Source organism: Rattus norvegicus, chromosome 14 (genome assembly GCF_021556685.1).
Source record: "Rattus norvegicus strain SHRSP/BbbUtx chromosome 14, alternate assembly SHRSP_T2T, whole genome shotgun sequence".
NCBI classification, from domain to species: Eukaryota; Metazoa; Chordata; class Mammalia; order Rodentia; family Muridae; genus Rattus; species Rattus norvegicus.
In genome coordinates, this window is record NC_141547.1 from 62,777,793 (window position 1) to 62,849,318 (window position 71,526).

Sequence of the window (71,526 nt, forward strand, 5' to 3'; positions counted from 1 at the left end):
GGGAATGGCACCACCTGTGGTGGCAGTGAGCAGATCATCTCATTCCAATTAACCTAATCAAGATAATCCCCCAAGGCATGTCTGGAGCCTCACCTCCCAGGTGGTTCCAGACCTCACTCAGTTGACAATGGAGACTAAAGGTCACACAAGGTCCTCTGTTTCAAGCAGCAGTTCCCCCCTACAATATACCCCTAACCTTCATCCTGCTAGATAAGACTTCAAGGCACACACCCCACCCCCATCTTCTCTTACTGCATCCTGGGTGAAGGTGTCTCCTACCTGTGCTTTCTACTCTATCACATGCCTGAGTCCTACTTGTCTGAGTGAACCAGGCTGCAAGAACTTGGATTTCTCTTTGCCCACTCAGCACCTGGTGGGAGTCCCAGGCACCTGCTATGTGCCCAGTGTTTGCTGACTGGACTTGAATGAGTGCCCTGCAAGGTCATAATAAATAAGACAAGAATGGCTTATTCAGGGACAGCTGTAATGTGCATTTATCTCTATGTAATCCCTGCTTTGCTTCTAATGCTGTACTTAGAGAAATTGTCACAGGCAATTGAACACCTCATTGTTCTTGATGTATGGGAGTGGTACGTTCTCAGGAAGGAGACAAGGTTTGTTATCTATGAGGAAATCAAAATATAAGTCTTTAGTGTAATGCTGCCTCTCAACGGCATGAACACTGTGTTCAAGTGGCGCATGTATAGAAGGTCTATGTCCTAGCAGATTGAATATTTATGTAAGTACTTGAGTTTGTGATTTCATTAAACACTTTCCTTTATTTTGACTCAGTTTTGCTTAACAGAACAAAAACCAGTTTCCATGGTTGCTATAAAAAGAATGCCACACGTTTAGTAGTTAAAGAACTATTCTTTGGGGCTACAGAGATGGCTCTGCACCAAGAGGGCTTTGCTGATCTTCCAGAGGACCGGAGTTCTGTTCCCATCATCCCCGTGGAGCATCTTACAATCACCTGCAACTCCAGTTCCCTATTCTGGCCTCTGAATAGCAACATGTGGCAGATACATACATGCAGGCAAGCAAGCAAGCAAGCAAAATGTCCTTTCACAATTCTGAGGGCCGGAGACCCAGAATCAAGGTGCCACAATCTGCCTCGTCCCATGAAGATCCAAGAAAGTTCCACAGCCTCCTCCAGCTTTGGTGACTTCAGTCAGCCTTTGGCCTGTGACTGCATCGCTCCATCATCTGTGTTTTACAGGGTTTCTCCTCTTCTGCCCTTACAGAGATACTTGACATTGGACTAAGGTAATATCTGAATAGTCCAGAATGACCTAATCTTGAGACACTTAGTCAGACCCATAAAGAGTTTTTTTTTTTCCCAAGTAAGGTTATACTGACAGGAATTACAATGTGAACATACTTTGAGGGCCACAATTCACCCCTTGTTTCATAGCCCAGGCTGATCTTGAACTCCCTGTGTATCTGAGGATGACTTAAGCTCCTGCCGATTCTCTCTCTACCATTCAGGTACTGGAATTGCAGGTGTACACCACAACACCTGGCAAACTACTCATTGTGAATGTTATATATCCACCAAGGCCACCAGCATGATGTCAGTCTGCCTTATTTTATCTTGATTGCGAAGAGCTACCTGGCTTATTTGAGAGTGGCAGTCTTCCGTTTGGAAGGGGGCACAAGTTGGGAAGCGCCTAGGCTCGATGGTAAATAAGGACTCCACCTAGTGGTTGCTAATATTCTCACATGGCAGCTTTTAGAGGTGACTCTGAGTGCAGAAAAAGAGCAGCACAAGTAAGAAACAAGAGCATGTGGCACCGGTCTGCACATTCAACAATCTAAGTGGCTGTTCAGAGACCGCTCCCTTTCAGCCTTCAGTGTTGATCACTATTGAGATGTGAAGCATTACTTAAGCTAGATGAGGACAGAAAAGGTAACAGAATGGAAGACCCAGCAGTCCCACAGCCACCTCAAAGCTGGAGATCTTCAACTAATAAAACCAGCGCCGGTCATCTTACTTTAATCGGACATTTGGATCTGACAGGGTCTAAGGCTGGTAATAAAGCCATAACTTCTATGCGAGACCCTATGTTTGAATTAGTGCCTTTTACCCATACAACAATCCAACAAAAGGAAGTTAATAACAGAAAGGGACCATGACCCTGCTGGCTCGCCATTGTACTCCCAGCTGCCGTCACCTAGGGGAGGAACAAATAACAGTGTTTCAATAAGTGAAGGTTATGTGAGTCCTCGCCTGTTTGTATGTGTACCATGCACTTGCCTGTGGAGATCAGAAGAACAGATGTCAAATCCTCGGAAACTGGAGTCTCGGATGGTTGTAAGCCTCCATGTGGGTGCGGATTGCACTCTCCAGTTCTTTGCAGGAGCAGCAAGTGGTCTTAACTGCTGAGCCATCTCTTTAGCTCCGGGTTTTAAGATTGTGAAGCCCAAACACAATTGTTTCTTCCTTTGGGCTAAGATCAAGCATCCTCCCTGCTCCTTATCTGCTATGTCCTCTGTCCAAGGACAATAGATTTGAAGAGCTAGAGAGGTTTACCCCAATACAGATGCTATTATAGTGTTTTCCGGAATACACAGTGCCTATAAACACGCACCGTTCTGATGTGTACCTTTTTAAGAACCTAAATGCAGCACAGTTTCACACGGGCTTGGAATTTTCTTTATGTTTTTAATCACCCGCCAGTGAACCTTTTGCCTGCATCCATGCTTGGTTCCACTCCAATTCCACTCCCCCTCACATCATGAGAAGATGTTCCTAAGCTCTAAAGAACTTGGCATGTATTTTTCAAAAGTACATTTTCCGACATTCAAGAAATTTCGTGAACCTTGCCGTTTGCCTAGGGGCAGATGAATTAGAGCTCTCCCCTGTGATAAGTGGGTAACTGGAAAGTTGATGTGCGAATTCCCCACATTGCTATTCCATAGTGCTGCTTCAGAGGAGGAAGCTAGTTAGGGGGATATTTTCCTCCTAACGTCTTAGGTCTGGTGAAATAAGCCAAGATGCCCAGTGACACCAGTACCAGCTTGGCTGTCAGGCGCTGTCAGTCCCCAGCTTTGGAAGCAATGTCGACATGCTTTTAGCTTGCTCAGCATGTCTCTGAAGCGTGGCTGGGCTGTCTCTTCCACAGCTCACTGTTCCTCCAAACTGCACTGTTTCAGCAGGAAGTCGGCTAACTACACAAAAGCCAGTGGGACGGTCTTTTCCTGGTTGAAGATTTAAGCCTGTGTTTTCCAAAGTGTTTCTCAGAGAAACAGCATCAACATCCCCTGGGGGTCACTGTACAGAGCAGACTCCTGTACCTCATCTGTAGAGCGATAGACTCCAAAACTCTGGAACACACTCAGGTGAACTGCACCTTAAAAAGGTCCCATGGTGACTCCTTTACCCCGATGGGTTTGATGCCTGAGTTGAGGGGTTCCACACTCAGCACCCCTGCTTGGTTGGCTCCTCTGTCTCTGTTTACACGTGGGTCATCAATCTTCAGATGCCAGTTGCCAGACTGTCTCCACAGGGAAGCCGCATTCATCCGATGTAAGCCTTCCTCCCATCACTTTTCCCCTTAAATAAAATCCCATACAGTCAAATAATGTCTTCCTAAATGACCAGGTAGGCTCTGAACAAAGAAAGCAACCATATTCAAAATGTAAATGTATTCTGAAAGAAGACAAGTTTGAATAGTGGGAGCTAAATTATGTGTAGTCTTCAACAGCAAGAGAAAAAGAACCCTTCAATTTGGGGAATAGATAGAACCCCTTCTGGTGTATATAAGAAAACACAAACAATGACCGCTGGGATCATCCTTCTGAGATAAGTGGACTCCAGGTCCAGCCAGGGCATGCTGCTCTGCCCTCTGGTTCCTTAGATACCATCCCTCCGGCTCCACTCAGAACTTTTCTCCCAACCTCAGCCACCAGTGTGTGTGTGTGTGTGTGTGTGTGTGTGTGTGAGAGAGAGAGAGAGAGAGAGAGAGAGAGAGAGAGAGAGAGTGTGTGTGTGTGTGAGAGAGAGAGAGAGAGAGAGAGAGAGAGAGAGAGAGAGAGTGTATGTGTGTGTTTTGGGTTTTTTTTTTTTTTTTGGTTTGATTTGTGTTTGCTTTGGTTTGTTTTGGTTTAAGACAGGACCTCTTGGCTGCCTACCAAGTCCTACATACTCACATGCCCCGCCCTATCTCCGGCTCCCTGGTGCTGGAGTTATAAGCCTGTGTGACCATGACTGACTTTTTATATAAGTTTGTAGGAACTGAGCTAGGTCCTCACCCTTGCAAGACAAGCTCTGAACTGCTCTCATTCTACTGTCCTTGGATGCTACTTTAAATCTCCTGATTTTGTGTAATTATAGATTTGCAGGGAATTTACAAACACCAAAACCAAGGCAGAGTGTATAGAGAGAGCTCACATATCCATTCTCTTCAATAGAAATTGGTGTGATTGTAGTACCATGTCAAAGTAAGAAAATAGTTATCGGTCATTAGAATGATCCACAGGGATAATTAGTTTTTATTAGTTTGGCATGAATGGCTGGTAGGTATGGGGTGTTCTTTGCAATTTTATCAAAGTTGTAGATGAAGGAAAGCCACCAAAAGGTCTCCTTCACACCCATGCCCTTCCATTTCCACCCCCACGCTTAGCCCTAGCAAAGTCTAATCTATTTTCCATCCCTGTAACTCCACACAATCATTTTAATAGCATTTTAATAGCCTTGAGGCAAACTCCAACCAAGCAGGGCTGCCTGCCTGGGCCATCCAAGCATCTCTCAAGATACCAATTACTGTTTTTGTTAACATTCTAGTTACAAAGTTGCATAAAATTTTAGTGGTCAAACTATAATTCCTAAACACGTTCTTTTTAATGTATAATTTTGCTGAGTGTGTGGTTTTCAACCATATCAATTCAGTGTCACAGGAGAAATATTTGCATGCCAGCTGACACAAAAGGTTAGTTTTTACTCAGAAGAATCAAAGGAAAATGTTTAGCAAGCGTTTTGTCTTCCTTTGTTTTGTTTGTTTGTATGTTTGAAACAGGGCTTACTTTGTATAGCCTTGGCTGTCTTGGAAGTAGATCTGTAGACCAGGTTGGCCTTGAACTCACAGATGGACTTGCTTCTGCCTCCTGAGTGCTGGGATGAAAAGGCATGTGCCAGGGCTACCCCCTTTATAAGCCAGGATCTCACTGCACACTTGCTGCGTAGCCAAGCCTGGCCTTGAACGCCTTGTTTTTCTGTTTGTATTTCCTCTGTTGGGTTTACAGCTGCTCCACTCTGCCCAGTCATTCATGGTAAGCATGTTTTAAAAATTGCTATTTTTGTTCATGAACATACAGACTTCTTCTTTGTTACTGATGTAGTCCATTTTAGTTACAATGACAGAATATCAGACTAAGGACCATATTTGGAATGAGGTATATATTCTAGCCTGTGACTCTAGAGACTGGGAAGTCAAAGGTTGAGAAGCCATGTGTAACAGGGGCTGGTGTTGACACACTGAAGTCCAAACATGACAAACAGTATTGCATGGGCAGTAGAATGCACGCAAGAGATAGGGCCAAGTTGGTTTAAAACTCACCCCCACATAGATAACCCATTAACCCATTAATCCACTAATCTTTAAATGGATTAATCCATTGATGAGGAGCAGAGCCCTCCCAACCTAATCCTCTCTTAATGGGTCCACCTCTTAATACCTAACAATAGGGATTACGTTTTAAATATGAGTGACGGTGGGGGCATTTAGACCGTAGCACTTATCATTAGCTTTCATCACAAACCCTAATATTACTTTTAAAGCCTTACAGATGAGGACAATCTGGGGTTTTCATTTCAGCAGAAGTTCCCATCAGGAATCTGTCTCCTAGACGAGTGTTTCTAAACAATGTTGCACTTAAGAAATTTCTAAGCAACATGATGATGCAGTTTTCCAGCATCCCTCCCATTGCTGCTGTCACACACTTTAAAACCTGTGCACTTTATTTAGTTGTTGATTTTGGTGGTGCTGATGTTGGAGGTCGAACCACAGGCTAGTGTGTGCTGAGCACTGGGTTCTGCTGAGCTGCACTGGGCAGTCTCTAGTACTTCCTATTAAGCACATACAGCCTCCCTCCTATCCTTCTCCAATCCCTCCCTCCCTCCCTCCCTCCCCTCCTCCTTCCCTCCCTTTCTCCCCCTCCCCCTCTGGCAGCTGCTCTACCAGTGGGAAGGGGCGAGACTGTCCCCCACCCCCCCACCCCCCCGCACTGATCATAGGTAAGTCTGTCTAATTCTGGATCTTGCAGAGGAAGCAAGCCTTTGGCCATGTCTCTAACAAACTTTACTGGACAAAGATAACATTGTGACCTACAGCTTCCTTACCCCACCTCCTCTTAGGGTCTTCTGTAGCCCAAGCTGGCCTTGAATTTGTAGTAGTATGATTCTCAGCCTCCTAGAGTGCTGGGATTTAAGGTGGTGGAAGTCAATTTAAAAATGGCTTAGAGCCCAAATGCTTGAATTACCCTAGATGCCTAGAACAAACGAAACTCAAGACGGATGATCAAAATGTGAATGCTTCACTCCTTCTTTAAATGAAGAAAAAGAATACCCTTGGCTGGGAAGGGAGAGGCAAAGATTAAAACAGAGACTGAAGGAACACCCATTCAGAGCCTGCCCCACATGTGGCCCATACATATACAGCCACCCAATTAGACAAGATAGATGAAGCAAAGAAGTGCAGACCGACAGGAGCCGGATGTAGATCGCTCCTGAGAGACACAGCCAGAATACAGCAAATACAGAGGCGAATGCCAGCAGCAAACCACTGAACTGAGAATAGGACCCCCGTTGAAGGAATCAGAGAAAGAACTGGAAGAGCTTGAAGGGGCTCGAGAGCCCATATGTACAACAATGCCAACCAACCAGAGCTTCCAGGGACTAAGCCACTACCTAAAGACTATACATGGACTGACCCTGGACTCTGACCTCATAGGTAGCAATGAATATCCTAGTAAGAGCACCAGTGTAAGGGGAAGCCCTGGGTCCTGCTAAGACTGAACCCCCAGTGAACTAGACTATGGGGGGAGGGCGGCAATGGGGGGAGGGTTGGGAGGGGAACACCCATAAGGAAGGGGAGGGGGGAGGGGGATGTTTGCCCGGAAACCGGGAAAGGGAATAACACTTGAAATGTATATAAGAAATACTCAAGTTAATAAAAAAATAAAATAAAATAAAAAAAAATGGCTTAGAGCTGGTGAGGTGGCTTGTCGAGTAAAGGCCCAGTCTGGTGACCTCAGTTTGGTTCCCAGAACCATCTTAAAGGCAGGAGGAGGGGACTGACTGCACAAAGCTGTCCTCTGAGCATGTGCACCTCCCACTCTCGCCCTCACAGATAATAAAATGACTGTTTTAGTTGCTTGAAAACCTGCTCAGGAAAAGCAATTGTATTTGTTGGTTTCTATTAAAAATTCCTAAGGAGGGGTTGGAGAGATGGCTCTGTGGTTAAGAGCATCAACTGCTGTTCCACAGGTCCTGAGTTCAATCCCCATCAACCACATGGTGGCTCACAACCACATGTAATGGGATCCGATGTCCTCTTCTAGTGTGTCTGAAGAGAACTACAGTGTACTCATATTCATAAAGTAAATACATCGCTAAAAAACAATTCCTAAGAAACGCACACATCCTTTTACAGAAAAAATAACATACATTTTTGTTTATGTTTATGGTTTTGTTTATGTTTGTGGTTTTTGCTTTGCTTTTGAGACAGGGTCTCTCTGTGTAGCTCTGGCTGTCCTAAAGCTCACTATGAAGAGCAGGGTGGCCTTGAACTCAGGGAGATCCTCCTGAGCGCTGGGAAGAAAGGTGTGCACTGCCACGCCCAGCTTCTTTGTTTGCTTTTTTTAAAAAAATTAAACTTATGAGTCGGTGATGAGGTGCCCATCCAACACTCAGGAGGCAGAGACAGCCACTTTCTGTAGTTCAAGGCCAGCCTGGTTTACAGAGCTATACAAACCTGAGCCGAGTTCCTGTCTCAAAAAAAAAAAAAAAATATATATATATAATACACACACACACACACACACACACACACACACACACACACACACACACACAATAAAATTATTGTGGGAACAAGGGAGAGGGAGTACCTAAATGTTGAAGTAAGGAAGTCTCCTGAGGGAAAGGACAAGGTGAAGACAGTGTGGTACTGACGGCATTTTAGAGATTAGATCTTGCTTGTCAAGATGTTATCATAAAGGTCATCATAAAGCTGGTGGGGGAAGATTGTAAGAGTCAGAGGGAATGAATGTCTGTAGTGAAACAGTATTTGCTGGACATGACAACATGGTTTTACACAGGAACTCATAGACTGCATGCATAAGACATGCACAAGATCAAGCTAGCCCAAACCAGCATGGATGGTGAGGGGCTCATGAAGTTGACCCCTAGCTGGGTAGCCACTGGCAGTCATCTAGTCGACTACTAGAGGAGGGAGGGTTAGTCCCTTCAGGATAAAGGCCCTGAGATGCTACTCATGCTCTGGTGGACAGTCCTATACCCATGCACATACAGGCAGCACATGTGAACTCAGTGGGTATTGAATTTAAAAGACAAAGAGAGAAACATGAACCTGAGAGCATTTGGAAGGTAGGAGATGAAGGGTGGAATGGATCCAAACATATATGCATGTGTGAATATTAAATAAATAATCAAAATAATCAGTGAGGATCCTCAGATCTGGGACAGGGCCCAGCTCCTACATAAATTCTCAGTGATGCAGATACCTTGAGTAAAAGGCTGAAATACCATAAATTACTGTCATTTATTCTCAGTAATCACTTGTCAGCTTATATATTTTAAGGCAAACTTACATTGTAATTATTTTGATATCTAAATATGTCTCAGGTTTCCCAAGTGCACAGACACCTGCCCACACCTTTTAACCATTCTCTCTTAGCACTAGGCTTTATAGGTGACTATGTATGAATGTGTCTGATGTGTACGTGTCTACATGCCCATGGAGGGTGTATTGTGTATGCATGTGTATAAAGGACAGACACCAAATCTGGGTGTCTTCTCCAATCGTTCTTACCTTCTATTTGTTTTGAGAACTTGTGATTTAGCAATTAACTCATCTAGACTGACTCTGGCAAGCCAGCCCCAGGCATTCCTGTCTCTACCTGCACAGCTCTGAGATTACAAAGGCTAGCCACCACACCCAGCTTTTTATAGTGCTGGAGAAGTTTGGTTCTCTTGTTGTCAAGGCGTGCACCTTACTGAGACATCACCCAATGGCCCCCAGCAAGCTTCCAACGTTTTCAAAAGGTACCTGAATTAAAGAAAGAAAGAAAGAAAGAAAGAAAGAGAGAGAAAGAGAGAAAGAAAGAGAGAGAGAGAAAGAAAGAGAGAGAGAGAGAAAGAAAGAAAGGAAGGAAGGAAGAAAGAGGAAAAGGAAAGAAAACATGCCTGCTCCTAGGTATGGTGGGGGAGAAAATTTATTGCAGATATGTGGGAGAGCTAGTTAGAGGCAGGGACATTTGGGAGAGTCCAGACGAGGTCACGACCAGACTGAGCTGGGCCATGAAGGGAGGGAGAGGTGGGAAAAGGAGAAGGGAGAAAGGGCAGCCTACTGCAGCAGCCAGGAGGCCCAAAGGTACAAAAAGAGCAGGTAACCAAAATGGTTGGGAAGAGCATCCCAGAACCCTGGACTGGAGAGTTCAGGGTAGGGGCAGGGCAGGCCAGCCAGGGAGGCCTTGTTACCAGAGAATAGAGGCTGTTGCAGGGAGATCCTGGTGGCCAGGTCCACTTTGATATGTTACATAGGCACCTCAGCCATTTGTCCCAGGTTTGAAACCTAACACTACCCTAAATACAGTGGCTTAAAAATGACCACCATTTATTTTGGTCACAGCTCTGGCCTGGGCTCTGTTGAACAGGTTGTTGTTGTTGTTGTTTGTTTGTTTGTTTGTTTTTCTGCTCCTGACCAGCTCACCAGTGCACCCGAGGCTAACTCTAGGAAACTAGGTTGCTGTGACTGTCAGTTCTGGAAGTTGGGGGGGGGGGGTCACATATTTCCCGTCACTCTACTCTCTCGAGTAGGTTTGTTCCCACAATGGCAGAAAGATTCCAAGTGGGTCAGCGTCTGCCCCTATGTGCAAGCTCTTGTTCAATTCCACTTTCTTCCTGTTGACCAGACACACTGGCACGGCCAATGCCAGTGACAGGGTGGGACAGGGAACATACTTGCCTAAGGAAATAGATGCTGCCAGAGGGAAGCATTTGCTACTGCCTTTGAAATCTGACTACACAAGTTCAAGTTGGCCTTTGAAGCTGGCCCAGAAAGGTCTGCCAGTTTGTTTGTACCACACACTGTGGCTCTTTCACTGTTCCCTCTTGCTGGAACTTCCTCCCTCCCTCCCCCCTCCACCTCCCTTTACCCTCCTCGAGTGTTGAGTGTTTTGAAACGCTTCCTTTATATTAGATGAAGGTTTTTTAGTCATGTGCCACAACTCTTTACTCAGTCCTTGTGAGCTACCACAGGAGACCAGCTATTTCTCAAGGGCTTTGCTCCTTTTGCATATCTGTAAGGCCAAGCAAAGACTAGGTACTGCTATTTTATTTTTTAGTTTTTTTTTTTCATATAATATATTTTGACCAGGTTTTTCCACTTCTCCAATTCTCCAACAGAACCCCACTTCTCTACACACCCAACTTTGGTCTCCTCTATCTCTTCTAAAAACCAAACCAAAACAAACCACATGCAGGTGTGGTGGTGCATGCATTTAACCCCAGCTCTTGGGAGGCAGAATCAGTCAGATCTCTGAGATTGGGACCAGCCTGATGTACTACCCAGTGAGTTCCAGGACTAAGGCTATAAAGAAACCGGGTCTAAGAAAAAACAAAAGCCCCAAAGCTGGAGAATGAAAATGGAAACAAAGAATCAGTAAGACATGAAATGGCATAGCAGAAAGTCTACTAAACAACAAAACAAGACAAAGAAAAAAAAAACACTGCCACCACCAAAACCCACCATGGAGTTCATTATCCCTGAGCATGGGGCCTCCCGGGAAGTGTGGTTGATACAGCTGGAGAGACTCCATAGAAGAAAATGGATTTTCTCTTTGCCAGCAGATACCAATTGCAAATAGCATGTGGGTTAGGGGTGGGACCCCGTGTCCATTTCTCTCTCCACAGGGCTTGTGCATGCTGCCACAGTGTGTGAGTTCACATACATACCTCTCCTGCTGTGTCTGGAAGACTTACTTCCGGGGTTGGGGATTTGGCTCAGTGGTAGAGCACTTGCCTAGCAAGCACAAGGCCCTGGGTTCGGTCCCCAGCTCCGAAAAAAAGAAAAGGAAAAAAAAAAAAAGACTTACTTCCTTGGAGTCACCCATCACTTCTGCTCTTACGATCCTCCTGCCTCCTCCTCCACATAGGTCCCTGAGCCTCAGGGGGATGGGTCTGACGAAGACATCCCATCACTTAGGACTGAGTGTTCTAAGGTCTCTCACTCTCTGCACATTGTCCAGTTATGGGACTCTGTTAATTCCCATATGATACAAGAAGAGGCGTCTCTGATGAGCGTCGAGGTGCTGATCTATGGTCTGGCAGTCTGTCATTAGGAGCCATTTGTTGCTGTGTTCCTTAGCAGAATAATAGGATTCGGTTTTCCCCTAGGGCCTATGACCTGTCCAATCTTAGGTTCTTGGCCTGATGGTAAGGCCTTATTATTAAAGGACACACTTACTATGTCCTCAAACATGGTCAAGTTGAACTGGTGCCTACTAGAAACTTCATCCCTACTAGTGCTGGAAGGTACTATGCTATCAGAGGAGGCATAGACTCATCAACATCACCCACTACAAAACCTGTGACCTTCAACAGCAACTTGCTTGCAAAATATGCTGGTGCAGCAGTGTGACAAATGTGACGGGAGTGACAGTGATGGCTCAAGAAATTTGGTGCTAGGCATCCATCTTGGTACCCACTAGTCTTTTATCTCTGACTCTAGTCCCTGGAATATGAGTTCCCAGTTACCTTGACTTAGTGACCCCCACCCAGAAATGACTACCTACTTGTTAAGATGTGACTGACTGCTCTTCTGGCTTCTGTAACTGGTTTACACAAACACCAATGATTGTTTTGGGTCCCTTGGCAGAACAGACCAATTTCTGCTTGCTTCAGTGTAGACACCGGAGGTCTTGTGGTGTTCTCCTTTAAGAATCTTTTCCTCACCCTGCTTCTCACAGCAATCACAAATTTGGCTCAGAGGTTGTTCCTTTGGCTAGCTGCTGACCAATAAATCTTTTAATTATAATTGGACTGAGTCTGTGGTCTTTTCCCAGGAGTTACAAACTCCTTAAAGCAACTGTGATGGTTTTTATGTGCTCAGCCCAGGGAGTGGCACGATTAGAAGTATGTCTCTGTTGGAGTAGGTGTGTCATTGTGAGTGTGGGCTTTAAGACCCTCATCCTAGCTGCTTGGAAGTCAGTATTTTCCTAGCAGCCTTCCAATAAGGATGTAAAACTTTCAGCTCCTCCTGCACCATGCCTGCTTGGATGCTGCCATGCTCCTGCCTTGATGTTTATGGACTGAACCTCTGAACCTGTAAGCCAGCCCCAATTACATTTTTTTATAAGAGTTACCTTGGTCATGGTGTCTGTTTACAGCAGTAAAACCCAAACTGAGACAGTAACCAACCACTTTTTGCTTGGATTTAAGGCCTACCCCACAAGATAGAACCAGTACCTGATACTGCTAGAGGAGTCAAGTATGCATTTTAAACGTCATATAAAGAAGCTATTCCTACTGGTTCCTTTAAAGGACGTGGAACTGAAGCACAGAGAAATGAAGTCACTTGCCCAGGATCACTAATTCATCCTTTGAATTTGCCTTGAGCATGACTGTTTCAGTTAGGCAGCTAGTTGAAGGAAAATCATTGCTTTTGAATAAACCATATATAGATAACTAAAAGTGCTTTTGTGCATGTTTTGACTGTGGAAGTAGAAGGCAAAGGGCAGTGAATTCAGATTTCAACCTCAGATTTTCACTTAGATTTGTGGTTTAATTAGGGTAAAGCAAGGTGTTAGGAGGTTGGGAGATGAAGTCTCAAAAAGCAGCTGAAAACTTTTCAAATACTAATATGTCAGCAAGCAGTTTGTTATGGATGTGATGGGGCACATTTTTAGTCTCAGCACTCAGGAGGCAGAGGCTGGTGTACCTCTGAGAGTTCCAGGACAGCCTGGTGTGTGTGTGTGTGTGTGTGTGTGTGTGTGTGTGTGTGTGTGTGTGTAGTGACTTTTAGGCCAGCCAAGAGTACAAAGTGAGACCCTATCTGAAAGAGAAACAGACACACTCATGCATGGGTGAGCACACACACCACTACTACCACCACCGCCAAACCCACAAACCACAAAATAAAAAGGGGCACAACTTAAGATTTTAAACTGGCCTTGGAGCTAAGAGAAACTGATTTAAGTTATTCCACATGGATGAAATGAGCCAATTCAAGCCAATTAAAGTATATAAAGTCAGGTTTATTGGGAAGCCACTCTGGGGTAGGTTTACTGGTCCCAAGGAAGGGCAGGGAAGTCACCTAGGGAGCTGGGGAGAGAAAGTGTGCGTGCAGCCAGAGAGAAAGAAATTCGGGGATGGGCTTTCCAAGTAGGGTTGGGGATGGAGAGACCACAGGGGTCCCAAAAGTCTGGATTATGTAAGGACGACCTTTGAGGGGGAGGGGAAGCTCAGTCCTCAGACGGAAAGTTCAGGGCAGAGGGTAGGGTTTGCCAGCCATGCCTGTAACATGTAGGTACTGAGGGATGCTGGGAGAACCTGGAGTCCATGTCTGCTTTGGCTCAACTGAATTGAGTCTCTACAGCCAGCGTTTCATAGGGCTCAAAAAGGAAACGAGGGCTGGTAATTAATGTAAAAAATAAAACAGACATGGTCTATTTCCAAAACCAAAGATTCCTTAAGTTTACTATATCACACAGAAGCTGGAGGCCCGCCTGGCCTCTGTGCTGTTAGGTTAGCTTAGGTGGAGACACGGCTCAGAGGTAAAGTGTGCTCATTGCTCTTTCAGAGGAACCTATTTTGGTTCCCACTACCCAACATTGTTGGCTCTGACCTCCTGCACCTCCACGGATTAGACTCTTTTGACCTCCCAGGGCACCCATACATGTATGCCATGCATTCACACAAAGTCACATTCACAGAAATAAAAATAAATCTTTAAAAAAGAAAGAAAAAAAGAGAAAGAAAATTACAGCTTGCTCTATGCTTAAGCCCACTTGTCAGAGAGACGGGGAGGGGATCCCAAGCCCCAGGAAGATGGGGAATTTGGGGTGGGGCTACACTCTATGCTGTACAAGCACCCAGCTAATGAGAAAGCAGATGCACTCAGATAGGACTATAAAAACCACTGCTCAGGCCGATCAGCATTTGTCTGTTTATGCTGATGCCCAATTTCTGTAGAAATGTATGCAGGGGAGTGGGAAAATGTAATAAAAGAAAGAAATGTTTCAGGTGTGCCAAGATTGGGGACCGATGACAGCCTTGAGAAGTTGAAGGCAGTAATGAGAAATGGGACATCTTCCACGATTGGTTTGGGAAACGGTGATCCTGAGTTGGCGTAAGGGCAAAATATATACGGATGGATCTTGGAATTACAGTCCTAAAGTACTAGAGGTATGACTTTGAAGTAAATAGGATTAGGTGTCCTCTCCAAGTGGAAGGTGGATTCAATGGGAGACACAGGGAGATAGAAGGTGGGGACTATCTGTGTCTCATGATGTAAGATAGAAACCAAGGCTTTACATTAGCTGGGATACATATTTGGATCTCAACTAGTCATTCCCAGCTGGCAAGGATTTGGCCCATTACCCTATGAAGGTGATTGAATTCAAATTCAGAAACACCGTTGGTCTGATCAATATTGTAATAATCTTTTTTCCCCCGGGGAGGGATGGACACCAGTGAAGTGATTATGCTGAATCGTTTATGATCATTTGTTCATATAATTGCAAGTGGGAGCCCTGGTGGCTGAGCTTCGTTCTAGTTCTGTTTAATGAGGTTGAAACTGCTTGGGTGTTTAAGTGATGGGGACAGGGATAGACGCCCATGTCGCAGCCACTGTGGCTGAGGGAAGTAAACGGCATTTGAATACGTATGACCTGGCCTACACCAACACAAGAGTGAGAAGAGGCCAAAGCCAGGCTCTCCTAAAATGAGAAGGATGGGAGCAGATTTTATAGTGAAAGCAAGTAAATGGGGACCTTGGTTTAATGCCCTGAAAGGAACCGTCTACTTTGAAGTCATTGGTTTGTTCTGAAGGACCCGTTTAGCCTATAGTTTTAGAAGATTGGCTGTTTCTGAACGATCCCGTTAAAACTCTCATTTTGAAGTATCTTCTTGGATTAACTTTTCATGCTGACAGAATTCTGACCTGCTTTCTTTTCAGTTAAATAGATCATTAGTACGCAGAGTAGTGGGTTCCATACATACTTTGCTTTGAGTCCTCCTTCCCTTTCCCTTCCTCCATCTCCTCCCCTTCCTCCAACTCCTTCGTCCCTTCTTCTATCTCCTCTTTCCTTCCTCTATCCCCTTCTTCCCTTCTCCCATCCCCTTCCTCCCTTCCTCCTTGTCCTTCCCCCCATCAGTGTTCCTTTCCCTCCCCCCAAGAGCCCAGCTTACATTGCATGTGAACATGTACTCTGTTCCCTCCTTTCTACCTCTGTGACAGGATAAGACAGGGCAGAGGTCCTTCCATCTCCTATTCTTTTGAGGCTGTTTTAGGTTTGACTAGAATTTAGTCTCCTTGATGGAAGTAAGTGGCTTGGTCACTCTTAGGACTCTTTTTTTGAATCAGAACTTTTAGAGACTGTACAGGCTGTATCTTTTGGCAAGGAAATACCATAGACCACTCTGAAAATGGACATACACTATCTAAAAGGCATTTTAAAAAATCAATCTAAAAATGATGAAATGGCCATTGAGGTCATGGCTCAGCCCACTGCTGAAGGTTTTTCCTAGACTATGCTGTAGGCAGGTTACAATGATCCTCAGTTAACCTCAGTGATCTTTGTAAAGCTTCACAGCAAATGTTGACTTGGGAGAGTAGCTAGCTTGTCTATGTTGCAATGAATGGCTCCATAGAGACATGTGACATCCTTTTGAAGATATCTGATAGCCTCAAGCAAAAGTCCTGGGAGGCTCAGAGATTAGCTGATCAAAAGGTCCAACCATTTCCCCCATTCATTCTTTCAAAGGCAGGGACTAAGCACCAGTACTGTACAATGGTGTCTTTGACTAGCTGAAGGACTGTGTCCTTTGTCTGTGCAAGGATTATTGATGGGTACGGATGCTGGTTGGCAGTGATCTCTCAGAGCATCTTTGTTGTTTTCCACACTCCCCTCTTTTCACACGAGCCTTTACTTCTATATGGCTACGAACCTGCAAAATAGGAGTGCATTGCAGAGCCCCATAACTTCTTGTCCATTTTTGTTGAGGTGCCCAAAAAAAGATGAGGAACCCTTCTCCCCTCAAACATTTCAGAGTCATGTAGAATTTGTAGGCCATGTTTGCTTGCTTGCTAACATGCAAGTACATAGTTCTGGCATTGGTGAATTCCTACATTTGGTAGACTTCTGCTATATTCCAAAGAAATACTATTCATGGACAAGTATTAGTACAAAGTTCTTAAAGGAATTCTGTAGATCTAAATGAAGCACAGAAAACTCTAGATCTCAGGTAAGACATGCATGGGCCTCCTCTTCCCCTAGTACACTGATAGATTAAGTTATTGCAGATTATTGCACAATTTGAAATGAAAAGAGTAACTATCGTGAGATAAATTTGCCAGGAGAGTAAGGTTTTGTCCTTTCATAATGTTGTCAGGCAGTAGGAAATGCTGAAATATATCAAGGGATGGATGTAAGGTTCTGGAATCTGACACAGTCGGGAAGACTCAAACAACATGACTGGAGCAGATCATATAGTCTTTTCTTGAGAAGCCCACACAATGGCCCTTCTGCCTTCTCTGCCCTCTCTTGAAGTACTAATGTTCTTGATTATAAGAGGGTTTACCTAGCCCAACCCAACGTTCCTTTCCTGTCGCCGGAAACCCGCTAATCTTGCCAACTCTCAAGAATACTCAAGGTTTTGAACTTTTTCCTAGGTGGTTGTAGTGCTGGGGTGAGTGAGGGTTTGTGGGTTGGTGGAAGACGACCAAAAATGCTCTGCGCATGCGCGGAAGCCGAAGGCGGAGACCTAGAGTGTTTTGGGTCCACGGCCGCCCCGTACCGTCCGGGCGACGCGCTGCATCCTGGGTCTCGGCGTGCGCTTAGTGGGCGCCGTCATGAACCCCGAGAGCTTCGCGGCTGGCGAGCGGCGGGTGACTCCAGCTTACGTGAGGCAGGGTTGTGAGGCTCGGCGCGCACACGAGCACCTCATCTGGCTGCTTATAGAGCAGGTATCCCGCCGTTTCGGCGCTCGGGCTCTGCGTCTTCAGGGAGGGGAGGGGCAGCGCGCTCCTCAGTGTGTGCGGAACTGTCAAAGTCCAAGTGTTTGGTCTGCCTGGGCCACTCTGGGAGCGCGTGCTATCGGCAAATCTATTGCTAAACCTACTCCAGCGGCAGCTTTCCTCCAGACCTCTCAGACCTCGCTCCTTGACAGTAGTCCTGAACTTTAGTGTCCCCGAAGTTGGCCAGCCCCTAGCTGGAAAACTAAACTGAGGACATTACCTTTTCAGTTTCCCTAACTTAACTGAGATTTAAGAGTCCCAGCAAACTTCAATGGCCGTATTAGATACATTCGCGCTCTCTAGTTTGTAGTCGAACAGAATACGAACGTTTGGCCAATTAGCAGTTTCTTCATAGCTGCTGAGTTTGTTTCCGATGTGAGGAATCAAGGGTCACTAAAACACGTTAAAAAGAATTCAAGTACATTGATGTGGAGTTTTAGGGACCGATAATTTTCCTGAACATGAACGTCATTACTATTTTTTTTTAAGGGCAAGTGTCCAGAGGATGGCTGGGATGAAAGTACACTCGAACTCTTTCTGCATGAGCTTGCAGTCATGGATAGCAACAATTTCTTGGGTAATTGTGGTGTGGGAGAAAGGGAAGGGAGAGTGGCCTCTGCTTTGGTTGCTCGTCGTCATTACAGGTATGGTTCTTAAACTAGTTGTGAAAACATTTATTTATCTTTTTTTGGGAATGGGAGTGGAAGGAACCTAAAATAATGGTGATGATATTCCTACTAAATTATAAAGTTTCCACTGAGATATATAATTTCTTCTGTCATCAAATGGGTATGGAAATCAAACGGAACACTTGGAGCAGGCGATTTTCGTGACAATAGAGCTGCAGTTCTGATATGTGGTGGTTAACCCCTTCCGATGCTGGCTGGTCCACAGCACAAGTGCCATGTTCTGATAATATTTAAACTAGCACTCTGTTCTGAAAGCTTAATAAAAAAAAAAAAAAAAAAACATTGGTCGGGCTGGGGACATGGTTCAGTGGTTAAGAGCACTGACTGCTCTTCCAGAGGTCTTGAGTTCAGTTCCCAGCAACCACATGGTTGCTCACAACCATCTGCAATGGTATCTGATGCCCTCTTCTGGTGTGTCTGAGGAGAGCTACAGTGTACTCATACATAAAATAAACAAATCTTAAAAACGTTCACTTCAAAAAGAATAAGAATATTCTAGAGATACATATAAGTGACAGGTGACCCCAAATATCATGTTCTGGAGTGGTAACAGTTTCATGAAATTTTTTTATAAAATAGTCGTAGAATAAAATCATAGACCAAGACATTTTTTAATTCACTAGTAGAAATATGGAGGTAGGCATGTTTCAGGAAAGCAGGGACACCCTGTTGCGGGCCCCAGGTGCTGTCTGATGACATTCTTAGCTTTTGGGTAGGTGAAGCTAGGGGGTTTCTGTCAAGTCCAGAAGGTAGTCACAGAAGTGATAGGTCACACAGAGGGAAGATGTTTGGTTCTGGACCTGCAACTTGCTGACTTCCCACCCTCATAGAAGGTCAGCCAGCCTTGTTCAACATGGGTGTGGCCTTTTTTCTTTTTGTTTTAACTTCAGTTGACATACGTCATAGTTGTGTGCTGTGTTCTGATTTTTTTTTCTTTTTTTTTTTTTCTTTTTCTTTTTTTTTTTTTTAAGACATCCTCACTTTGTAACTGTGGCTGGCCCAGGCTCATGCTGGCTTCAGACAAAGAGGCTCACTTGCCTCTGCCTCCTGAGTCATAGGATAAAAGGCGCTCAACACCGTGAGCAGCCATAATTCCTTTTTAACCTACAGGTTATATTGGAGAGTAATGAACTTGAAAGCATAGCTTATCACTATCTCAATCCCAGCAGATGGAGGAACAATTGTATTAGATGATTGCATTATTTGTATTATTTTTGAAACTTTAGCCCATTCTGAAAAGTGTTGTTTTTTTTGTTTTTTGTTTTTTTTAAAGACCCAGCTGCTCTGCCTCCTGAGTGCTAGGACTGAAGGCATGTGCCACCACTACCTAGCAAAAAATGATTTAATCATTAACCGGTAGTGCTTTTGGATATGACTGCTATTTCTGTCTTCTACCCTTTCTGTGAGAATGATGGTCTATAGACTCTTAAAAACTTTTTTTTAAGTCAAGGTGAAGTTTTTGAGGCATATTAAAATTATATTTTAATAACATTTGCAGTCAGGTATGCAAAATACCTGATAATGAGTAGGGATACAGATTTCCTGTCTACCAGCGGCCTGGTAACAAGGTCCATATATAATGTATATGGAAGTCTTGTATACAAGGCATGCCTGTAAGGAAGTACAGTGCTAGTTAGTGCTCTGTGATGCTCTCAGTATACACAGTTTCTGATCTAATTGAATGTAAGAGATGGAGCATGCATCTCTTTTTTTAATTAGGAGTATTCACAGGTGTGTAAGTGTATAGGGCCATCTAATTTAAGACAAGTGGATTTGTGCACTCATTTTCAAGAAACATATTTAAAAATGAGGAAAGGTTTTGCTTGGGTGGTGGTATTGCCTGTAATCCTAGCACTTAGCAGAAACAGGGGCAAGGGTCCAAAGTAGGGTCACCCAGGGTCACTTCGTGAGAGCCTGTCTCAAAAGACCACTGTCAATTGCCAACAGCTAATTGGGACAGTTTCTAAAGCATCAGCTCTTTCAGACTGGAATCTGTCCCACTGCTCTGGTAGGCAGAAAAGAGGGACTAGAATGTTACCTGTACTGTGGTTTTAAACATACCACTCCAAAGGCTGATGACTTAAAATGATCGTTATTCCTCCTGGTTCTGTGTTAACTCAGCAGCTGAGTGTCTTGTGTTTCTAGTGTAGTTGTAAATGTCATTGAAGGTGAGAGTGGGCAGTCTATTAAAGATGACTTGTTAACGTGGCTAAGGGCTCAGAGCCCATCTTCTCTTCTGTTAGCTCCTCCCAGTATGGCAGCTGGATCTTGGAAGGCAGTGCACACTAGCAGACTCTTAAGAAGCCAAGAAGACTTTAGTGCTTTTTATGATATTTTAGAACTCAGAGGCTCCAGACAAACACTTTTTATGTTCTTCCCAGTCAAAGGCAAGTCAGTAAGGACATCCTCCCCTGCCCCCAATCCAGAGCAGAGATGGGGAATTAAACTGTATCTCTTGATGTGGACCACCATGAGAAAGAAATTAAATAATGATGGTCTTTGGAGATTAGTTGCTATATATACTGAAACTTTCAACTTAAGGTATTTCCACATCAATGGCTTATAAAGTATAATCACAACAGAAAACAGCCTCTGCTAGTTTTTGGTTCTCTCTTTGTAACTGTGTGTATCGATTACTTGAACACTGAATATATTTGTATGGGTTTTGGCTTATTTTTTGCTTAGGTTCATCCATGGAATTGGACGATCTGGTGATATTTCTGCTGTACAACCAAAAGCTGCAGGCTCTAGCCTCTTGAACAAAATTACTAATTCTTTGGTGCTTAATGTCATAAAGCTGGCTGGTATGTATCACGTCAATCATAACATGATCTATGAGTACATAGCCCACTAGTTTCTTACATTTTTGTGTCTTCAAAAACAATATGAATGGTTTTTAAAAGGACACACATGTAAACCTATTTCAGAATAAGATAGAAAATGAGAGTTATAGCCCCAGGAATGACTTTTTTGTTTGGTTTTTGGAGGGTCTCTGTGAATCCCTGACTGTCCTGGAACCTACTCTGTAGACCAGGCTGGCCTTGAATTCAGAGATCTGCCTACCTCTGCTTCCTGAGGTCAATCACCTGGCAAATTGCAATGTTTTTGCCTTTTTTTTTTTTTTTCCTGAGACAGGGTCTCACTATGCAGCTCTGGCTCTCCTGGGACTCACTTTGTACCAGGCTGGCCTCAGAATCACAGAGATCCACCCGCAGCGCCTCTGCCTCCCAAGTGCTGGGATTAAAGGAGCGCACCACTACCCCTGGCTCCAACAATGAGTTCATGAGAGCAGATGAGAAAGAAATATCAGGGTTACAGTCCATGTTGTTTGATAAAGGAACTGTATCATTTCTTCCAGAAAGGTTTTAATGGGATAATAAATTCTTTTATTTCTTATTTGTAGGTGTTCATTCAGTGGCCAGTTGCTTTGTAGTTCCTATGGCAACTGGGATGAGTCTAACCTTGTGTTTCCTAACACTGCGACACAAAAGACCGAAGGCCAAGTATATCATATGGCCACGGATAGATCAGAAGTCCTGCTTTAAGTCCATGGTCACTGCAGGTAAAAGAAGACACTCGGGGGTTGGGGATTTAGCTCAGTGGTAGAGTGCTTGTCTAGCAAGCGCAAGGCCCTGGGTTCGATCCCCAGCTCCGAAAAAAAAAAAAAAAAAAAAAAAAAAAAGAAGACACTCAGCATGTGTGATATTTTAAACATCCAGTGGGAAAATTCAGATTTTACATAGAGATAGGTAAATGAAAAATTAAATGTACTCTACATCCATGCTTTAAAGAATTGTAGTAAAGTATTTATAAAATTTAGTACATATTTTGTTTTATGCAACTTTTAAACTTACTTAAGGGTTACTTATCTTTACCATTAAAGCTTATATAATTATTTGTGAGGTGATCTTTAATTATGTATTAGTTAAGTACAATATTCAATTAAAAATATGAAGGATTCTTGGACCATGAGATGGGTTAGTGATCTCCACGCTATTGAAATTAATTGTAGGGTTTTGTTTTTTGTTTTTTTGTTTTTTTTTTTTTTTGGTATGTGTGTGTATATGGTAAAACAAAGTTTATGGGTATGATTTATTTTAGTGCTTGAATTTTATTACTATTTATCTCTAGCTCTTTAATAAACTCAAATTGAAATGTTTCTAGAGAATGATCAGGGTTCTTTTTTAAAAAAGATTTATTTTTATAATACACACACACACACACACACACTGTAGCTGTCTTCAGACACACCAGAAGAGAACATCAGATTCCATTACAGATGGTGGTGGGGTTGCTGGGAATTAAACTCAGGATCTCTGGAAGAGCAGCCAGGGCTCTTGACTGCTCAGCCATCTCTCTAACCCCAAACAGGTTTCTTCTTGATTATCAGCATCTGAGCAATTAATTTCTGTAATTATAAGGGAAGCAATTTGCTTCCCTTATAGTATAAACTCCTTTCTGTATCATTTCAAAGCATTAAGACCCAGTCCTAGTTGTTACTTGTTCTTTACACCTTTCTACTGGTTTCTGACTACTGCCAGCTCTGAGCCACCATCTTTATCACTAGAGGAAAACTTGTTAGTTTAATAAGTAATTGGAATTCTGTGTGCCATTGCATTGTTCTTAGAGTTCTAGAATCATCTCACATTTAGTTGACACTAATGCTTAGCTCTCTGGTTGACTTGATTAGGTTTTGAACCCGTGGTAATAGAAAATGTATTGGAAGGCGATGAGCTGCGCACAGACCTGAAAGCCGTGGAGGCAAAAATCCAGGAGCTTGGGCCTGAGCATATCCTGTGCCTTCATTCTACCACAGCCTGTTTTGCTCCAAGGGTGCCTGATAGGTAACAACGCACTTGGAATACTCGTCTTTGGATGCTCACTCAGCAGTCTTGACTGACTGGCTGTCCCCGAGTCTCAAGCATGCTGAGATGACATTTGGTAGTGAGGAGTGAGCCTACTGGCCAGGCCCTAGTCCATCTAGGGCAGTTATTGAAGTGAGTTGGAGGAGTTTGATGCTGAAGGAAAATCAACTGAAGCAGAGGTGGACATCTGTCTATCCAAACCTTAGTCAATTTGTCTGCTTTCCTGCTCTTGCCAGTTCCAGCCTCTGCTTTGTTTTACTCATTGCTTAAGCTTTTTCAAGTGAAATGCTGGGCTTAGCCTTTTTCCCCGTCTCTAATTTGGCCTTACAATTCATTTGCTAAATAGGAACTATAGTCATTAACAGAGTATAAATAAAATAGTTTAGGATTATTTACATTTCTGTGATGGGGAGATTACACTAATTGTTTACAGTGTTTGTCCGTGTTTTGAAGATCATATAAATTAGAAAATTAAAGCCATGGGGGTGGCAGATGTTCACTTTTCTAAAAGATAGTCATAAATATTTTATTTTGAAAATGTCATAGGGCTTAGGTTTATTAACAGAATTTTCTGTTTCTGCCAGAAGCTCGAGTTTGGTCTCATTTCAATATTTTTAACAGAAGTCCTAATGAATAAGAATTATGTTGACTTTGGACTCTGGTTGCTAAGCTCTGGTGTTTGTACACTCACATTGTTTGGCAGTGATGGCCACATGTTATTTTTTATTATTTCACAGGCAAATTTTAAAAGATCATATTGAAGCCATGCTCTTGAAAAATTACCTTGTGTCATTCATGAGCCTGTGAATTCTGTTTAAAAATTATGTTGCATATACTGTAGTAGTTTATTAATGACCAATCATTTAAAATTTCTATCAAAATATGAAAGAAATGGTATCTTTCATAATTTTAATAGCTAGAAAATGTGAATGGAATAGAAGTAAACCTCATTTCCCAGGACAGCTTGTGAATGTTTGTGAGCAGTGAGTTATTCTCCCTGGGGAGCTTTGCTTCATCTTGAGCCATGGTCAGTGTGGGTGGTGCTGCGTCTGTTTACACCTAGACCTGCAGAAAAAGTCAGGAGGGTTTAACAGTCAGCAAATTGTCATTTGTTACTTCTCATTTGTGTGGTGTAATGAATGTTTTTGATGAGTGAGGCTCAGTAGTATATTTGAATTTCTGATTTTATAGTCTTCTAGTGGTATTTCATTTATTTTATTTTTATTGGTCAATTATTGTGGAGTATTGAATAGGAAATGTTCGTAAAAGAAATGTTAAAAGAATGTCACTTCTGATGGCTATTAAAATTAGCTTGTGATGTAGAATACAGTGGGGTTCACATGGAAAATCTATTTTCTGCTTTTTTTGCCTTTCATTTAGAATATTTTTATGTCCTATTAAAACATCTGATTTAGATCATTTAAAGTTACTTACAAGTTTTATTTGTTTGTTTAAACAAGTTTTATATTTTTGAGGTTAGTAGAGAATTCTTTCTCTAGAGCACACACACATAAAAAAAGTGCCTTTTATCTTTTGAAGAATATATGGTGTGTGTTCGAAGTCTATTTTGTTAGTAGCAGAAGACATTTTGGTATTGATTGTCATTCAGGCATGTTGTGTGTGTTTGTTTGCATACTTGCGTGTGTGCTTATGTGCATGCTTGTGCGCGTGTGCCCAACAGCTGACTTTGGATGTCTTTTTCTATCCCTCTCCACTTTGTTGTGTTGAGACAGGGCTTCTCGCTGGAGCATCCAGTTTCAGTTAGCTTGACTGGCTCCTGTCTTTGCCTGCCAATTGCTGGGATTTCAGGCACATGCTGCCACACCTGCCTTTTTCTGTGATTCTGAGGAATTGAACTCAGAACTACTTTCTGATTGAATAATCAATCTCTCCAGCCCTAAAAATTAGGTTCTATTCATGTCTTAGTCAGTGTTCTATTGCTGTGAATAGACAACATGATCACGGCAACTCTTACAAAGGAAAGCGTTTATTTGGGGCTGGCTTATGGTTTCAGAGGTTTAGTCCATTGTCATCAGGGCAGGGAGCATAGTGCCACAGAGCTAGACATGGTGCTGGAACAGTAAGTTGAGAGTTCTACATCAAGATCTGCAGGCAGGAGGACTAGCTGGGCCTGGCTTGGGCTTTTGAAGCCTAAAAGCCTACCCTCATGGCACATTCCAATGAGGCTGCATGTCCTGTTCGTTCTTAAGTAGTGACACTCCCTGATGACTAAGCATTAGTGTTTGAGTATATGTGCACCACTATTACCTAAACCACCACCACAATTTATAATACTTGAAGGAAGCGAATTAAAAGTTTCTGATACATCAACATGACCTTATCCCCATTTATAGTTTTAAAACATATTTGCTCACATCTAGAAAAAAAAGATATATCATGCATAGCTTAGTAATAAGACCATACACTCATTATTTACTTGAGACAAGGTCTTGTGTATCTCCTTATTTGCCTAAGATTTATTGTGTAGAATAGGCTGGTCTCAAACTCACAGAGATCCGCTTGCCCCCTGATGTCCTGTATTTAAATACATCCTTTTGGAAAGAAAATTTAAAATGTTTTATTTCCAAATTGTTCTATTTTGTGAAGCAAAACATTAAAAAAATCAGTTTAATTGCACCATAGGATTTAGTTATAGTTTCTCAGTGTGCTAACATTTTTACAGGTGGTTTTAGTCACAAAGACTTGTACTGTGTTGTGGTGACCATATTTAACATACATTAAACTCAAAATTGTCTTTCTATGGAGGAGTGTCAAATGAAGGGTGAGGAGATGTAGATTTTAAGCCAGCAGTGTTTAAAGGACATATCCAGGGTGTTAGGCAATGCTGAAAGGTTCCTTCTGTGAGCTTTCTTAAGGTTCCCAGACATGCACATTGTTGGGCCAGCACTAGCTTCAGTATGGTGAGCAGTCCGAACAGTAAGAGAAGACTCACAGCATGCTGGGAGAGTCATAGCATCTTTGTCCTGTTTGTAAAAGGTTTGAAATTAGTTAAATGTTACCATCATAAGCATTTGTTGTTTAGACAGCGTCTCACTATGTAGCCTGGCTGGCCTGGAATTTGCTGTGTAGACCTGGTTTGAACTCACTATGTAGACCCAGCTGACCTCAAACTCACAAAGATTCTCCTGCCTCTGCCTCCCGAGTCATAAGCTTTATAAATACATTTTTCTCATTTATTGGTAACTTTAAAAGGTATTCTAGGTTTCGTAAAGTGTTGGCTTTGTATTTCCAGGCTGGTGAATTACATGTAATGACACTACAGAGAGAATTCAGTTTGTCATCCCCTCTCCCTTTTCCTGGTGTACCTTAAGACTGGCTATTAATACAAACTTTCCATACTTATTTATAAAGCACAGTATGAGTATGTCTTTCTGTAAATGTTTATGTTTATAGATTAGAAGAACTGGCTGTGATTTGTGCTAATTATGACATTCCGCATGTAGTCAACAACGCTTACGGATTACAGTCTTCAAAGTGCATGCATCTCATTCAGCAGGTGAATCATTATATTAATATTATATGCTGTAGGATTATGACTTTCCTATAACCCAATACAGTAAACACTGTTTAGTTCTCTCTACTTCCGAGAACATTAAGAACTTGTATACAGTATTCTATTAGTAAAAGCCATTATTCCTAGGTAGTGTGATGGTAATTGGATAGTAGCTTTTAAAGACTTATTCATTTATGCATATACTTTATGTGTGTGCATGTATCTCTGTAAGTGTGTGCACACCTATGTGTCTGTGTGAGCATGCTAGTTTGTGTAGCTGGGGGTCAGAAGAGGGTGTTGAGTGCCCCTCTGTTTTTCCCTTGAGGCAGGGTCTCTCCTGAATCTGTGGGTTGAATTTTCTCAGCTAGACTGGAAGCCAGCAAGCCCTGCTGATCCTCTGTCTTCATCCTCCTTGGAGCTAGTGTTTCACATAATGTGAAGCACATGGGTTCTGGGATTCAAACTCTGACCCTCATGGCTGCATAGCCAGTGTTCTTGGTGGATGAGCCATTTTTTTCAGCCCCTGTGAAATAGCTTTGATGGTCCTGAATGAACATAGAAATATTTCAGTGGCATTCTGAGAATTTTTTTAACCCAGGATGTTTATTTTTCAAATGTATTGAATTACATCTATATTGATGATTATATTTTTATATAGAGGAAAAAAGAATATAAGAAGAGTAAGAAGGAACCATATGAATACATAAAAATACATTTTCAAATCTTAAAAAAAAATTTAAAGATTTTTCAGCTCCTGCCCTCTGATCTTTCCTTATCGACTCTTACCTTTGGTGTCTTTTCATCATTTCATAACTTTTCAAGGCTGCCTCACAGATCCATACATTGGATCAGGTATGATGTGTCTAGAGCAGAAGAAAGGTGCACAGAGGTCTGTGATGGGCTTGTGAAATGCTTTACACGGATGACTCATTTCTATGCCCCTCCTTCCTCATGTTCTCTTTAATTTGTAATACTTAAGAATTACGACATTGTGTGTGTGTGTGTGTGTGTGTGTGTGTGTGTTCATGCACACACATGTGTGCCATAGCATGTATGTGAGGTCAGAGGGCAACTTGTAGGAATCAATTCTAGGCTTCTACCCTGTGGGTTTTGGGGCTTGAGCTCAAGCTGTCAGGGTGAGTGGCAAATGCTTTTAGGCTTGGGGTATCTCACTGCCTCTCTCCTTTGTATCTTTAATGCTTTCCAAATTCAAATGCATTAGCATCTCTAGAGGTTTATAAAATGAAGGAGCAGGTGATCCTAGCTATCTTATAAGCACCTTCAGTGTTTTATAGTGAACAGTTTCTGTTCCTATGGGAATTCTATTTCCACATAGTGTAGTCATTGTGTACATTTTACAAAATACTTCAGGCCTTGTTAGTTATATGTTTATACTTTCTGCATGGCTATATTGTTTTCACACACATCATTTTAAAGATTTATTTTGATTTATTTATTTAATGTGTGTGTGAGAGAGCTAGTGGGAGACAGATGGCTTGAGGATTGAGAAGAGGCATTCCATCCCTTGGAGCTGCAGTTCAAGGTGTTTTGTGAGTTGCCCATAGGGTGCTGGGATCAGAATTCTGGTCTTCATGCTAGAGCAGCAGTTGTTCTAATTGCTATTGTTATTCTCTAATTGAGAAGTGTTCAGTGTTCTGGGGCTCACAACATACTTTTGAATACTAGAAAATGGAGTGTTATCCTTAGAGAGCAAGATGTAAGGGAACTATGGAGCCGATGGGAAAGGTGTCCTTGGGGCTTCTCTTCCTGTTGCTCCACTTCATCATCATCCGTGTGTGTGAGATGTTTCTCAGATGCAGATTCTGCCTTGTAAGTATTATATTGCTTTCTAAAATTGATTTATCTTTAAGTAGTAAGTAGACATTTCTGCAAAGTGGCCTATATGAGGAGAGGTCGGGACATTGTTGCTTTAAACCACATAAATACCTGGGTCTTGTTGAGTACTGACTGCTATGCCATGGTATTACAAGGTTAACTTTCCCTCTTAGTGGTGATAAGGCAGGGACCCACAATGTGTGTTAGGCATTAGTTAGGCTTTTAATGTTTTTAACCTTATCCTAATAAATTAAGGTGTAGTAATTATTGTTCCTGCTCATACGTGAGGAGACAAGCTCAGTAGTCTGAGTGACTGGCCTGAGGTTTCAGAGCTGCAGAACAGCTTGTATAGCACAGTTGACACCAGGGCCCAGATCTCCCCTTCAACACACTAAAACCACAAGTCTTTACAAAACACTATCACAGTAACCATGTGGTCAGTGAAGAAAACCATCAGATCTGAAATGTTGCATTTTCAAAAGATGCCCCAGAATGACTTCGTTCTGTGCAGATAGGATATTCTGTATAAGTCTTAAGAAGTACACTTAGCTCATTGTATTTACTGAAATGCCTAATTTGAGCTTTTAGGACAGATTAATGGAGAGTCACATAGGAGAGCTATGAGAGTATGTGTGGGGTTGACTGTTGAGAATGGAATGTGAAGTTCCAAAGTGTGGGAAGCAGCAACTTCACTTGTTAAGAATTGGAGCAGAGTTTTACTGCTACTTCAGCTCATACCTGATTGTCATTTCATTCAGTAGCTCTTCTGGGTTCCCATTAGTGTGTGAGCTACCAAAATACATGCCGAGGACACAGTGATGTTCTATTCCTTGTCAGCCTCTGCCCTGCTGGTTTCTTCTTTTTCTTCATTAGTGGCAACATTTTGTTAATATGGGGAGTGTGGCCCTTGACCATTTCTGAGATCTAGTGTGGCCTGCTTGTTCTCTGGTGATGGAGTGTGCAGTCTTCATGGTAACAGGGTGCTGTAATGGTCTGGAGTGCTGATTCCTCCTCCTCTCAGCCTTCCCACTTATAGTTTAGGTTCAGGTTCCTCTCAGAAAGCCTAGACAGTTATTTCCAGCCACTTTTTACCTGGGACAACTTGCTGTGCTTTCCCATGTTTATTCTGTTGGTGTTTGTGCTGCTTCCTCTTCCTGAGGTGAGGTGACTTTTCCTGTGTTCATAGTTTGTTAAGAAATAAGAGTCACAGCAAGAATAGGACTGAAACAGTCAGGCGATGGTCTGAGTGGTCTGCTCCCAGCGGCTGCTGCCTCTACCTGTTGCCCACATCTGGTCTGTCAGATTAGACCAGCTATCTATGATTTCCATTCTCGCTGAGATACAGAGGTGGGCAGGAGGCGTGAGAACGAAGGTCAAATGTGGTTATAATATTAATAGGAATGTAGATTGTGAATACAGATTGAAAATCTGTGGCTGCAGATAAAGAAAAACTATGTGAGTTGAAATTTAGATAGTATCTCCATTTTTAAGAGGAGAAAATTGTACGGCATTAGACAGAAGGTCACTGCTGTGTCGGATGGGAAGCAGAACTTGGTTCCACATTTCCTGTAGGTGCATGTTCCGCTCTGTGCCGGGATATTAGGCTTCCATTTGAAGTTCATTTGCTGCAGAACGAGACTAAGGTCACAGAGTTAAGGACCACAAGTCATGGAGAAGCATCGCTTTTGGAACTACCAGGAACATACAAATGAAACCGCCATTTGTCCATGATAAACTTAAAATTTGGCTTCTCTTCGGTGATCAGTCATATGGAAGTAGAGCTTGTTTGAAGTTCGAGCTTGGAGTCCATTGCTTGCCTGGCCCTGGGGTTAGTCTTCAGCACTGAGAAACAAACAAACAAATCTTAAAAGGAAAAAAGTAGATTATCCTAAGTACCGGAGAGGCACTTAATTTTCTAGCTGCTTGGCACTTTGGGCAGCTGCAGTTTATTAGATTGTGATGCCAGTATTTAAACTACTTCATCACTGCAGCCCTTATTGTCAAATAAAGGACACAGGTGCAGGGCATGGGGACATGCTTTGTCTCTCTCAGTTTCGAGGTAAAAAGCTGTTACACAGGAATTCCTGCTCGCACTGGTAATGAAATCCCACCTGCTTCACAGAGTTGGCGATTCTGTGAACGCAGTCGTCACTGCAGAGTGCCGGTGTTCCGCTTATCTGAGTAGCGCGCAGAGCTGTGTCCTGTAAACCCTGGGCTTGCCCTGCTGCAGAGCCCACTACTGCCCTTCACCTGCTTTTGAACAGAGTCTATGCAGTTTCAGGGGTACTGGTTTTTACTTTATAATGAAGGCAGAATTAGTAGCAGCCATTGCAAATGTGGGAATATAATTAAATTTGTGTGTATCATTTTGTAGAACATGATTTTGTTGTTGTTCTTGTGGCCTTTACTTGTTAATAGCAGTTGTCTGCCCTCATAGTGACTAACATGTGACCCACATGTTATTTGATTCTAGGGGGCTCGAGTTGGTAGAATTGACGTTTTCGTTCAGAGCTTGGACAAAAATTTTATGGTTCCAGTAGGTGGTGCTATAATTGCTGGCTTTAATGATTCCTTCATTCAGGAAATCAGCAAGATGTATCCAGGTAAGTAGATAAGTTGGTTTTGGGGAAAGTAACTAATGAACAAAATACACACAGGCTTAGCCTTCTGTGATGAGTGTTATTTTCTAGTGCCTCCCCTGTCAGCCCTCCTTCAGGTATGTACCCTGTGTCTGTTTTCAGGAAGAGCTTCAGCTTCGCCATCCTTAGACGTCCTCATCACCTTGTTGTCACTCGGCTGCAATGGCTACAAGAAGCTGTTGAAGGAGAGAAAGGTGAGGTCTGCTTGTGCACTGAGTGCTGCTCTTCTAGCCTGCATATCCCGCAGATGGGAGCCACTGTCAGTGTTCTGTCCTCTCTAGTGTAGAGGATGATCCTCCTGTCTGTCCAGATGCTGAGGAACAGTTCACAGGCACTGCTCAGACAGCTAGTGTTTGTTTAGAAACATCTGGATTGCAAATCGTTTGTTCACCAAAAGGCAAAGGAGCTCCCCTTCTATGCTTTTCATTATTATTCAACAGTTTTCTTTTACATGTATTTGAGTGCTCATGGACATGTGCCATGGCATGTGTGTGTGGACATCAGAGGACAATCTGTGGGAGCAGGGATTGAGTGTAGGTTGCCAGGCTTAAGAGGAAAGGGCCTTCGCCTGCTTTGCAGTCTCAGCAGCTCTCTACTGTGGCTTCTTGAACAGGGTCTTGCTGTGCTGCTGTGACTGGTCTGGAGATTGCTTATGTAAATAAGGCAGGCCTCGAACTTGGTGTAGTCCTCCCGCCTCTGTTTCCTAAGTACTGGGACTACAAGCATCCATTACCACTTCTGGCATAGAGGCTCTTGAAAAACAAATGGAAAAGTTTTCTTTTGAGTGATTTGGAAGCCTGAAGGCTTGGTTTTGGTGAGATGGGCTAGTCCCAGGAGGAAGTACCAGTAGGAGTTGCCACCTTTTACATTAAAATAATAATCCCTCTCTCCGTCATCGTTGCTGAAACACGGACTCAGGCTGGGGGGGGGGGGTGATAAACTTGGTGGTGTTGGCCTAAAGTAGTCCCAGCTACTCAGGAAACTGAGGTAGGAGGATCACTTGAGCCCAGGAATTTGTGAGTAACATAGTGAGACCCAGTGTTTTTTAAAACAAACTAACATAGAAAAATTTCCTTTGAGACAATTCCCTAACTGTTGATGGGTTGTGTCAGATTAGAATGAGTATTCATCTGTCCAGCAGTGCTAGAGACCACTGGCATGGCGTTTGTGTCTAGGCAGCCTTATGGCATCAACTAGACATGGACTCTTTCATCCGTACTTCACATATGTTAAAGCATATGGACATAACTGTAATCATATAGTTCTCTCACAGTGTTATCCCTCACCCAGAATTGATGTTTAAGTTTTTGTGGCATTTTACTCCAATCTTCCTTTTCCTAATAATTTAATCTGTGGGCAAGTAGTTATTTACTGTTTAAATTGTGAGGATATTTTTTAAGATGTACATGGTGATTCATTAGAGATACCAATTAAAACCATATTTTAAACACACACACACACACAGTAAAAACAAAGACACAACTAAAACAACAACAAAAACCTGACAACCCTGGATCCCATCCCGTCAGTGAGCTGAACAAGCTGGCATTGTTGATAGGGATATAAAATGCAGCTTGGAACCTACTGTGACAGCGCCCTAAAAGTTAGACATGGTCCCCCAAAGCAGCTAATGACTCAGTTTATAATTGCCCAAGCCTGGAAGTAAGTATTAATCATCTGGTGAACAGAGGAACACACTGGAACATCTTTCCTTAGCAATGGAAGGGATCCGACTCCAGGTATAGAGCAAAGGACGACTCCAGTGCATTATAAGAAATGACATGCAGCTGACTCACAAGACTCCCCTGTGGTCGCATCTGTATGCCACCTTGGAAACGCTAAAAGAGACAGGGACAGCAAACACAGATGAGCGCTGGAGACTAGGATCGGGGAGGCACCTTTTGGGGGTGAGATGCCTTACAATTATGTCCTTAGTGGAAGTGGGTTTGTGGCTCTGTATGTTTTTCAAAATTCAGAGAACATGAACATTTGGAAAACGTATACTTGAAGTTTTACATGGATTAAATTGTACTTGGCTAAGCCAGACAACAAGCTTTTACACACAGGAATAAAGCTATAGTTTTATACTGCCATGAAAGTGTTGCTGTTATAGACTGATCCTCAGGTGATGGGCTCATGCTTGTAGGTGTTAAAGGACAACTTTCAGGAGTTGGTTCTGCCCTTCCACTGTTAGTTCCAGGGATTGAGCTCAGGTGGTTCAGCCTGTGCAGCCTAGTAAGCCATGTCACTGTTCCTCTGCTGGGTTCATTGTATACATTCTTCAGTGTAGTTTTCATCACATGGTAGGGATTGTCTCCATTTAACATAAGAAATTGTGATCTGGGAAGACTAACAGCCCGAGGACTGCCTGGCCATTTGCAAGTCCCAGAATGCTGGTGAAGCCTGAGTCTGGGTGCTGCCCAGGCCCCTCTGTATCCTGTCTTAGCATTGTCTCCTCTTCTTTGCAGTTATTCACGCAGCACTGAGGGAGTGGAGTGATTAGTCCTGTCATGCTAGGCATTTGAGCCATGAGGATGATTGATCCTGGGATCCTCCTGTGCTATCTAGTGGAGGTATTCAAAAGTCTAGAAGCTCGCATATGCACTAGTTGATTTTATTTTAAATTCTTTGTGTAGAATTTACATGGAACAAAAGCTGTCTACTGGAGTAATTTTCAGAATAGTAGAATGCTGTTCTGAGAACTCTGACATTGCATGAAAATAAAATTGTTCTTTAATGTTTTCACTCAGTAGGTCTTCCTGAGGAAAATGTGGATCTCTTCCATAACCACAATTGCATATATGTAGCATAAACATTTTTTTCTTATTGGATTTGATGCAGAAATGTAGTGGGCTTTGTCTAAATGGACTTCTCTCTGCTGCGAACATTTCATCATGGTTGTTTATTGGTTCAGCTGTGGAGAAGCTGAGGCAAAGCTATTTTGCGCCAGCCAGAGCTATTTATAAACCATCACTGAGAGAGCCTTTTTTTGTTATTGCTGTTATGTGTTCTAAAAAAAGGAGTGTTAAAGGAAAACTTAGGGTTTCTTTTTATTCTGTGCCCTTATTCCCCACAATGGTATTTTTAGAGGTTATTTCTTCCAGCTATATCTCTTCAGAAAAGGCTTTACCTTTGTCACAGTAGAGGCAGACAAGAACTCAGCTTGAAGCCATTCCCTTTCTCAAGCTTTCCTTTTTGAAGGGTGAAAGGATCAGAGAGTGGAACTTTGTGTGTGAATTGAGCCTCTTTGCCCTTAGCCCCTTCCTGATCAGTGCATCTGCTTCATAGTGGGGAGGTATGACCAGGAGTTAAACAGAAGATGCCTTTAAGAAAAGAGGTTAAAATGCAAGAGCTGTTTCTCTGAGTCTGTTTATGCAAAAAGAAAGATCAGCCTTAGAAGTTTGTCCTCACTTCTGCTTTGCTTCCAGAGAAGGCCATTACTCTGCTCAGCCCTCCTTAGAAGAGGATGCTTTGCTGCAGGGTAGCAGATGATCATTTATTGTTGCAAGTGTCTGCTGAGTAGGACAAGTACAGAAGAGGAATGTAGTAGAGTGGCTGCTGTGAGCTGAAGCTCAGAGGACAAACTGTGTTCTAGCAGAAGACCAGATTCATAACTCCAGCGTCTCATAACAGAGCTAAGTTTCAGAAGCAATGGTTTATTTGTGCCCTAAAAGTAGAATTCTTGAATCTTGCAGATGTCTGATCCGGGACCTGGATCTGGGGCTTCAGCACCTTGAAGGCAGTGTTTTTCCATTTAGGCAAGACTTACTGAGTGTGTGTGGATCCTTGGTGCCAGCTATGGGGGAGGAGGGAGTGTCCCACAATATATAGTGCCATTTTCCTCAGCTGTAGACATCTTCGTGTGTGGGTATGCATCCATGTCATTGCCCATCTGTCCATGCTGTGGTTCCCTACACACTTTGGGACAGATGTGGGTCACCATTTCTGCTCACCCCATCACATGAAGCAGCATGTTTCATAGACGTAGCCCCAGACCTTCTCTTGGAAGGTCAGTGAACTATGCACATCTGGACTCTGGTGAGGGATCGTATGGATGTTGGGTTTCATGACTGCAGATCATTCTGCAATCCAAAGGACATACAAAATATAATACTTAATATAATTCAGCTCCTTTTTCATTAACATCGTGAACTATAGTATAAGGTATTGTGATTTTGTTCTAGAAATATAGCTGACATTAACATTCAGGTATACCGTTCAGTTTATCTGTAGTGAAAGTCTTCTAAAATGAAGTTAAGTACAGCACAAAGGGCATAGAAAATCAATATTATTTCATTTCTTGAAGTAAGATCTTTCTATACACATTTGCTTGGACTGCTTATAAATTTCATCCGTTACAGAAGTATTTTATAGTAAATGTCAGTTATAGATTTAACTGTAGCAGAAAATAGTACAAGTTCTGTATCACCTTCATGCATCAGGTAAAAATTGCTTAGCTCAGTGTTAGCGTAGGATAGCCATACAGTATCCTGAAAGATATTTTTAAAGTTGGTGATATTAATAGGACATTTAGTACTCTAACACATGGACTATTGTACAGTTCAATATATTGCACTTTGAGCTATTAGTTTACCTATTACAACCTCTACACTCAGTAAAGACACTGAAAATATTTGCTGTTGGGTGTGAAGTTCATTTGAAAATAATTTTTAAAGATTGTGTTACTTTAATACTAGTGATACATGAGATTTAGTTACTTTATAATATAAGTATTTCCATACTGATATTAGTTACTGTTAAAACTGAACTCTGGCTAGGGATGGAGGTAGGTACTTGTAATCCCAGCATTCAGAAAGGCAAGACCATCTAGGCTACATAGTGAGAGCAGGTCTCGGCACATCTCAATCTCTCAGTTTTGCTGGCATTAGCCAGTGGTTGATAGAACTGGTTAAAAGTAATTTATTAATGGATTAGGATTGAACATGCACAAATTTAGTTTCTAATAACCATATATGCATGGTCATATTTGCAGACACTCTCTAGGGATGTTACTGAGGAAACATTTCTCTTTTCCAGAAAAACCCTAGCTCAGGTACAAGTTAAGTACTCACTAGGTTCCACTCTACAGGTGTGGCAGCCATACTAGATGGAAGATTGTTGTAAACTGGGTCTCAGCACTCAAGTACATAAACTGAAGAACTTTGTTCCTTCAGTATACCCTTAATAATAAGTGACAAGCCTTGTTGCTGCAGGGCACAGGGATCCATTTAAAGGACATTTCTTGGCTACCAGATTTATTCCTACTAACAAGAGTTTGGAAGTGTTAGACCTATTGATGAAAGTTAGGATTTTAGTAACTAGTACACATAATGAAACATTAGCATTTCATATCTGTGTAGAAATAAGGGACTTTTTAAAAAAATAAAAAGTGCAGAGCATTTAAAATTAGCAGCATGTGTACTTTGTAGGAGATGAAAATATGCACATGAAATTCATGAATTCTGTTTTTAGGAACCGATAACAGTAGTAAGAGATTTTGAGTTGTTCTAATTGTTCGTAAAATTCTTGGTGTTTTTACTTCTGTATGATTCTTACATGTTCTACTTTTTGAAGGAGTATTAGAATAGCAATAGTATTAGAAATGATCTAGGAAAATCTTTATAAAAAAGTACAAGAAAAGATATCTTTTCACATAGTTTTTTCATCCCATTTCTGAAAATGACCACAGTTTTCTTAAATATTTCTCAAAAAATTTATTTAAATTGTATTTATTTAAAGTTTAATGAAGTTATGAATTATACAGGAAAAAGATGTAAAAGATTTAAGTAGAAACTTAAGTAGAATACTAATTCTTCAATACAAGGGGAATTTTTTTGGTTGTCTATGACAGTTGTTGCCATCATTATCAAACATAGCTTGCACACAGAGATGTATTTTGGGATTCAGGTAAGTACCGAAGGTTATTAAGTGTGCTTGGAAAAAAGAGTCCATTAAGAATGTTAGTTGCTGCAAAGCTTCTGTAAGGCAAAGGACACTGTGGTTAGGACAAAACGGCAACCAACAGATTGGGAAAAGATCTTTACCAATCCTACAACAGATAGAGGCCTTATATCCAAAATATACAAAGAACTCAAGAAGTTAGACCGCAGGGAAACAAATAACCCTATTAAAAAATGGGGTTCAGAGCTAAACAAAGAATTCACCGCTGAGGAATGCCGAATGGCTGAGAAACACCTAAAGAAATGTTCAACATCTTTAGTCATAAGGGAAATGCAAATCAAAACAACCCTGAGATTTCACCTCACACCAGTGAGAATGGCTAAGATCAAAAACTCAGGTGACAGCAGATGCTGGCGAGGATGTGGAGAAAGAGGAACACTCCTCCATTGTTGGTGGGATTGCAGACTGGTAAAACCATTCTGGAAATCAGTCTGGAGGATCCTCAGAAAATTGGACATTGAACTGCCTGAGGATCCAGCTATACCTCTCTTGGGCATATACCCAAAAGATGCCCCAACATATAAAAAAGACACGTGCTCCACTATGTTCATTGCAGCCTTATTTATAATAGCCAGAAGCTGGAAAGAACCCAGATGCCCTTCAACAGAGGAATGGATACAGAAAATGTGGTACATCTTCACAATGGAATACTACTCAGCTATCAAAAACAATGCCTTTATGAAATTCATAGACAAATGCTTGGAACTGGAAAATATCATCCTGAGTGAGGTAACCCAATCACAGAAAAACACACATGGTATGCACTCATTGATAAGTGGCTATTAGCCCAAATGCTTGAATTACCCTAGATGCCTAGAACACATGAAACTCAAGACGGATGATCAAAATGTGAATGCTTCACTCCTTCTTTAAAAGGGGAAACAAGAATATCCTTGGCAGGGAATAGAGAGGCAAAGATTGAAACAGAGACAGAAGGAACACCCATTCAGAGCCTGCCCCACATGTGGCCCATGCATATACAGCCACCCAATTAGACAAGATGGATGAAGCAAAGAAGTGCAGGCCGACAGGAGCCGGATGTAGATCTCTCCTGAGAGACACAGCCAGAATACAGCAAATACAGAGGCGAATGCCAGCAGTAAACCACTGAACTGAGAACAGGACCCCCGTTGAAGGAATCAGAGAAAGAACTGGAAGAGCTTGAAGGGGCTGGTGACCCCTTATGAACAACAATGCCAAGCAACTAGAGTTTCCAGGGACTAAGCCACTACCTAAAGACTATACATGGACTGACCCTGGACTCTGACCTCATAGGTAGCAATGAATATCATAGTAAGATCACCAGTGGAAGGAGAAGCCCTTGGTCCTGCTAAGACTGAACCCCCAGTGAATGTGATTGTTGGCGGGAGAGCGGCAATGGGAGGAGGGTGGGGAGGGGAACACCCATAAAGAAGGGGGGGGGGATTAGGGGGATGTTTGCCTGGAAACCGGGAAAGGGAATAACATTCGAAATGTAAATAAGAAATACTCAAGTTAATAAAAAAAAATCTTTAGCATAAAAAAAAAAGAATGTTAGTTGCTAGATGAGTTACTACTGCTCTACCCAGCTCTGAAAACGTAGGCACTGTTGAAAGCAAACCTCAAGAATAGAAGGACTTGAAAATGGGCTTGGAAGGACGCTCTTCCAGGGCATGTGGGCTCAGCACTCAGAGGGTGGCTCACTGGCATCTGTAACTTTAGTTTCAGAGAAACCAATACCCTCTTCTGGCTTACACACACACACACACACACACACACACACACGCAGGCAAAACACCCATATGTAACTTTTTTTTTAAAAAATTGAAAATAATTTATATTTTCCATAGCTAATAATCATGATTTATTTATTTATGAATGAATGACAAGAGGAAGCCTTATCCCATCTAATGGATATCAGTTGTGATTTTTTTTTTTACTTTTTTGGTTGCAAAAAGAACTACTTTAGTAATCTAATATTTCATGATTTTGACATGCTAAGAATTGTTCTTTTAAATACTCCCAGTTTAAGAATGATTATTAGTATAACACGTTAGGTGAGAATATAAAATACTGCTGTTGGCATGGGTGAGGCCTTTGTAGCTCTAAGGAATCTGATAATTCATAATAATAGACAGCATTCCCCCTCCTCTCTCAGTCCTTATCTATTACCAGGTACAGTTGTTCATCTATGGACTTCAGACCTCAAAAGCTGCAGTGAGAGGGCTACCTTAGGGAGGAAGCAGAAGCAGCTTTTGTGGCCTTTGAATTTGCAAAGTGTCATTTTCCTCTGTTAGCCCTGGTGTCTCTTTAGAACTTAGGTTTGGTTATGGGTGGAGGGCAGTGAAAGTAGACTTATTCTACTGCAGTGGACTTGGCATGTTTCAGTCTGCACCATCTCAAAAGCAGACACAGAAGAAAATAGCTTCAGTTTAATAGCTGCTGACTCAGCTATATTACCTTGTCTGTATGTATGACATTTTATACTTGGAAACATTTATTACATTTTTATGCTATTGGCAAAGTAGTACAAATTTTAGTTTTAGATATTATAGTCTTTGACTTAAAAGAATTGTTAATTTTAGCTGTTTCACCTTAAACAGAATAGATTTGAGGCTGGGGATTTAGCTAAGAGGTAGAACACTTCCCTGGCACACACAGGTCCTGGTCTGACCTGGGGGCACACACATGTACACACACATTCATGGCGCAGTGCACTTTTTAAACTACCATGTACTTTGTAACTTCCATACTAAATGGATGTATCTTAGCTTTGAAGAGATCGTTTAGTAGTTACAAAAGGAAGTCACCTGAGAAGGACAGGAACTGACCACAGTGTGGAAGAACCACTCTGGCCCCTGTGTAGAACAGTGCAGAGTGCTGAAGGGTCGGAAGAGAAGTCATCTGCTGTGCTGGTATTGTGTCCAGAAATGGATGGCTATTTACGTAGAGTGCTTGCTCTTGCCAAGTGTGTCAGTACATACTTATAATCCCAGCTACTTGGGAAGCTGAGACTGGGGGATCAAAAGTTCATCTCTAGCCTGAACAACTTAACAATGTGCTTCCCTTCCAACCAAAATAATTCTGAAGTGTTAACTCTAAAAGTTCTGCAGAGATGAGAAATATTATAGCCCAAGACCAGAAGTGGGCCGAGGCTGCCTTTCCCCAAGTCCCCTGGTTCTGCTGTTCGAAGTGCCTCTGCATCTCACTGTATGTGGTAAAGGAGAGATGTGGGCGAGGTGATGAATAGCATAGACCTCATACCAGCCACATTTTGTATTACGGTTTGCGTTGGATTTAACTTAAATGTGGTATTTTGTCATTTCAGGAAATGTTTGCCTATTTATCCACCCAACTACAGAAGTTGGCAGAGGCCCACAATGAAAGACTACTGAAGACACCTCACAACCCCATATCCTTAGGTGATTTTCTTCCCTTAATAGAAAGACACTTGGGATATTCTTAGAAGGAAGTCGTCATTTATAGAAACAGTAACTTGTTTTGATTATGCTGATATTTTTTTTGAGTGGCTGTAACAGATTTATTCATAATTGCTGGAACATGGATGCAACCAAGATATCCATTAGTAGATGAGCTTGTAAATAGGTACACCCAGACAATGAAATATTATAGGGTACTCCAAAGCTGCCAGATGATCAGAAATGGGGACCTTAAACTATGCAGTGCTAAGTGAATGAAGTTACAATCAGTGGCATTCAGATGAGTTTAGGGCAGAAAAAACACTCTGTAGGATACATGTCACTGCACAATTACCGATCACAGGATGTACAATATCAAGTGTGAGCTGTGATATACACTAAAGACTTGTGAGATAATGTTATGCTGATATTTTTAAATCAATCTCAGTATTAATTGGTAACTGGTTTACTTGGCCTTTAAAAATGCTTTAATGTTTCCCTAATGTAAAACCTAAACAAAGCACCAACATGGTGTTTTTAGTGCCGTTGCTTGTTTTCCCGGCTTCTGCATGTTAGGAGTACTGCTGTGAATTGATCTGCTGATATAAAGACTGGGATTTCTGTCCTGTAGTTTGAGACTATTGAAATGAGTATAGTGGGCTAGAGAGATGCCCGGTGGTTTAGAATGCTTGCTCTTCTTCCTAGCTCTGCCTTTAACTCCAGCTCTAGGGAATCTGCCAGCCTCTTCTAGCTGCTGAGGCCCCTAAGCACACATGCACGTGTCTACAAACAAATACATAGATAGGAAGCACTTTTAGAAAGCGAATAATTGAGCCAGGCTGTGGTAGCACATGCCTTTCATTTTAGAGGCAGCCTTGAACATGGGCTACAGAGGGAGTGCCAGGATAGCCAGGGATACACAGAGAAACCCTGACTCAAAAATAACAAAAAAAGTGAATACTTGACTTCTACATACTTAACTTAAAAGCTTCAAAATTAGTTTATGAATATATGAATAGTATAGACTATGTTTTATATTTCTTATCCAGTTGAGGAAAGTGAATCATTATAACTAAAGCCTTTTTGGAATGGGCATCTATGGAGAAAAGTGGGCCCCAATACCTAAAACATAGCCCCTAATCCTTTGCCCACATAGCAGGTTCTGCTGGGTAGTTGGAGGTCAGTTTTACCATGTTTTGCTGGCTGCTCCCTTTCCCTGCCTCTGATGTGGAGATAATAACCCATTGTGCAAAGCTGCCTAAGGCTGGTCGGGATGTCTGTAACAGTGCAGCATGACAAGCAACAAGGCTTCAGCCAGCAGTGGCTGTGGCAGTGGTGGGTGCAAGGGTGCAGCTTACCACGAGGTGTCAGAGGGACACTTTTACGTCTGTGTGTGCAGAAATTGATCTTGGTCTTATATGGATTGAGATAGAGGACTCCACATTCTTACTGCTTAAGTTCTTCCAAGCTGGTTGAATTCAGTTAGCAGCTCCATTGATCACTTCACTGTCCAATGTATTTAGCTGGAAAATTAACTTTCTAAAAGCAAGATATGGGAATTTTGTCCATGATTGTGAACATGTTTTCTCAGAATTAAATCTGCCTGGTATGGAAACAATACTTGCTATAATTTATCAAGCACAGTAAGGTGCTGCTGTGCCACGAGACAGTGCATGACAGCAGTGTCCTTACCATTGTTTTGAGTGGTTTGTAATCCAAAAGCTTGCTGGCTTTTTTTCTCTCCTAGCTATGACACTTGAGACGCTAGATGGGCACCAAGACAGAGCTGTCACGCAGCTTGGCTCAATGCTTTTTACCAGACAGGTCTCTGGAGCCAGGTGAGTGGATGGAGAGACGAGCTCATCTGCTTTCCTATCCCCTGTAGGACACGGTGTCTGTCCCTCCTCCAGTAGGGACATCTGTAGCTTTTGGACCCTGTTTGTTTTCATCCTGTGGTTTTTCTAGTGGATTTTCAGGACTTGTGTAATCCTATAGCTTCCGAGCTCCACTTCCTAAACTTTCAGAACGCAAAAGCTCAGATGGAAGGCGCTGCTTAGGCTGCTGCCGAGCGAAAGCCCAGCGGTGCGGCTGTTCCAGGACACTGAGGCTGTCGGTTTGGGCCTTAGTACCTCCTGGGTTTTAGTGCTTGGCTTCTTGCTGATTCCAGATTTTTTGCTTTTTTTTTTTTTCCAGCCCTTCTTGCCCTTTGCTGTCCTGTATAGTGATTTTGTGAGATAAATTATTCTTTTTGTCTGACTTCTTTGCACCACCCATCCCCACATAATGAGTTTCAAGTTTTATTACAATAAAAGTGCTTGTGTTGGCTTTTCTTTAAAAAAAAAAAAAAAAGTTTAATCAAGAACTCTCCTCAGTAGTCCATCACTGTATATACTGACCTGTGCCTGAGAATTCGCTGTGGCCAAAGAACAATGAGGCTGCTCATGCCCCACCTCTGGACTCTGTGATCAAAGTTTAGGAAGACAGGAGTCTTGTTTCAGGGCCTCTCTGGATAGATTGTTGTTACCGTTGCTGCTGCTGCTGCTGCAGTGGTTCTAGGATTGAGCGGAAGCAAGGTGGTAAGCAGTGACCACAGATAACATCCCCAACTCTTGATTCTCAGGGTCTTACAGAGGTATCCTAACTGGACTTGAACTTACTATATGGCCCACTCAGGCCTAGAACTTGCAAGTCTCCTGTCTCAGCTTCCCCCATAGGCCTAAGTTGTGTGTAGATTTTTTTTGTCCAATTCTTTCTTAGGTGATCTTCAGTACTGTCATTGTGATAATAGAATTATGGCATCTTTCCTACCAATTTCAAGTGGACATGTTGTTAAGGAAATTCTGTTTTTTAATTGTTCTACTTAGATTTATATTGCTGTAATTAAAATACTCTGACAAAAAGCAAATTGAGAAGGAAGAGCATTTCTGTAACTTATTCTGCAGGTCATGGTCCTCCTCAAGGGAAATCAGGGTAGCAACTCAAACAGGAACCAAGGACTACCTGCCTAGAGATAGTAATACTGCCCACCGTGAGCTGGGCCCACCTGTGTCAATTAGCAATCTTGACAGAATCCCCAAGATAAGCCAGAGGCCAGTCCATTCTGAGGTCCATCTTCCAATTGACGGTAGATTGTATTGACAGCAAAACAAAACAAAACACAAAAAGCTAACCAGAACACTAAACTAAGAGAGTCATGCTGTTCTTGGCAACTACGAAGCATACTTTCCACTAACATTTGTGTGGCATCAAAATCAGGTATTTTAGAGAAAAATGATGTATCTTAGTTTAAATGTTTTTCATCATATACATCTCTGAAAGCAGTTTATTCTGACTTACATTATCTCAGTCAGTGTTCTATTGCTAAGAGACATCATGAACACAGGACCTCTTACAAAAGAGAGCATTTAGGCTTGCTTACAGTTTCAAGAAGTTTTGTCCATTTTTATCATGGTGGAGAACAGGGAAACAGCAGGCAGACCTGATACTGGAGAAAGTTGCAGAGAGTTCTACATCTGGATCTTCAGGCAACAGAAAGGAAGAGAGAGTCACTGGGCATGGCTGTGCTTCTGAAACCTCAAAAGCCCACCTCTAGTGACACACTTCTTCCAACAAGATCACATTTACTCCAACAAGGCCACACCTCCAATTCTTCTAAATAGTGCCATTCTGATGACTAAGCATTCAAGTGTATGAGCCTAAGGGGGCAGTTCTTACTAACAACCACCACATTTGAGAGGATAGAATGCCTGTGAAGGGACTTGGGTTTTAATGTGCTTTGATTGGATCTTTCTGAATCTGGCATGTTGTGAGCTAGCTGATCTGGTAGCTGGTAATGGAATTTGGATCCTCTGGGTACTCTGAAATAACAGTATGAGCTCTTAACCATGAGCTATCCATCTGGCCCTTAGCTAGGGACTGGCTTTGTGGCCTGGCTGGTCTTGGGATTCTCCTCCCTTCTAGTTCCAACCACAGCTTGCTAATGACAGCTTATTCAAAGAAAAAAAATTAAAACTTAGGTCAGTATAGCTTTTAACTTGAGAAACTGTCTGCATGCCAAATAGTTTTGATGCTTTTGGTTTGTTTGTTGTCAAACCCACCTTTCACTCCCCTCCTTCCCTCAGACAGGGTTTCTCTGTGTAGTAGCCTCAGGTATTCTGGAACTTGCTTTGTAGACCAGATTGACCTCAAACTCACAAAGATCTTCCTTCCTAGTGCTGTGATTAAAGGTGTGTGCCTCCACACTCAGCCTTTAATTGGTTTCTTAAAAAGTAAAAGATTAGAAATCTGCTTGTGTCTAAGGAGGCCATGGAAGTCAGCCTTAAATAATGCATAAGCTGTTGCCGTCTGCTGGCCCCTCCTACTGAAGCAGTTACCTAGTTCCTAGATCCCGCTGTGGCCCCTTCACTGTACACTGCTGGCTGCATGATTGAAATGTTCATTTGTTGATGGTGAGGTAACAGTAAACCAAAGCATTTTGGCTTACATAGTTGATGTCAGATTCTAGGTTTGGCCCAAAACTAAATGTCTTATTACTTCTCTGAGGACACTATGAAGATGATCTTCCTGCTCTCTATTACAGAAGCTGAGTAAATGGTCATTACTAAGCAGGACTCTGCAATTGTATTTTACAGTTTCATTTTAAGCTGACAGTTTGTTTGCACCGGCCACAATTTATGCCTGTTTCTAGCTTCTTAACTGGTGGCTGTATAGCTTAGTGAGACAGTCGCCTTGTTTTGGGGTGGGTGGTCTCTATCAACATCATGAGACATGTCAGGTTAATAAATCTTTCTCCCTTTCAGGGCTGTGCCTCTTGGGTCTGTGCAAACTGTGAGTGGCCATACTTTCCGAGGCTTCATGTCCCACACAGATAATTACCCCTGTGCTTACCTCAATGCAGCCGCAGCCATCGGGATGAAGGTGCAGGATGTGGACCTGTTCATAAAGAGACTTGACAAGTGTTTAAACACAGTAAGGAAAGAACAGAGGAAAGCAAGTGCTGTGTCTGGAGCTGACGGCAACAAAGCTGAAGATGCCGACGTTGAGGAAATGGCTTTGAAACTAGATGATGTGCTTGGTCACGTGGACCGAGGCCCTGCTTTATGACAGTGCTCTTTTTGCCAGTTCATACGTCAGCTTAATACATGCAAAGTTTTTGAATTGAGAATTTTATGGAGAATATTTCATCAAGGAAGAGACTGGTGTGAGGGTAGCCATTGGTGATTATTTTTCTATCCTTAGATTGCCTCAGTCTTTATGATTCTTAACAGGTTATAACATGCAGTTGCAGTGAACACAATTCAGACGATTCTTACTAATATAAAATATAAAGCTACATGTAATTCTCATTCAACTACAGAGTGCTGCTTCTTAGCCATTCTTCAGCATTCAAAGAGTTTTTCCCCCAATCACACAGAATTGAGAAAGATCTGTTTCTAATGCTGCTAAGTACCAGATGTTTATTTAGCTGTCTCAGTGCCTATAGAAGGGACGTTTCCCAAGGAAACAGAGCCAAGTCATAAGCTTAAGGGCAAGTGTCCTCAACTGGACTGGCTTCATTGTATATGTGTGGAATTCTGGAGTGACTGGAATTCTATGCCCAGTACCCCTAACCATAATTTGTGTTAGTTATAGAAAACAAAACAAACAAACCCAACCAACCAAACAACAAAAACACCAAAAACAAAACAAAAACAAGACTGTGGGCTTAGTGAAACCTCTTGGAAACAACTATGCCAAAGCCGTGTTTCTCAGACGTGCTCTGCAGAGCGTCACTCCACCCAAAGCATATTCATGGGGAGAAGGAGTCATAGAGGAATAATTGGGGGACATGCCTTTGTAAATTTGCTCCTGGTGTATTAAATGCTACAAGAGGATTTCTTTAGTAAAATGGGCCTGCTTTTCCCAACACAATGGATCAAATGCGTTAACCTCTGGATTCTACTCTTGTATTGGTTTGGCACCAAGCTGTATATATGAAAAGGGAGTCTTCCTTGTATATGATCTTAGAGGGTTTATAAAGTTGAGCTTAGCGGGAAAACGTTTGGAGTGTGTAAGTTGGACCCTGTGAGCCACTGATGAACATGCAAGTCAAGGCTGGATGGAGATAAAGAACTCACTTGCAGATATTTAGGTGGTTCCTAAATGTATTCTACCTTTGGGGACCAGACACTAAAGTGGCTCTTAGGTAACTATAGTAATTTATATGGGAGTAAATCCTGGATTGAAAAGCTCTGTTCATTTTCTGTGTGGATCCGGGACTGCACCATAGTGAGATGAAGCCACAGAGGCCAAGTCTCTGTGGAGCCTACGAGGGAGGGTCAGATGATGCTGCTGGTGGAAATGCTGGCAATGCAGCTTCCTACGCATCAGGCCAAAATGATTTTCTAGAACAAGTGATCTATACTGTGTGATCATCATTTTGCTTAAGAAAGGCCAGAGTCCAGAGACGAGATGCTTCCTCATCTGCCGAGTATCAGCAGTTCTTGGGCGTCAGCTGCTGAATAGATAATAATTCTAATTGAAGATAAATTACATGAACCCACATGTGAATGATAGATATGGTATAACATTTTATTGCTGGTGCATAAAATCTGCTGCAGTTTTGGTTATTAACCCTTTCCTTTTTAAGCACTTTTAAATTCCAGCTCTGTTCCTCCTGGCTCCATGCTTGACCCTAAGGTCACAGAACTCACAGTGGAGGACACCGTGCAGGCCTTGGCTAAGACACTACTACTGTGGCCCAACTCCTCTTATAATAAGGCCTTAAAGTAGACTTTAGAGGTTGTTTCTTAAAGGCATTGGGCTGGAGCACACTGCCTAGAGAAGAAAACTGAATCGCTGGATGTTTGGTCTCTGGTGCATCTTACTCACATTGCAGGGAGAGGTGTTTTCAGTTGAGTCTTAATTTGGCCCTAGGTCTTTGCTGATGTGTTCTCCCTGTCAGGGATGGTGTGACAGAGCCTTGTAAGCCTGTGTTAACTGTAAATCTTCCTACTGGCTGTGGTAGTAGTTGAATGTAGCTATACAAGATGACTTATGTAATACAGTTCTCTTCCACCTTTGATGTACAAATGGTAAATTTAAGTATGATTTAAATAAATATTTTTCTAATTCCTTGGCCCAGCACGTAATTATTCACTGATTTTATTCCTTTAACCACAGGAAAGTAAGGACTGTCACTGAGGTCCTAGATAGACATAATATGTCTATGCTATGCTATCACTTCCACAGGTGTTAGTGGGCCTTACACACATATTAGGTATGCGACCTCATCCTGACAAGTTCAGTTCTGAGTCTCTTCACTGAAGTAGGCAGCCAACAATTAACAACAGCAATAAAATTTTTTTTTTTGTTGCAGTAAAATTATAAAAAATGTTTCTTTTACCCTGTACTAGGGTCAGCATCATGGTGCCCCGTGACATCTGGTAGATATCTTCATCTCGGTCAGCAAAGTGTCTCACACTGCCGATGGCTACTCTCTGAGCCTGACAACAATCTCTCTACCTGTCTAGTTCCCAAGGCAGGTTGCCATCATGCCAGACATACACATCCCAACTCCGTGGTGGCCCAATGTCTCCAGCCATCACACACTCTCTTGAATTCAATTAAATCACCAAATAAAAGAACACACAGCACAATAACCTCTGATCCAGTTGATAAAATATAATTGCCCACCTAGATAACATACAGTTTGCTCATCTAGATACACAAAATCCTGTACACATCCATCCCTTAAGAATATTCATAACCGGGGTTGGGGATTTAGCTCAGTGGTAGAGCGCTTGGCTAACAAGCGCAAGGCCCTGGGTTCGGTCCCCAGCTCCGAAAAAAAGAAAAAAGAAAAAAAAAGAATATTCATAACCAAAAAAAAAAAAGAATATTCATAACCTGTAAATGTGCAGAGAGGAATCTTAACATCCACCTCCATGTTCTCAGCTGCCGCTGCTTCTCCCCTCTCTTGCTTCTGTTCCCTCCCCCTCTCTAAAACTTTTCTCCCACCCATCCTTCCTTCTCGTCCAATGACAGGCCTTGTTCTATCCTATACCTGCCTTCACCTGTATAATGACGTCATCCTACACATACTGTTCTCAGAGAAAATTTTGAAAATGTGGTGCAGATAAAAATTGGATTTCCTTTGCCTCCCAATCTAGGACGCACTAATTTTTGCCAAGCTGGGGAATGGTTTTGTTTTACATTGACGAGACTGACCTTATATACTGAGGTGAATGAAACCGTTTTATATGCTCAGAAGTTGGTTAACTTCAGATATTTCATGCTAGGTGCTTCCTTGTCTGGCTTTGTTGGCTCTGCTCTTTGGCCAGCCTTAGTCTGCAGGTCTGATTTGATGCCTCCTTTATGCCTTACATTCTACTTTTACCCCATGGTCTGTGTGATATAAGATGATGCTTTTGCAGCTAATGAATATTACTTTGTGACTTACCAGCTAATATTCTGCAGTTCAAGCTAAGGACTTGGACAAAGTCCGATTGTGTTTATACCATTTTTTTTCTTTTTTAAATCAAATAGTGCCAACCTGAGCTTTTGGGGGAAAAGGTGAAGGAAGGCTGAATCTAACTATAACTGGGGGTGGGAGTTTGAGCTTTGATACTGTGATGTGGACATCAACCTCCTGATTTGTATACTATCAAAAGGGGGAAACAATTCCAGAAATATTTTTGGTATAGACTGTTTAAAAATAAAAACAAATTGTATAATGTATTACATGAAATACATTTTTAATAAATCATTGACAGTACTTTATATTATTTCACTGAATCATGACTACAGTTGAAATCTGAAAGGACAAATAACCTATACTCAAGTCTTGCACTCTTTATTTTTATTATCACTGCTTGCCCAGAAGTCAGAAAGTAAAGTCTAAGTTGGAATGGGAATCACGTGTCATGGCTACTGACTGTAGAAGGTTGATACTTCAGAGAATTTAGTCATTTTTAAAAGAAACACTCCAGGGTAGACAAGATGGCCCAGTGGGAAAAGGCACTTGCCACCCAGTCTGACATACCTGTTGACCCACATGATGGAAAGAGAACTGACTACACACACACCACTGTGCATTACACACACAAAATAAAACGTAATAATTTTTTAAAACCTGTCATTTGTTTGAAAATAAGACATACCTGTCAACTTTATATTTTATTGTTGATCTGTGCTTTTTTTTCTTTTCTCCACCTTTATTAAATTGGGTGTTTCTTATTTACATTTCAATTGTTATTACCTTTCCCGGTTTCCAGGCAAACATCCCCCTAGTCCTTCCCCTCCCCTTCTATATTAATGTTCCCCTCCCCATCCTCCCCCCATTACTGCCCTCCCCCAACAATCCCGTTCACTGGGGGTTCAGTCTTAGCAGGACCCAGGGCTTCCCCTTCCACTGGTGCTCTTACTAGGCTATTCATTGCTACCTATGAGGTTGGAGCCCAGGGTCAGTCCATGTATATAGTCTTTGGGTAGTGGCTTAGTCCCTGGAAGCTCTGGTTGGTTGGCATTGTTGTTCATATGGGGTCTCAAGCCCCTTCAAGCTCTTTCAGTCCTTTCTCTGATTCCTTCAATGGGGGTCCCGTTGTCAGTTCAGTGGTTTGCTGCTGGCATTCGCCTCTGTATTTGCTGTATTCTGGCTGTGTCTCTCAGGAGAGATCTACATCCGGTTCCTGTCAGCCTGCACTTCTTTGCTTCATCCATCTTATCTAGTTTGGTGGCTGTATATGTATGGGCCACATGTGGGGCAGGCTCTGAATGGGTGTTCCTTCAGCCTCTGTTCTAAACTTTGCTTCCCTATTCCCTCCCAAGGGTATTCTTGTTCCCCTTTTAAAGAAGGAGTGAGGGGTTGGGGATTTAGCTCAGTGGTAGAGCGCTTGGCTAACAAGTGCAAGGCCCTGGGTTCGGTCCCCAGCTCCGAAAAAAAGAAAAAAAAAAAAAAGGAGTGAAGCATTCACATTTTTGTCATCCTTCTTGAGTTTCACGTGTTCTGTGCATCTAGGGTAATTTGAGCATTTGGGCTAATATCCACTTATCAATGAGTGCATACCATGTGTGTTTTTCTGTGATTGGTTACCTCACTCTGATCTGTGCTTTTTGAAATTAGTCATTTGCCATTAAGTAGGAGTTCGAGTGTCCTTGTTACTTCCCTGTGAACTCATGATATAACATCTCCAGATCTTAGTCTCATCAGATGTGGAATGGAGACCAATGAGGATCAAGTAGACACTAAATGCAAAGATTATTAATAATTGTTTGAGGGCCTGAAACAACATGAGCCTATAAGGAGTGACATTCTTGATAAGCCATATTGTATTAAATTATGCTACATTTAAATGAAAATGTGTTGTGAAGTGGATTATTGGTGAGTTTTACACATTTTCTAGCGGAAATTCCAAAAACTAATTTGATTTTAGATGACCTTTTTTTTCTGTTTTAATTTTCAGTGTCTTTCTATTTTGGCTTTTAATGAGTTTCCTTTGGTGTTACAATTACATTTGAGAATTAAAGAAAATATTAATGTATGCTGACTTTTTTGCACCTGAAGTTACAGATTATAACCTAAGAGATGTTCAGAGCAAGTTCGTGTCCCAGTTGACTTCTGGAGGGGTGTGTTAGCCTACCGCTGATTACTGTATAGGCAACATGACTTATGTAGAAAGCCTGTTTCTACATAACTTTACTGTGGAAGGTGGCTGGTCTGCTCCTACATTTACCCATGAAACAGGCCTTCCTGAACCCAACTCTAGTACACATCTTTTGGATGTATAGTCCTTTAAGGGAATTCTTAGATCTCTCCTCAAAATGTGTTCACCCTCAGCCTTCCTCCCTCAATTATTCATACTCCTTCCCACTGTGAGGCCAAAAGTCTAGCAGCTTTGACTATCTCACATTCTGTATTTATATCAAGAAGTCATGCAAATCTGGGTATGATTGTGCATTCCTGCAATATTTATAATCAGGAGACTGAGACCGGAGGATTGAGAGTTCAGGATCACCCGGGGCTACAGAGTGATGAGACTGCCAATCAGTCAAGTAAATAAGTCATGTTGTACTTACTTTAAAAACCTTCCCCAGAGTCAAGCCTGACCACTTCTCTGTAATAGGTTTGAACTGCCCGTGGTTTGGCTATGTTATTATAGGGCCTACTTCCTGCTCCTCTAAAAACAGGCCCGACCACATCTAACCTTGTCCCCTTCCCTCCATCCTTCCGTCTCCTCCCCTTTGTCCTTATTACTGTCCAGCCAACGTGGTCAGCTTGCTGCTGCTCAGTCCCCCAGAACACATTTCCTCAGAGCTTTGCCTCTGGTTCTTCTCTGCCTGGGAGTGTCAACCTACTTCCTTGGTTAACTCACTTTCCTCATGGTTTTATTAAATCTTGTGAGAGACGTCTACTTCCACGACCTTTTAAGAGCTAGAGCTGTCCTCTCCCTTGTCTTCAAGGGACTCTGTTGGTGTCCTGGGAGCCACCCAGAGCTTTATGTGTGACCGATTACGATTCAGTATGTCAGGGCTTAGGCTTCCCGTAGCAGGTGCCTCTGTGATAGCTGTCCTAGTGGTCTTAGCCTACTGGCCATGCCTCATGCTGAGGAGCAGAGGTCTAACATAGCATGAAATGTACAGGTTGGTGAAAGTGTGTGTTTTCCTTCTGTCCCTGGGTAGGCCATCAGTACCACCAGAATAGCGTACTGTTCACTCATATTCCAAGCACCTACGCAGCAGCTGCCACAGGACACTCAGCTATTTATTGTATGAAAGATTGAAGAGGGATTAAATATTTATGCAGCTGCGAATCCCATCATGTCTGATTGAAACTCCAATCGTTCCATCTCTAATACATCCCAGAATCTTTCCTTGAGGTGCAGATGCAGAAGTCCTGCTCGTCTCTCCTTGTGCGAGGGGAACCTCACACCCCACTCCCTGCCAGCTGTACGGGGTAGCCTCACCCGACAGCCCCCTTGCTCTTTCTTACCTTCAGGGACAGCTGTAGCCTGTCAAGCCCAGGCCAGAGTCACTGGCCAGTGTCTGGACATGGCTGTGCCATAAGACCACCTGCCACTGGGCATACCTCCAAACGGGCTGCAGACTTTGCTTGGGGACTTTCGCCTCGCTGGCAAGCACACCATGTCAGGCTGGTGACTCCTCTGCCTTAGCCTGCTTTTCCTGTTTGTTTGACAGGCATTGCTCTCTAGTAAACATTTTCTTCTCTAACATGGCCGCCTCCTGCTCATAGGATCTGACCTATAGTACCTGTGGCCTCCATGCTCCTGTACCTTTCTTCTCTTGCCTCTCCTCTTTGCTCTAAACCAGCCCTGGGGTACACCACTTATAGTATTCAGATAATGCTGAATACAGTTCTTTAGCTGGATGAATCTCACTTGGTAGCCATTGCAAATGATGACATTGTTTTAATCTCACACCACTCTGTGTGTGTGTGTGTGTGTGTGTGTGTGTGTGTGTGTGTGTGTGTGTACTCACTTGTGTGCATGTGTGGAAGTCAGAGACCGACTTAGGATATCTTTATCACATTCCACCTCATGTTTGAGACAGGGCCTTGCCCCTGAATCTGGGGCTTGTTATTTTGACTGGACTTGGTTGGCCAACTAGCCCTTGGTATCCTCTCCTATCCCCTCTCTTGGTGCTACCATGCCCAGCTTTTATGTGGATTCTGGGGATCTGAAGTCAGGTCCCCATGCTTGCACAGCAAACACATTACTCACTGAGCCATTTCCCAGCCCCTAGACTGGCATCATTTTGTAAGTTATGATTTTAAAATTCCAATTTCTATTTTCAAACGTGTCAAGACTTGAGGTTTAGCACATTTTTTATAAGTGACCCATAGACCCCGAATGAGTGATAGATCATCCAATGGAGAATCTCTACAAAGACTTTCTGTCATGGTCAAATAATAACTACAAAGTGAGAGACCACCTTCATCCTTAACCTGCCACATCATGACAGAGTGGCCTGCTTATGGTTTCTTGTCAACTTGATACAACCTAGAATCACCTGGGAATTCTACTTTAATTGTAGAATTTTCTCCATCAAATTGGCATGTGGCCATGTCTGTGAGGGACTGTCTTGATGTTGGAGGTCCCAGGTCACTGTGGGTAGCCCCTTTTGTAGGTGGGCGAGCCTGGGCTGTATTACAAAGTGAACAGAGAGTGAGCCAGTAGCCACAATTCCTCTGTGGTTTCTGCTTGGATTCCTGCCCTGTCTGCCCTCCATGATAGACTGTGGTGGAAGCATAAGATGAAATAAAGTCTTCCCGTAGATTGCTGGAGGTCAGAGGGCTTTATCATCACAGCAGAAAAGCAAACCAGATCACTAAGCGACCTGACCTTCCAAAAGCTAACTTTTGACTCATCTGAAAGGATAACAAGACCCCCCCCCCCCCCGGGACTGAGATAAGCATCCAGTGAAACTTTATGTGTGTGAAGTAGTTGGGGGAGGATGGATATGTAGCCCCTGGTCTGATAGTAGCTATCACTGAATGGTTGTTAACACAACACACCAAAATGGAAAAGATCTTTAATGAAATAGCATCGGAAATGGGCTTTATGCGGTGCAGCTGTGTTGGCTTGGTATTTATCACGTCCTATCTATCGCAATAAAAACCGAGACTGCAGCTATGGGAGATGAGCCTCGGTCTCAGAGCTGCCCTTCCTCCCGGTTCTTGCCTCCTACCGCTGGATTTTCTTCTTTGTCTTAAGGCTTTTTTTGTGTGTGCTGTTAAAAACACAGATGCCTCCGGAAACAGATAACTGCTTATTCTTATCAGTTAAGGACTTCTTAGTTGAGGAGAGTTTATCAGATGTTCCTGAAGAATAGGCTTAAAAAAAAAAAAGCCAAACTTTAGCATAGAAACTTTCAAAATTTCCCAGAAAGCTGTCTAGTGCCCAGCAGTAAGTACTTCCTGCCCATGTAATTGGCACCAACCAAGTCCACTTTGTTTCACTGGCCCCACTAGCCACACCTCTGGTTGCAAAGTACATCTGAGATATTTGTGGGTGGGACTCAGACTCAACCAGACATGGCCCCAAGGTGAGGGAATACTGGTGTTCCCCCTTACACCCCATGAACCTAAGGTCTTGTGTGCACTTAACAAATGCTCTATTACGGAGATATCCCCCAGCCCTCTTGTTATTTTGAGACAGGATCTTGCTAAGTTGCCCAGGCTGGACTTGAATTTTGTATCCCATTCTGTTTAGGACCTTGCTCTTGGATAATATGCCAAGTCTCCTAGTAGAATCCCTGTAGGATTGGGCTCTTAAGGTTGTGTGGTAGCAGTTATCCTAGCTACAGACGTCACCTTTCTTCTGAGATGGGTGGAAGGTGAATGGAGCTATGTCGGGCTTCAGAGCAGTGGAACCTGGACATCTCAACAGTTGTTCAGGGGGAAAGAGAGGCAGAAAGGTATGCTTGGGAAACACAAGAGGAGGGAGTGAGCTGGCCCTGGGGAAAGAACACTTCCTGATGTGTCTCCTGATCAAACTAGAGAGACAGGAGTGTGGAAGTGGAGCTTGGAGCTTCTGATCAGACCAAAGCTGATATTCTCCAGTCCCTTCAAAACACTTGCTCATAGGCCATTAATGGGACAGAGGCCTGAGGACTGGAGTTCAGTCTCCAGGATCCACACAAGAAGCTGAGCGTGGTAGCACATGCCTGTAACCCAGCACTGGGAAGCCAGAGACCGGATCCCTGAGGCGCTGGCCGGTCACTAGAGTCTACCTTCTGAGTCCTTGGTGCAATGGGATACTCCCCTGTAGAATCGGAATGATCCTGACTTCTGCATGTACAGAGGGAGGGAGGGAAAGAAGGAGGGAGGAAGAAAAGGAGGGAAGGAGGGACAAAAGGAAGGAGATGGAGATCAAAAGAAAACTAAATCAGAACCTTCCTTTGGAAGAGTTTGCCTGCAAGTCTGTATTCAGGATCCTTGGGTATCTGTGAGCCTCCTGAAATTTCCCAGGTAAGAAGCCAGTTGTGGAGAACTGCTTAGAGCTGCTGTGTGGGAGCTGGGAACAGAGGCTGGTCCTGGATGCTGGAGCTACCCACGGCTCATGTCTAGGCCTGCGAGGGTGCAGAAACCCAGAACATCTTTCTGGCCATGGCCTTTTCTTCCCTGTGAGATGCACCCTTTCTGTGTGTCCTTCAGCTTCTGTTGTCTGCACTTGCCCCATGCACTTGATGTCATCACTGCCCACTGGCCTGGAGACTCACCTCTTCCTAGGGGACTGGATGCAGTGAGGCAGGGGAGGGCAGGAGCCTTTTGAACAATCTCTGCTGTTGCTGAAGCCCAGTGAAAATGTGCCTGTTTTTATTTACTAACTCAAAGCAAATGGACCTTTTAACACTGGGAAATCAGCATTTTTGGTGTGCATTTATGATCATTGTCTATTTTCTGTTTATTTCCATTTATTTGCAGCCACTGTATTCTGGGGCCAAGTTGGTTTCCTCCAGTCCCTACGGGGGAGGAAAAGGAAAATAAAGTAGAACTCATAACCAACCACACTGCTTATAGAGCCATCCCCACGGAGCCCGGTGCTTCCTAGGCATGAAATTGACTGACGCGGGGAGGCAGCAGGTGTGGGGACACATGCCACTTGCTGCCTTTTTTTTTCCACTGTGTTTATAATCAGTAAATGGCTCTGGATGTTTAAATGGTTCCCTAATACTGATGGAGAGCGGATGCCATTACAACCTGAACTTGTATTGCCATGCAGATGGTGGGGAAAAACATCCAATTCGGCACACAGTTTTGTTTGTCTCACTTTTAAAAGATCAGCTGAGTGTCGACATTCACGGTGCCAGCAGGGGGCTGGGGGGGAGCAGAGCACCTCTGGCGATGTCTACTATGTATTAAGAAGGGAAGGTGGCACTGTAGCCTCTCTTGTGAGGAGAGGAGCTCACTGCAGCATCTGTGATTCCACCTTAACAAGATCAAAGCCTGTCTCCATGACACTTGACTTGTAGGTTTTAGAGACCCTCCCTCTCCTTGCAAGCTGACCCCACCCCAAACGCTCCCGGGAACTTGGGGTGTGTTTTTTCTTTCATGTCTTTGAACATCCTGAAGTATGGCAGCACCCTCACACCAGATGCCACCTCCCACTCCCAATTAACTGCCTTCCTCGTGGTCCATTGCTTTACTCCATTTTGTGGGATCTTAGCAATTATGTTCTTCACACTGTCGCTAGAAGCTATGGCATCGAAGCTCACTCCAGAAGTAACCTTTACCAGGTTTGAAACAACAGAATGACATTTTGTGAATTTGAGCAGAAAGAGCAGGGTGACTTGGGTTGGGGACCCTTCTTAGTCACTCAAGGTCACCTCAGGAGTAAGTCTCCATTGAGAAGCCCACACTCATACTGGCTGTGTTTTACAGCGCCCCCACCCCCAGCCTCTCTCTATAGTAACCTGATACTTGAATCTTTATTAAAAATATCTTTATAAATCCAGCTCTGCTTTAAGAAAAAAAATCACCTGAGGGTGGAAGCCCATCCCTGAAAGAAGGCCCAGGTTGGGAACATACTTCAAGTCACTTCTGGGCTGGAGACAGGGACACTGATCCCAAGTGTCAGTGTTGAAGAAGCAGTGCATCCTGGAGGGAAAATGGAGGTGAGTGCTGGTACTCAACTACTGTGGTGTAAATGAGATGTTTACCTTTGTCTAGAGCACTTGGATAATTGGTCCCTCATTGGTGGCTCTGTTCAGTTGGTTCCCAGTTGGTGGCACTGTTCGGATAGATTTAGGAATGTGACCTCGCTAGGGAAAGTGTGTCCCTGGGTATGGGTTTTGACTTGTACTATTTCTAGTTTGCCTTTTGCTTCATGCTTGTGGTGCCAGATGAGAGCCCTCAGCTTTGAGCCTTCACTCTGCCACTATGGACTCTAACCCTGTGGAACTAGAAGCCCAAATAAACTTTTCCTTCTGTAAATTGCCTTGGTCATGGTGTTTTGTAACAGCCACAGAAAAGTAACTGATGTCGTTCGCGAGCTGTTTCTTTTCATTCAGTTTGGGGCCCGCAGCCCACAGCCTGCAGCCCATGGAATGTATTAGTCAGGGCCTTCCCATCTCAACCTAATCTAGAAACTTCCTCATAGTCATGTTTAGCAGGTGGTCTCCCAGGTGGTTCTCTATTGTGTCTGGTTGACAGTATCTACCACCACGGTCTGTTTTACTGACATCTCATACAAAAGCAGGGCAGTACTCACTTGCCTTACCTCCCCCAACTGCCTCATTTCTTTTCCAAGTTGTAAAAGTGCCTCCCACATTTGCCTCTCCTGACATCCTGTGACCTGTAGTGGGCTGGTTTGGGAGTATCATCTTCATCTTGCAGAGGTGTTTGGTGACCGAGGTGACTTGTTTAGACTCATGACAAGGGTAGAGGCTGTGCTATCCTGTTTTCTGTTGCCATAACAAAATACCCAAGACTGGACTAGAAACAGTTTGGCCTGGTTCTAAAGATGGGGATATCACCTCTTGAAGGCACGTACTTCTACTTGGCATCCCAGCACAGCTAGAGACTAACAAATTTTAATTGTGATTCCCAAAGGGCACAAACCCCTTTCAAATACGGTGATGAGTAGTGAGTCCTGGGCTCAGGTTGACTCTGGTCTTAGAGCTTCCCTTAGAAATATTGGAATACAGGGTTGGGATATGGTGCTTTCGGGTACTATTATCTGAAGATGTGCCAGGTAGCAGATTTGAGGCCACCCTGCTGTAACCATTGAGAGAGCCACAATCTAGAGATGAAGTAGCCCAGGCCATCCCAGTGAAACTTTAGACGCAGATGCTGAAAGAAGTATCGTTGTATAGCAGTTTCCTCTAAGGTTAAAACCTTCCATTGTGGAGGGAAACTTCTTAAGACAGGAGGTAAAGGAAAAGTTCAATGACAGGCTGCTTTAGGACAGAATGTTTACAAGGAGGTGAAACAATAGGGCATTCTAGGAGGGGAAAGTGAAGCACTCCATCTACAGGAAACCTCTGGTACAATAAGAAGCCAACAATACAAAATAGTTTCAGGAAGTTCCTGAAACTGACCAGATTCACTAGTTTCCCCCAAAGTAGATAAGTGGTAAAGACTGCTGTGAGTCACTCCCTGTGGTAGTTTAAATGAGAATGACCTTCATCTGCTTGTATGTTTGAATGCTTAGTCCCTCATTGGTAGACTGTTTAGGAAGGATTGGGAGGTGTGACCTTGTTGGAGGAGGTGTGTCACTGGGGGGTGGGCTTGGAGGTTTCAAAAGCCTTTTCTGGGCCTAAACTCACTCTGCCTGCAATTTGCAAATCAGATGTGAGCTATTAACTACTGCTCCAGTACCATGTCTGCCTGGCTCCTACCATGCTCTCTAACATGGACTCACCTCCTGAAACTATAAGCAAACCTTCAATTAAATGTTATTCCTAAAATTAAGCTGTCTTGGTCATGGTGTCTCTTCACAGCATGCCTTAGAACAGTATCTGCAGAAACTAGCTAAGCAATGTGGAAGAGATAGAGTCCACTTGAGCTGGACTAGAAGGGACTCTGACCAACTGAGCCACCTGAAAGGACTGTTGCCAGTCCATTGAGCTGCCTGTAGCCTGTGCAATGTGATCCAGATATCCAGCTACTATGAGTAGTCATCCCTGCCAGTGTAGTTTTGTTGAGGTAGCTGTCTTTGAGGCATTTCTGCTCTTGTAAATAACCCCTTACCTATATTCACTGGTTCGCTAAGCTGGACTATGGTGTGGCCATGCTTTCATCTGTCATGGGCTCTCTTCTCTGGGCTGAGTAGATATTGAGTGTTGCATCTCTCCAGGAGAAGCTAGTCCCTCAGTATGATCTCTCATGGTTCTCATAGGTCACACAACACTTCTCTTGATTTTCTTTTCCCGTCATTTAAAAGCATCAAGTCCATTCTCAGCTCATGGCCATCTAAAAGTAGGTATCCTGTTGGATCTTGCCAGTGGGCTAAGCTGGTTCAGTCATCCGTCCAGCGTGTCATCTTGAGTAGGTCCCATGATTTAGCTTTGAGGTCTTCAGCTTCAAGACTGAGCACAGCACAGGTTGCTTCAGACTTCTGGGACAGAAAAACAAAAGCAGTGACTCAGATGTAGCCCCAGGATATGGGTGGTACTGATTAGACCACGCTTAGTTCATCTGAACTGTTTGTCCTCCTCAAATCCAGAGATTGGACATCCTGGCTCCTCTAGATACCTTGGCCTTTCCACACTTCTGGTACAGGACATCCCAGCATGTCCTCAGCTCAGAAATTACTGCCTTTTCTTACCAAAGATTAGCTTAAATACCTCAAGGGACAAGAGAGGCCCCAGTGAGGAGCCACACTGAGCCTGCTGACATGGAGGAAGCTTCTATACTCTGATCTCACTGCTCCCATCTATGAAAGCAAGATTCAGGCATCAGTTCTAAGAATGTCCCAGCCCTGATGCCTCACACATCAAGGAAATAAATCCCTGAGAGACTGAGTTCATGTCTGCACTACTCACCAGGCCAGCCTGAGGTGTCTCCTCCTCATGAGAAAGTCATTTTATACCTTGACTTCCTCATGTGTAATGCAGTGTTGCGGCTTCTACAGTGAAGTGCTGAGGGGCACTGGTGAGTGACCCGCTTCCACAGCAAGTGTGGTGCTCCCAGGGTCCAGTGCCTCCTCGGACAATGTCTCGGCTTCTGGACAAACTGATGGTGAGGGAGTTGACTTGGATGGACACACACACACACACACACACACACACACACACACACACACACACACATCCCATTCCTGCAGACTGAATAGGCTGGGAGAAAATCTCCACTCTCAACTCCCACATCATTCAGTCCCAGGCCAGGTCGAGTTCAGTGACTGTGGTTACTGGTAGAGAAGGCCCAGACAGTGTGCAGAAGAGGCTGCCAGTGTAGGGACCCAGGAGCTTTCCAGGTTCGTTGTCCACTCGACAAATGGGGACCTAGCTGGCCTCCCATTCTTGTTCACCTTTCAGAGGTAGAAGCTGATATGTGACACCTGCTTAGGTAGCCCTCGGGTTCCCAGATGTTTCAGAAGATTCTTCATCCTCAGACCTCAGGGTCTGTGGACCTGGAGGCTAGAACAGGCCTCATGGGATCCAAGTGGCGTTGTGAGCACTCCTCCATGAAGTTCTTCTGGTCAGCAGGATTCTGCATCTGCCCAGAGGACAGCTGACATTGTCACTGTCCATAGCTGCAAAGTGACAGTCTGCATCTCATGGGGGATGGATGGTGACAAGCCATCAAAGAGTAGATATGGGAAATCCAGAAATCATGACAGCCCCATGCCGGCTGTCTCCTTCACTGGACTACCCCTCATCTGCCTTCATTCATGTGGGTCTCGGGCTGCTCCCTCTGGCACTGGCTTTGGGATGGAGAGTGGCTTTTCCTGCACGGACCTTTTCCTTCCTTTGCTTGGGAAGCTTTTGAACTCTCAAGCACATTGTTCTTTTCCTGCTAAAACCAAGTCGGGACCTGTCACAGTCAACTGTGGTTTGATCTGCTGTGCTGTAGGACCCTGGGGCAGGCTAGGAGTTGGGGGCTGCTGTCTTTCTGATTGAGATTCACTGATCCTGGCCAGAGGCTGGCTTCTCAGTATTCCCCCTTGGGGACTATGACTGTGAGTTGAGAATGCTGGGCAGGAGAGTTTTGTAATTGACAAGCACATGGGATACCTCCTGATTGTCTCTGTTGTGGTAATAATAAAAATGGATTGGTGGCTACCGGTATCCGTGTTCTCCGTCCGCATAGATCCGCGGGAGCCACTGCGCGCGCCAGCTGTTTCTCTGCCAGCTGCTTTCACACACTGTCCCCTCGGCAAGTTGTTACCACGCCCCCCCCACACACACACATACACACACACGGCGTTCTGTGGGCCATTCTAGCGTGGCACCACACCACAATAGCCCAGCCCCAGGCACTCTATAGCCTAACACCTCTTCCAGAACTGAGACAGGTTCTCCCTGCCCTCCGGGAACTTTGCTCACATCCCCTGTAACCCGGTAAAATCAAAGCTCTAGAAACTTGTAGTCAACAATTAGATTTATATTACAAATTCTCAATCTACAACACATCCACAGAATAAATTCACTGCCAAGTAATAAAGATAGAAACGCCCACCTAGACAAGATAAAATTGAACTAGACCACTGGGATCAGAATCATCCTCATTTCCTTCCTCCTCCTCCTCTTCCTCCTCCTCCTCCTTCTTCCCCTCCTGTCTCCATCTTCCTTTCCTCTCCTTCCTCCTCTTCCTCTCTCCTTCCTAGACTTTTCCCTGCCTACCCTTCCTTCTCATCCAATGATAGGCTTCGCCTTATCTTGGACCCACCTTGCTACATAATGACAGCATCCTACCAGTCCCCTTGCCCCTCTACCTCTCTCCACCAGGCCCTTTGCACAGAAGAACCTTGATCAGGAGCCAGGACAGCTTTCCAGAAAGAGAGGGGGCAGTTGACAAATGTCCCCTGCTGAGCTTTCTCTCTTTCCTTTATTACTTGACTATATAGTCCTGTAAGGCCTCAGACTAGGTGGAGGGAAGGGATTTACAGAGTAACAAGATCCCGTAGGCTGGTCCCTCCAGGCCTCTGATTTTCAAGGTTACTGGCCATCTTCAGGGCTCCTGAACCTGTAGCTGAGTCTCCCCACATCTGTCTTCAGCCTTCTGTGGTTTGTCTACATGTGCTCTGGGGTCTAAAGGTCCCTTTTTATAAGGATGCTAGTCATGTTGGATGAGACCCACCATCCTTGGGCACCTGCAGTCTGTCAGAGTAAGGTCACATTCTGAGGTACTAAGTAAGGCCTAGGGCTGTGTGTCCGAGGCAGAGGCATCAACTGCCATACAGATCCTTTTGTTCTGGGAAGGGCCTATGGCATCCATAGCGTCCAGGGGTGTGTTGGGGGATAGGGTATAAGGCTGACAGGAGCCTGCTTGGGTTTCTGGGTTAAGAAGATTCAGGAAGGACTCTTTACTGGGATGAGCCCACAGAGGAGATGGGGACTTGCATGTCAGCAGCATCTATGAAGGCTTTAAAGATAACTAAATGATCCTGAGAGACACAGCCAGAATACAGCAAATACAGAGGTGAATGCCAGCAGCAAAGCACTGAACTGAGAACGGGACCCCCGTTGAAGGAATCAGAGAAAGGACTGGAAGAGCTTGAAGGGGCTCGAGACCCCATATGAACAACAATGCCAAGCAACTAGAGCTTCCATAGACTAAGCCACTACCCGAAGACTATACATGGACTGACCCTGGACTCTGACCTCATAGGTAGCAATGAATATCCTAGTAAGAGCACCAGTGGAAGGGGGAGCCCTTGGTCCTGCTAAGACTGAACGTGATTGTTGGGGGGAGGATGGGGAGGGGAACACCCATAAAGAAGGGGAGGGGGAGGGGTTGGGGGATGTTGGCCCGGAAACCGGGAAAGGGATAACACTCAAAATGTAAATAAGAAATACTCAAGTTAATAAAAAAAAAAAAAACTAAATGATCTGACACAACCAACTGAGACGAGGCAACCATTCCCTTTCATCCCACCCCCATCATAGAGCCTAAGCCCAGAAAAACAGACATAGAATGGGCAGTTCTGTGTGGGTGTCATGGTCTAGGGTGTCAGTGCAAATAACCTCTGCCCTTATTAGCAGCAGGGCCTTGGAGGAGTTACCTGCCTCTCCTTTGCTCAGGGGAGTTCATCTCCAAAGCTGGATCCCTGGGCCCTGGCTTAAGTGTGTGTTTCAGAGAAAGCGTCTGTCATTAAGCAGGCATGGAAGCCTGGAATAACCCGTGGACCACATTAGCCATGCTTCTGGTTTCTTCAGGGATCAAGCTCACAGACGCTTGAGATGAGTTTAAACTCGTGCCATTCCCTAGGCTTAGCTAGCTCAGCTCCGGGATGCTGGAAATCTCATTGATTCAGCGAGCACTACGGCCTCCATTCTTGAGAAAGCGCAAGATGCTGGGGTGGTAGGAAAGGGCCAAGGGTGCTGAGATTCTTCCTGGCTCATTTGGGAGGACCAAAAGGGGGAGAGTTGTGGAAACTGCAGCCTGGTGTGATAACAACCTCTTATTAAATTGTTGTACCATTGAGTCACACTTGTGGCAAAGGGGAGGAGTCACCCTGGCAATGCATGGGTCACTGGCTGTGAGCAAGCCACGCCACACTAGATCTACCATATCCCTTTTGATTTAGCACACTATGGATTGGGGAAATGCTCATGGGTTGGTGAACCTTGACCTCCTGGGAGTCTGTCAGAGACCCTCACAGTAGACAGGTAGATAAATGGGGCCACACCTGGTGGGCTGAATTCTCTTTAGAAGCAGCAAGAATGTTGGATTGTTTTCAGATGTAGAAGGTATTCCAAAACTGTCTCAGAAGCCCCAGCATGCTTCCCCACAAACACTCCAGGATTCTCTTTCAAGCCTCCTCTGAATGGGAAGTTTCCTGGCTTGGTTGGACGCACAGATTCGAATGCTAACAACAACTGGAGTGCACTTTTGTATTTGCTTCTTTGTTTCCCTTCAAATATTCTCCCTCGTGGTGAAATATTTCATCAAAATTCAGTTTAGTAGTCACTTCATGATTTGCATAATACTGAAGGTTTTATGGAGTTTTGCTGATGAAGAAAGCTAGTTGGGTGACAGGCAATCCTTCTGCCCTTGTTCCTTTACGTGTGTGTGTGTGTGTGTGTGTGTGTGTGTGTGTGTGTGTGTGTACAAATGTGCATTTGTATTTACTTGAGCATATATGTATTCATATATGCAAATATGCATATATACATATGCATTCACTTGAGCACATATCCGTGCATTCACATATTTTGACGTATGTGCTTTTGCATAATATCAGCAGCATGGCAGGTGCTGTGCTAGCCATGAGAAGCTTGGGGTCCTGAGATGGGAAGGAACTTTCATTTTGGGAGAATCAGAGAGGCCTTTCCGTATCATGCAGAAGGTGCTCTGGAACTGCCCTCTGGTCATGGCCTCCTCCTCCTCCTCTGGAGGACTTCAGGCTTCCTTCCTTTGTGCTGCAGTTTCACTTTTGAAATAAAAGCACATCTCCAGGGAGAGGCCATGAAGGCAAAATTACAATACAGGCAGGGATTGGTTTGTTTTTCCAAAGAAGAATGATCAGGAAGGAATTCTGAAGGAGGACTACATTTGATCAACCTCTGCCAGGGGCTGGGGGTGTGGAGGGGGCTCTTTCCCTCCCCCAGTCACTAGAACCCAGACAAGTCCAGTTCTGTATCTTAGCCAAGGCTGCCCCTGTCATTTTCTGTGCACTCTGCACATTGGGCCAGCTGGGTGCACTGTCCCCTCCCACTGCAGGGAATTTGTAATTTGTGAGTCTGTGGACAGACATTGCCCTGACAATGCAGAAGCTGATGAGTGAGAGTTTCCCAAAGCAGCCGGATGCTGTGCCTGGTGCTGTGACCTGTTCCAGAGGTGAGCTCTCTGCTTCTGGTACAGCCTGTGTCTGCCTCCACAACCTCACATCAGCTTTTTGTGCTGACAGGGGCAGTAGGTACCATTTTCAAAACACAGGCTGCCTGGAGTCTTGGGGTGGGGAGGTCATCGTCACATGACTTTTAGGCAAGTGGCCAGAAGAACTTTACAAAGGATTTTGTTTTGTTTTGTTTTTGGCTTTTTTGAGGCATTCTCTTATATGTAGCTCAGGCTAGGCTTGAACTCACAAACCTCCTGCCTCTGTCTTCTGGATGCTGGTGTCACAGGTGTGCATCACCAAGCCCACAGCTTACAAGAAGTTAGAGCTTCATCCCACATGACCTGGTGCCACTGCTCCTGACCCTGGCTCACATGAGTATCTTTGTGGGTGCTGGAAGGATACCAGTGTGGGACCACCTCTAAGCAAGTGACCTGAGCCTCCAGGGTTTGGTGTGTAAGAACTTTAACTCTTGAAAACCTTTCCTGGTAGCCCTCAGCTAATGAGCTGCAAACCCTGGGGTGGGACTTGTACTGCAGACTACATGCATGTGTGTGGTGGTAGGGGGCGGGGTGGGGGTGGGGCACACATGGAAACAGAGAAGGATGTTAGTAACCGGTTTTATCTCTTTGTATTTTATTCCCTTGAGACAGGGTTTCCCACCAAAAGCTAACCATTTCATCTAGACTGGAAGGTCAGTGAGCCCCAAGAATCTGTCTCTGACCCCCAGTGATGGGGCTAGAGGCATGTGCCTCCATCCTAGCCATTTTGTTACATGAGATGTGGGGATTTGAACTCAGGTCCTCAGGTTTGCATACCAAGCACTCTAACCCACTAAGCTATCTCCCTGGCCCCAGCTGACTCTTGAGGGCTTCTAAGGATGAGAGGTGCTCCAGTGAAACGGTCAACACCACCACATCTTGGGACTGATACCCTTGCCACCGCCTTGAAGGGGAGGATTTATGGAAAGAGGAAAGGTCCCACTTAGGGGCCTTGTTTCTCAAAGTACATTTGAGAGACCCAACATGAGAACTGAACTGCGGTTCCCACAACCAATGTCTGTTGGGATGGGACAGGCCCTGGCAGCTACACCAGGAAATGCCTTCACTCTCCAAAGCCAGGCACCCTGGCTTGCGGCCACATCCACCTGAAGGAGTCATAGTGAAATGCAGCTAGGATTAGGGCTTATGCAAACCAGCCAGCCAGTTTGTGTGTACCTTGCTTTACCACACCTGGCTACTAGCCCTATTGTGCAGATGACAGGTTGACAGCAAGGACATCTGTCCCCTCCAGCTCCTTGAGGAACCGTGCCAAGGGTGAACATTCTTTGTCTGACGGCTATAGAGAACTGGCCCAGTGGGGGTGGGTTGGTTCTTCCCACAGTTAGCCACTTTCTCCTTGACTTGCTGGGAAGCCTGTGTGCGGCTAAGTTGTCTTCAATGGGATATTCTCTCGGGGCTTCTTTGAGTGCCTCTGGGCCTCCTCAGTGTCCTAGAGGTGTGCCCAGTCCCCTGCACTTCCTGCACACAACGGACACTGTCAGACCAGGCCATCAACATAGGTGCCCACTGTCCTGGGCTTGCCCTCTGAGAGCCTCGGCTAGACCTCCACTTCTGGTGGAGGCTGGCTGGGCCCTGTGCAAAGCAGGGTCTTCTTTAAGCTGCTGTTGGAAATTCAGTTGAGGAGCAGTGGGCACAGCCCACTGATGACCTCCCTACCCATCTTCTTTAAGAGCGTGCCCACCAAGACCACACTCTTTCCCACCTTCATCCCAGAACCCACTCTACCTCTGAGAACCTTCCTAGACTCACCAAACCCTAAGGTCCAAGCACCCTTGTCTTAGAATGACTTCCAATCAGAGTGAGGTCTTTCTTCACTGTCTGGTTAGCCTTGGGGACCCCCATACTTCTGGGGAGTCGGGTGGAGTTAGTATGCAAAGTATGCAGAAGGTGTCAGGGGACAAGAAAGTCCAGTTTTACAACTGTTAGGTATAACCTGTCCCGTACATGGGGCATGTACATACATAGCATGAAATGTATAGCTCCACCATCCATTGTCATGCAGGTATGGTACATATACACACAGAACACAGTGACAGTCACTACCAGCTCCACATATGCTCTTTAAGTACCTCTGTGCATACCAAGGTGCTGGCCACTGGGAAATCAAGAAGTATAGGAAACGAGGGTAGAACAAGATTCAATGCAGCTCTTCCCATCGCATCCATGTAAAGAAGTCGCCAACGTAAAGATTAACAGAGTACTTCCGAAGCAAAGGGTGGGCATGGCACTCAAGGAAGACGCGAGAGGGCTCTCTCTCTCTCTCCCTCCCTGCCTGCCTGCGTGCGTGCGTGCGTGCGTGCGTGCGTGTGTGTGTGTGTGTGTGTGTGTGTGTGTGTGTCATGGGCAAGGAGCCACAGGCTGAGGAGCAGAGGCCATTACCTTACAGAGCATTAGTGATCACTTGCTATAGGCCTGGTCCTGAGTCAGACCTTGGGGACTATTAGGGACCAAGGGAAACCACTGTGGCTTAGGGAGAAGAAGAAGGAAGTGTGGCGCACTGGCCAACATTCCAGCTCCTCAGAATGCGGAGGTAAAAGGATCCCAAGCTCGAGGCCTTTATGCAGCACAGAGTAGTTCAGAGGCAGCAGCACTTGCCTAGCATGATCCCCACTACCGCAGACAGCAGCAGCAACAACAAATGCATTTATACAGTGAATTAAAGGAGGCGGGGTACCACTGGCCTGAAGGTCCGCAGGAGAAAAGAAGCAGTAGAGTTGGATTAAGAGACCGTATACTGAGGCCTTTGTCAGTTCCCTGTGGGCTGCAGGGGAAGAGGGCATCTTGAGTAATATCTAGGCAGGCCACGGTGCTTTGGGACTCAGGGACCTTTGCTGCTGGTGCTTGGCTCATGGGAGGCTGCAGGCCCAGACATCCTCTTTCCACACACCTGGATCTGCAAGGGTAACAGGGAGGTTGGAATATCAGCATTGAGTGGTGTTTTCCAGCCTTGTAGCTTGGAATTTTCCAGCCTTTTTGCTCAGGCTGAAAAATCCAGGTGCTAGCAGAGAGGAAACATTTCTAAGATATTGCTGTATCACTGCTTAACATAAATAAACATCCAGGAACCAACAAAGAGGAGAAGCAGGTGCCTGGTCAGACTGCATTTTCTGAAGGCCTGCTCTTCCTTTCTGCCCAGACCCTATGTTCTGAGGCCCAGAGCTTGGGGGAGATGGATCCTCTGAGCAGGTCTGGCAGGTCCAGAGCAGAGCACTTGGCCAGGAGTGTGGAAGCCAGAGATGACTGGAGAAGCTGGAGGGGCTGAGAATTGCTGAAGATCAGCAGTGAAGAGGCTGGAGATGCCCTCAGGGGAATGGAGAACATGCTGAAGAGGCTGGAGAAAATGGCTGTGAGGCTGCCTCACCACCCACGTGCAGAGCAGGCAGAGCAGGGGATCTTTGCTGAGTTAGTTTCATGCTCCTGGGGTGGCCCAAAGGACCCAGAAAGTCATGCTTGAGAAGACTGGGGGGAAGCTAACCTAAGCTGTTCTACTGGGGCAGGCAGAGAAGGCACTCAAGGCTCGGACATAGGACTGTGTCTATACAACAACCTTTGCCTCCCTCCCTCTCACTCTCCCTGTGTTCTGAGTTCCTCAAATAGTAAGAGGAGCCCTGGAGAAGGCAGGGTGGTGATTGACATCCTCCTGACTCGGAGAGCCCATCTTCCTTTGCAATATATTTTATTTACAGGGTTCTCTTGCAGCTAGGGGTTATCAGTCTCATATTCTGGCACAATGAGATTTAGGGAAAAGTCAACGGGGAAGAGACAAACACACACTCCGAGTGTGGGTTCTGAAAGCTGATAAAGAAGAGACCAGGTTAATTGATGTATTGTTACTGCAAGAAAATGAGTCAACTCATAAAGAGGAAATGTTTGTTCTGGCTTATGGGTCTGGAGGCTCCGGGTCACTGGTCCTATTCCTTGGGGCCTGTGAGGAAGCAGCAAGTGATGGAGGAAGCAGGTATCAGAACACACTGCTCACTTTGTAACCAGGCAGAAGGGACTAAGTTCGCACAGCTCCTCTCAAGAGGATGGCCCCTGTGATTTAAGGACAGCGTCTACCATCTCCCAAGAGCACCACGTGAGGACCAAGTTCAAGGCCCACAGGCATTGGCAGACCCTCAGAATCTAAGCGATAGCACCTTTCAGGGCTAAGGGAAGGGTTCAACTTAGAGGTAGGAGATTTGTCTAGCCTCTGTGAGGTAGGAGATTTGTCTGTCTAGCCTCTGTGAGGTAGGAGATTTGTCTGTCTAGCCTCTGTGAGGTAGGAGATTTGTCTGGCCTCTGTGAGGTAGGAGATTTGTCTGTCTAGCCTCTGTGAGGTAGGAGATTTGTCTGGCCTGTGTGAGGCCTGTTGTGTTTGCTTAGTCTTCAGTACCAAAAAAAAAAAAAAAAAAAATAGACGATGTCGGCAGAAAGAAACACACACACACACACACACACACACACACACTAGCATCACAACTTTCTGTTTTTACGCTGGTTTTGCTTCTTACCTTTGAGTGAAGCCATGGTGTCTGGTGCAGGGCAGCCATCTTGCCATCACGTGGTGACAAACATCAGTATTAAAAGTCCTCATAGTCAGCCAACATACAAAGTACTAAGGTTCCGTGTGTCCTCAGATCTTGCTCTGGGTCCTGGCTCCTCAGACAGTCATTGTCCCCAGCTTCCTCGACTATCCTGAGCGCCGTCTTCTTCCCCCCTTCAAACCCCAAACAAGCGTTCTCTCCTGTGGGGGCTGTGTTCCTATGCATAGCACACATCCAAACTGGCCTTTCGCATTGATTTCTTTGTTTCAGAGACGGTGTGCCTTGGAGACTTTATATAAAATGTCACAGGACCTCCATCCTTCATGTTTCCTGACTGGGATGATGTCCTTGGATAGCCATGTTTGGTCCTCATCTGGGAAATTCGTTAGAAAGTAGATTTAGGGAAAGAGACAGTAGGGTTTGGTGGATGGGGAGCTGTCTCTGGGTGTGATGACATGAGAGGGCCTGCCTCCCTCCTGTTTAGTGGCCAGCCAGTTGTTGCTAGCAAAGACAGGAAAGCATGCAGGCTGGGTCTCAGTGCACACGAATTCATGCTCGAGTTCCCGGGCAGGTCCAGGAGGTGACTTCTGAGACACGAGTCCCAGATGTTCCGGGACAGCATTACCTAGCATTACCTACCTTGACCAAATACCTATGTCCATGGGTCCAGATTCAACCCAGGATGTTGAGACTTCAAAGATTTGGCTGAGGGTGTCTCCATTCATCACCCAGACCCGCCCAGGGGTCTTTCTTGGGCCATTATGTGCCAGGGTGGTGTCCATGACACCCAGGTTGGTCTTTCATTCTCGGGGCTCATGGTGTTGAAGAGTGGTTAGCCTGCAGGGCACTTTCCTGTCTTTTATGACTTCACCCCTGTGCTGTAAGAAGGGGAGGATGATGTGATGAGGAAGCCAACCTTTTGATGACTAAGACACCTCTTCTAGACTCCCAAAGCTGGGGGTCATAGAGTAGGAACTGACCCCAATCAGTTTCGCTCGCATGCAAAGAAAGGGCCATGGTCAGGGTCCAGACATTCCCCTGAGGATCAAGGTGGCAAGGCCCAGTGCCCTCTTCCAACAGCCCTGCTTCCCTGACAGATGTCAGAGCCTGCCCAGCTGCTGAGCTCATCAAAATTTGGAATATGATTTATACTTGTCTTGATGAATCGGTAAAGTGAGGGCATTAGGAGAAAGGCAAGTCAAGAGTCTGACGTGTTCATAATCTTTTTTTTTTTTTTCTTTTTCTGTTTTCCGGAGCTGGGGACCGAACCCAGGGCCTTGCGCTTGCTAGGCAAGTAAGTGCTCTACCACTGAGCTAAATCCCCAACCCCATGTGTTCATAATCTTAATCTTTTTTTCCCTCTATCTCTCTTCCTCTCTCCGCATACTATATCTCCATCTTTCCTCACCTCTCTCCATTCTTCACCTCTCTCCACCGATCCCTTTCTCTCTCTTTTTAAAATGTATTTTATATGCATAATCTGTATGTGTGCCTGTATATGGTGTCTGTGGATGTCAGAAGAGGGTGTCAGATCTCCTGGGTCTTCAATTAAGGATGGTTGTGAACTACCGTGTGGGTGCTGGGAATCGAACCTAGGTCCTCTGGGAGAGCAGCAGGTGCACGGGACTGCTCTACCACCTGTCGCCTTCTTTTCCGGTCCTTATGCCCATCCTCCTCTTTGTCTTTCCATTTCTTATCTCTTTTCATCTCTATTTCTTTATGGAGTCTTTTCCTCTCCCCTTACGTACCTCCTCCTCTCTTTCCTCTCCCCTCTTCTTTCCCTCCCTTCCTCTTCTCCCACCCAGGTGTCAATCTCCAGCCCTGCTTCCCCCTCCTCTCCCTACCTCTTACTTCAAGTACTCAGGAATTCCGCCAGGGGCTAAGCTACATTGGGGGGGGGGGGGTACACAGCTCTCAGGGTTTATTTACCGAAACAACACTCTGTATTACCAGGACTTGAGCACCGCGAAAACTGACTGTTTACGTTTATGTGGCCATTGATCTTTAATCTGAGTCTGCCTGGAGGTTTCCTATAACACCAGGACTCCCTGGCCGTAGATGTGATTGCACACCGGAGTGAGTGGCGGCCCAGGCTGCTCTTTTCTCATCGGAGCAG

The 71,526-nt window shown here is 44.1% G+C and overlaps 1 protein-coding gene and 1 long non-coding RNA gene across 4 annotated transcripts in view; one reads left to right on the forward strand and one right to left on the reverse strand.

Moving 5' to 3' along the window:
* Positions 1–17,265: 17,265 nt before the first annotated feature.
* Sepsecs (Sep (O-phosphoserine) tRNA:Sec (selenocysteine) tRNA synthase) lies at positions 17,266–47,499 on the forward strand. Of its 3 annotated transcripts, none has more exons than XM_087584290.1 (11): positions 17,266–17,429; positions 17,970–18,124; positions 20,855–20,973; positions 21,573–21,731; positions 22,860–23,013; positions 26,449–26,551; positions 30,858–30,987; positions 31,126–31,217; positions 40,292–40,385; positions 42,130–42,220; positions 45,280–47,499. In XM_087584290.1, the coding sequence occupies exons 1-11, from the start codon at positions 17,316–17,318 to the stop codon at positions 45,332–45,334; spliced, it is 1,266 nt and encodes a 421-aa protein (XP_087440416.1). In that variant the 5' UTR covers positions 17,266–17,315; the 3' UTR covers positions 45,335–47,499. The 3 variants fall into 3 exon arrangements, 2 of the variants coding, with proteins under 2 accessions (XP_087440416.1, NP_001121759.1); NM_001128287.2 differs by having other exon boundaries at positions 17,311–17,429; positions 45,182–47,499; XR_015636805.1 differs by lacking the exon at positions 26,449–26,551.
* A 17,936-nt stretch (positions 47,500–65,435) lies between these two features.
* Positions 65,436–71,526, reverse strand: part of LOC102552822 (uncharacterized) — a 7,682-nt gene continuing 1,591 nt past the window's right edge. Inside the window, exons 2-4 of the long non-coding RNA XR_015637050.1 lie at positions 70,050–70,288; positions 69,378–69,783; positions 65,436–67,777 (exon numbers count right to left, since the gene is read on the reverse strand). This is a non-coding gene — a long non-coding RNA (uncharacterized LOC102552822). The remainder of the gene's footprint in view (positions 67,778–69,377; positions 69,784–70,049; positions 70,289–71,526) is intronic.

Excerpts from the sequence above, each read along its gene's own strand:
- Sepsecs (NM_001128287.2), top strand. The coding sequence starts at position 17,316 with ATGAACCCCGAGAGCTTCGCGGCTGGCGAGCGGCGGGTGACTCCAGCT. Across the intron at positions 21,732-22,859 it reads TAAGTCCATGGTCACTGCAG|GTTTTGAACCCGTGGTAATA; the intron begins GTAAAAGAAGAC and ends TGACTTGATTAG. Across the intron at positions 42,221-45,181 it reads AGACAGGTCTCTGGAGCCAG|GGCTGTGCCTCTTGGGTCTG; the intron begins GTGAGTGGATGG and ends TCTCCCTTTCAG.